Below are 72,089 nucleotides of genomic sequence, written 5' to 3'. Positions count from 1 at the left end.
GTGAATGGAAACACAGTTCAAGCTTAGAGCCTTTCTTTAATGAAGAGATTTATTTTCAGACCAATGATTTGTTGCATGCAGTTGACACCAGAGGTCGAGCTTATGAGGTTAGAAATGGTTGTCCAATTGACAAAGAAAAAATGGTTCCCAGAAATGCATAGTTGATGAAGTTCTAGGCAAACGTGCTACAGCCCCAGTGTACAATTGGGATCACAGTAGTATTTGTACTGTACGACAAGAATCTTTTGATCTTTTATGTCATTTCTTACGAGAATATATTAAAAAAAGTGTTAAACAAAAGATTAAGATGTTGCAAGGACTAGACCCTTGCAGAGTTAGAAAAAATACTGGTTTGCAAGGTCATTCTCTGGCTTGTCTTTCTAGAAAAGTATGTCCAAGTGTTTTTCTTCATTTCAGGATGTTAGCAGTACATCATACTCAAATGCGGAAGTCAGTAAGAAGATTGTATTATGCAAAAAGTACAGCACTAAAATGAAATGAGTTGAACAGTGCTCTTTTGCGTGGGTCAGTTTCAGATGTGAAGAAGATTTGTGTTGACATTGAGTTTTGTTACTTTGGTCCTGAACAAGAGAGTGCAGAAACATTAATAGAAGAAAATGTTGAAGAGAATGTTGAACATACAAACAATGTTAAAGGTGTAATTACAAAGATTATGGTGATTTCAGGTGAAAGGCCAAAATATTCTTATATTTGTTGCCGGTGAACTCACTATAAATGTCAGAATAGGAGTGTTGATTTGTATTTAAAAAGTGAAAGAGAAAATAATGATATGTGGAAGGAATTTGCAACTTATTTGTTGGTAGAGAATTGTTTTCATTTGGGTTCTGATCAGCGTATTTGTAAATATTGTTATAACAAATTAGATGAGAATAAAATGCACGCTAGAGGTGTGCATAATAATCTAGAGTTGGTTGCTGTTCCAACAGAACTGATAGATTTAAATAGCTATGAGTCTATTCTCATTCAATGTGTGCACCCGTTTCAGGCTATTGTTCGTATGGAGCCTAAAACCGGTAAATTGCCTCCTTCAGATTTACAGAGAGGATTAAAAGGAAGAGTTGTATATTTACCATTAGATTTACAGAAAAATGTTGAAACTATTGGTGTACAGTGTGTAGAAAATAAACCACTAGTCATTCTAGTTAATGACGTTCCTACTAAGAGTAGGAAAATCTGGCAGAAGTTAGTGGATGTTAGGAAAGTGCAGAAGGTGACTTTGTATTTAATAAAAAACAATGAGTACTATAAAAATGTGTATATCGGAGAAGAAGAAATACTTTTAGCAGAAGATACTGAAACGTCAAGTGGACAAATTGAAAAAGTGGATATGTCAAGAAGTAAAGAAATCTATGAACATTACAGTGTACATCCACTTCATTTAAAAGAAGTGATGGGGAATACTATTGAGTTATTCCAAATGAAAAAAGCAAAGGGAAGTCCCATGAGTGTATGGGAAGAGAGCTTTGAAGCTCGTAGTTTTCTGCAGTTGTTTTCAACTGGAAAAGGAGGACGATATGATGAACGAGCTGTGCAAATTCCTGCATCTGAATATCGGACAACAAGATTATATGCAGAAGATCCAAGATTTTGACAATGTATCCCTTATATATTTCATCTTTTGTTTGAAAGTGACTTGTCTGGACTTTCATATGCAGTCAATCACATATTGAAAACAACAGTACATTTGCAAAATGTTTCTGCAAAGGCTTTTATGGATAAAGTGCACCAGAGGGATGATCATTTAGAATCTCAGCTGATTAATCTGATGGCATGTCAGCTTTGCACTAACGAATATTGGTACCGTCGCCATGGAGAACTGAAATGTATGCTACGGAACTTAGGAACTCCTACATGGTTCCTTACCCTAAGTTGTGCTGAGTACGCATGGGATGCTTTACTTGAATTCCTTCGAGAGGCAAATTCCAATATAACAAATATTGAATACAAGACACCAGCAGAATTGTGCTCTTTGGATCCTGTTAATGTATGCAGGTGTTTTAATCATAGATTTGAAGCTATGATGTCTTTTATCTGCAATAAAAAAATTCTCTTCTTGGAGAAGTTGTGGATTTCTTTTGGAGAAAGGAGTATCAAGCAAGAGGTGCTCCTCATATACGTATGCTATTATGGATCAAGGATGCCCCAAAATTCGGAACAGATTCAGATGATACTGTTTTGTCTTTTATTGAAGAATATGCCACATGTGCTGTACCCAAAAGCACAGAAGAAAAAAACTTAAGACAACAGTCTTACAATTCCAAAGACATCGATGTGGAAAATACTGCCGACAAAAGTACAAGTCTAAGGATAAGTTCTATACCAAATGTCGTTTTGGTTTTCCAGGTCCTGTAATATCCAAAGGAAGAGTGAACAGTTTTTTGTCACCTATGCAACATACCATCACAAGAAAGTCTCCAAAAAATACCAACAATTTAAGAAGAAGCAAAGAGTCAAAATACATAAATGACTACAATCCGGTTATTCTGTCCATGTGGAATGCTAACATGGATATTCAGTACATTGCAGACAATTCCATTGGTGTTGCTCAATATGTAACGTCCTACATTACAAAATCTGAAAAGACGGAATTGAAAGAAATGTGGGAAGAGATTTCTCACGAGAAGACTCTAAGTAAGAAATTATACAGTTTCAGTTTGAAGATGTTATCCCATCGAGAAATTGGAGCCTATGAATGCTCAGATCGGTAATCATCTGCAGGTCTATACTCCAAATCTAGAAGAATAATTTGGGTGAGTCTATGTCTTGCTGCAATACGAAATCGGGTACTGAAATCTGTTCAAGAAATTGAATATTTAGCAGATAAAGATCCAGAAAGTAAAGATATTTTGAAAACGAATATGTTGGACACATATTACTCAAACAGAAGTCATCATCTTGCGAACATATGTCTCTATGAAGTGCTGCACAACTATACTGTTAAACGGAATACTACAGAGAACATCAATGATGGAAAATATGCAGTGATTGGTTCCGAAGGATGTTTGGTGAAACAAACTAAAGGAAACTTGATTAATCAGAGGAAGCTGAGGTGTGACACTGCTGATAAAAGAGAATTTTACTATGTAGCCCTTTTGCAACTGTTTAAACCATTGCGTTCAGAATTGGAATTACTTGGAGAATTTTTGAGCTATGAAGATTCCTTCAATGCTTGTAAAGATGCCATACAATGCACTGTTTTTGCAAATTATATAAAAATGTTGAACGTTGAAATTGATCAAGAAGCCACTATTGCAGCTGAGATTGCTAGAGACAGTTCTCAAGACAGTCAAGATCCACTTGGGCAACCAATTGTTGAAAATGAAACAGCAATCGCCATGAATGAGGTGGAAACAGTGATGCATCAAGCTCAAGAAGATGTAACAGACTTAGGAAACTTGGAAGAACAACTAAACGTTGAACAGAAAGATATATACCAGCAAGTGAGACAACAGATTGATCATGGATTTCTTCATGAAAAGAAAGAATGTACATGTACATGTTTTCAACCTATCCGAATGTATGTGAGTGGACAGGCTGGAACAGGAAAAAGTTTCTGAATTAAAGTAATCACCACTTACCTATAGAAAACAACTGAATCACATTTGTCTTGTGTTGTAACTGCTCCAACTGAGCTAGCAGCCCACAATGTTAAAGGAATTACATTACATTGTTTACTGATGCTACCTGTGGAGCATGAAAACAAATTGGAATATCACAAGCTATCTGGAGAAGCTTGTTGTGAAATTTCAAGAGTGCTGAAGAAAATGAAACTTCTGATTATTGATGAGGTAAGCATGGTCTCAAACTTAATACTTGCTTTTGTGCATTTAAAATGCAGTAAATTCTTAAAACAGAGTATGATGTCTTATTTGGAGGAAAACATGTCATAGTTTTTGGAGATCTACTGCAACTTACTCCCATAAATGGACAACCAGTATGTAAAACACTTGCGCATGAAGACACCAGAAATTCTCTGGGTAGTGTTGGAAATGTAAACATTTGGTCATATTTTGAATACAAGAAACTCATTACAAATATGCGACAGGCAAATGATCTTGATTATGGAACTATTCTTCAAGATATAAGTATTGGCGTACTGACGGAACATGGGAGGGAAGCTTTATCGAGCCGATTACTTTCCAATTTGTTTCCAAATGAAAATGTAGTTCCTGAGAAAATATACATGAAAATTGCAGAAAACAAATCTGTAATCTGCTTAATGCCAACACTGCGTGAGTGTTCTATATTCAACTAACAACTTTTGCAGCTGGAAAATGAAGAAATAATAAAAATGGAAGCCATTGATAAAATTGAGCACGAAGGAATCACTATTATTTTGACAGAAAAGTTGAAAACAATATTGCATTCTTTAGAAAAATCGATATCTAAAACTGCTGGTTTAGAAAATAATTTATATGTATGTAGAAACTTTCGGGTAATTTTAAGGCGTAATTTGGATGTAGAAAAAGGTTTAGTTAATGGAGCAATGTGCAAAATTGTGGATTTTGTTATTTTTCCGAATAAAGATGGTATTGAATTTTTTTAAATTAAATTTGATCAGATTCAAGAAGTGAAACAAATTGGTCGTTGTTCATTTAGTTTTTTGCTTGTTAAAGATTTATATGTCCGTAGAAAACAGTTTCCAGTTTCTCTGGCATATGCAGTGACTATTCATAAATGTCTAGGTTTACATGTAGAAAGTGCTTTGGTGAACATTAGAAATACTGTGGTTAAAGAGGGTATGGCATATGTTGCTTTGTCACGAGTCAAAACTTTATCTGGTTTGTTTTTGACTGATTTTGATGACACAAAGTTTAATGTAGATGCAAACTGTGTAAAAGAGTATAACCGGTTAAAAAGAGTGTATGCTCCCAATTTAGGTCAATATCCGGTATTTGAAAAGCTTGTAGTAGGAAGAAAAAGAAGATATGAGAACATCTGTAGTGAAGGTATAGAGAACGGGAAAAAAACAAGATAATGTTGTGATTGCAAGCAAAAAGAAAAATGACACTGTTGAAGAGATTATTGGGTATCAGTTTGAAAATAGTGCAGGTGTCAACTGCTATGCTAATGTAGTGGTCAATGTTGTTTTTTTCTTGAAGGTTTGCAACAGCAAATTATAGAGAATGGGGAAAAAAGATTTTGTTCATTGTTGCATTACGTTTATGAAAGATTGAGAACTGATAAAAGTAAAATACAAAGTTTTTGTGATATTCGTAATCTTTTGGATGTATGTTCTGGGTCTACACAATTTACGCAGAATATCCAACAAGATGCTCAGGAATTTCTAATGCATATGCTTATCATTTTGGAAAAAGAAGGCATAGAAATTGAAAATCTTTTTAGGCTTTGTTACAAATGGGAACATCATTGTGAAAATAGTATGTATACATGTAGCACTAACATAGACACTGAAAGATTGATATATTTGACATTGCCAGATCAGTGTCTTTCAATAAACTAGTTAAAGCAGCAAATCAGAACATAGAGTGTAGCCAATGCAAATCAGAAATGTTATCAACATTATTTATACAAAGATGTGGACAATATATAATTTTAATGATGCAATGTTGTGCAGCTGATGGAAGAAAATTGGAAACTTTAATAAAACATTTTGTAGCGAGTCAACTATCAATATCAGGAAGGACTTTTGTATCAGTAGCAAAAAGTTTCCATGATGGTCCTTCCACAACATCTGGTCATTACACTGCCTATCTAAAATGTGAAAAATGCTGGATACTTTGTAATGATACTCAGTTGCTTTTTAAATAACGTTTGCCAAGCGAATTACCTAATAATTCCTACCTAATATTTTTAAAGCCTTGTTAATTCGGGCGGCACTTAACTCATGGCAGAATCTGAAAACCAGGTTGGGTATAAAATACTATTCAGATTTCGCCCCAATCTGGGGCTCTCCGGGGCTTCCTGACTGCTTAAAGGATAGCTTGGCAGTGCCAATAGAACTCGCAGGCATAAGTACATGGTCCGAATAATTTCATTAGATGGGGTTTTACCTTGGGAGGTCTTGAAAGTAAGGATTGGTCTTTTTCACGATTTACATTTTTACAACTACGCTCGTGGTACATTGCAGAAAAGAACAATATTGGCGGAAATTGGGAAATAGAGGTTAAGCTCCAAAACTCCATCCCCCTTAAAAAGGAAGTTGGGATATGGTACAGGAGCCTGCTAGATAGAAAAGATATTGAGCTCCCCCCTCCCCATCTGATTTGGAGAACATCAATCTTAGAAAATAGAGCTGCAGAGCTTTATCTTCCATCTATCTCTAACCTTTATAAGTTTGTAAAATCAGCTTCTCTGAAGAAAAAACACTTTTTTACTATCAATAGGATTTATTATACCCCCTATAAAGTAGCTAAGTTTGTCCTTGATACAACCCCTAGGTGCCCTAAATGTGGCATGCTCAAGGCAGACGATCTGCACATGTTTTATGATTGTTCCCAATTAAAAGGATATTGACAGAATGTGGAGCTGGCACTAACGGGTATGTTAGGCTATGAAGATATGTTAGACTCTGCATTGGTCTTTATCGGCTTAAATTCTTCACTGGAAAATTAGATATCTAAAGCACAGGCAGGCCTCTTTTTAAATTTGATTTTATTGGCCCGTAGCAAACTATGTATATTATGGAAAGATACAGCTGCTCCATTCTATGCGAAGTGGCTTCGGGCCCCTTTCGCAATGGCACGGCTTGACCATACAGAAGGCACCGTTTAGGGCCCTTAGTGTGCTGGGGGAAGGCACTAAGGTTGGTATAAGATCTCCAAGAATTACACCAAGCCTCGTACAAAGAAGCAGGCCTGTCGGCCCGTAGCGTATGCAGGAACATTGATCCAGGGCGCCTAGGATAAACGGGATCTAATGTTACGATGGCAGACGCTCACAGTGGTATGAGGACAATCTAAAAAAAAAAAAGAAAAAAAAAATATATATATATATTTTTAAAGCCAAAGTTTTAGGAACAGAATTTGGCCTCTGAGGAATTTATTAATATGTATTAATACGATTACTATTGCAAAATTTTAATATAAAGGATTTCAAGAATATCATTTGGCCTTGAGGAAAGGTGTGTGTTTGAATTAATGACTTTTTCTTGCACATTGTCTCGGCGTATAGTTTTAAGCAACAACATTTACAGTATTTATAAATTTAAGTTATAACAGTTTTTTACCAGTAAGCATTTTATATATGTGTGATTTGTATTTTATGGTATTTTATTGAGGATCGATTTTTTTTAAACAATCTTATTGATGGGTTTTTTTTGCTCGCTGTTATGTGATGAGTAAGATTAAAATCACTGTTTCTAGTGAAATTCATTATATTCTGAGAACAGCAAAAAAGGCAAAGAAAATAATTTGTAAAATGTAAAAATTATTCTGTATTCTAAAAACTATCGTAATATGTATTATAACTGTATTTTTTCTTCTCTTTTACAGATTCTAATTCTAAAATATCAAATGTACGCACATTTATTTTATAAAAAACAACTGAAAAAAATGTCTAGCATTTTTTATTCTATTACTGTGAAGGTAAGGTTAACTAAGTATTAAAATGCACAATAGCCTGTGTTTGCAAACAGGTGAAGACAATGGAGAAGGATGGAGTAGATATATGTGGAAAGATGCTCTGTGGGTGTTTTAAGTTACAGGATAAAATGAACATGAATACTGGGGGCAGATCTACAAGAAAGTGCCATAGTGTGGAACTGCAAGCCCCTTGGCTGTGCCACGCTGTGGCACTTTCAGAGCACAGGAATGCAACATATCTACAATGATATGTCGCATTCCTGATCTCTCCCCTGCGCTGGCGCAGAAACAGCTGCCAAGCGCCAGCGCAGGCCCCCTTGCACCAATGTGCAAGGATGCCTGCGCCATGGGGAGATTGTTTTTGTGCAGGAAAGGGCACCTTCCTGCACTAAAACAATCACTAAAAGCTTTTTCCTCTTTCAATGCGAGCTATAGGATACAGCACACATTGTAAGAGGAAAAAACGAGGAGAAATGAAAACATTTGTTCTCATTGCGCCTCCCTATGCCACCTCAAGGGTGGCGTAGCATTCAGACACATCTCCAGATTGACGATTTCTCGTAAATCTGGAGATGCGTCTTTTTCCATGGGTGTTGTGTGGGAACACCCACAGCTTCACCCATGTAACGCCCCTTCACTGCAAAGTGCTGCGTGCGAAGGGGCCGTATTTACAAGGAAAGGAAGAGGTACAGGGTGACTTTTCCTCTCCTTGTGTATATGATGCAGAGAGCTTGTAAATCTGCCCCAGAGTGTCACTGGGGAACAACTAACCCAGCAGATATGTATAGAAAGCATTGTGTGACAACAATATGTCACTTTTTGTAACATAGTGATAGCGTAAAAAAAAACCTTTCATATTTACAAGGAGAGGAAAAGGCAGTCTGTGTACCTTTTCTTTTCCATGTAAATATGACTTCCTCATACACAGCATGTTATGTTGAAAGGGCTTTCTATAGGTGTTGCTGTGTGTGTTTGCACAGAACACTCAGAGAACAAGACACATCGCCAGATTTCTCAGAAATTATTAATCTGGACATGTGTGTGAATACTGCACCATCCTCTAATTGATGTAGCAAGGCACAACAAGGAAAATTCTTTTTATTTCTCCTCATTTTTTCTCTTTCAATATATGCTACAATGCACAGCATACATTGAAAGAGAAAAATATGTTCACTGATTGTTTTTGTGCAGGAAGGTGAGCCTTTTTGTACAAAAAGAAACTGCACATGGCACAGATATTCTTGCACCATGGTGCAAGGGTGCCTATGTCACCACATGGATGTAGTTTAAGCAGCAGTGCAGAGGGGAGCACAGAGTTGCAACATATTTATGTATATATGTTGCATCCATGTGGTTCGGAAGTATCTTAGCATGCTGTAGGAGAAGAGCTTTCATTGTCACGCTGTAACACTTCCTTATAGTTCTGCAGTTAAACATTCACCATACACCACAAATGCATTCTTTCAGTCAATTCTGCAGTACATATACATTCATCTAAACTTTCACACACTAGCATACAAATTTAGCTCTTTCTTTAACCAGAGTAGTTGGTTCTGAAAATAACTTTTTTTTTTGTTTTTTTGTACTTTTATATATTTTTTTATTTTTTGAACGTTTTTTTCTTTTTTTGGTTTTTTAAAAATAAAAAAAAGTCAACAGGACGAACAAAACCATGAACTTTGAGGGAATTAAAAAACAACTAGCATCGATGGTTATCAATTGCTCTGCAAGCTAGGTCTACTGATTGCTCCCCATAACAAATTAAACAATTGCACTTCACACAGTGCTTTCTTACTTTCACAAATTGGGGACTTATGTCTGGTGGTGATGTTGAAGGTGATGCCCCAGAGGTACTTGGTATTGCCGGTGGTAGAGCTACATTTTGGCACAGTCTTCTACATTCTTCGTGAGCATAGTTCACAGGATGCAGGGGTTGGAGGTGCTTGCTCATACTAGCAGTGCCACAGGAGTATATCTTGTTTGGATCTCCTCTGGACAGCACTGCCTGGCAAATCTTGCATGTCACCTTGGTAGCATTACATTTCTTTTACCCCTCCGGAAAAGTAAATAATATCCACACGATGGATGTGTATCTTTCGGGATGGGGAGGTTCTGGTAGAAATTGTTCAGCAACAAAATGATCAGAATCAGATGATTCTTCCAGTGGTATAGCCATTTTTGTCTCCAAAAATTAAATTCAGGTTTCCAATGAAGAAAAAGTGAGGTTCTTCTCAGGACAGGTCTTCTCCTAAGGAAGGTCTAAGAAGAGTAATTGAAATTGGTGGGGTTTTTCAATAGTTAGAACAGTAAGTGTTATAAACCAATCAAATCTCTTTTTTTTTGGTCACATGGGATCCGCTTTGGGTGCTTATACGCAACACGCACCTAGCGCGACTTCATGAAATTGCATTTAAAAGTAATATGTTTATTAAAACTAAAAGAATATACATTTTTTGTCTTAATATTTATATTAAATACATATATATATATCTTTTTGCATATCAAAAAGTTACACTGAAGTCTCGCGCCCACCTCGTTGAACACATAGATGACGTCATGCGGAAATGCGCGAGCGTGGCGTGGCGTGATACGTATATGTCGCGCACGGGTCGCATAGCGACCACGCATGAAAATACGCACCCATCTCACAACCTACGCGGATCCTACAGAACAAATTCTAAAATGGCTGCCACGTTCTGTGCAGTAATCGATAAAGGTGCACTATTGAAAAAAATAAAGAAAATATTATAAATATATTTTAAAAATTATATTAAAAAAATAAAAAAAATTATTTTTGAATTTGTTTAAAAAAAATATATTAAAAAGGTGATAATGTAATCTAAAAAATAAGATATCTAAAAAGAAATAGATTAAAAAAAATTGTAAATCAGTATCAAAGAAATAAATATAACAATTAATACATTTAAAAAATATCATTAAAAAAACCTTTGAAATTCCCTGAAAAAACCATAGGATTCAGGTACGTTATAGTTAGGAATTATCATTTAAAAAACCTTTGAAATTCACTGGAAAAAACATAGGTTTCAGGGGCGTTATAGTTAGGAATTATCATTTAAAAAAACCTTAGAAATACACTGAAAAAACCATAGGTTTCAGGGGTGTTATAGTTAGCTGGACATCTCACTCATACAAAACCATTGAAATTCCTCCGTTATAGTTAGTTGTACTAACTGTAACTCTGGCACCTGCAATCCACTGCTGATGATGTCACATATTACATCATTCATGACATGGTCAGTGACATCAGTGATGACAACACTGATGACATCACTGATGACATAATCCATGTAACAATCAGATGCACCTCATCATACACTAGTATAACCTTTCATCAATCACAGTAAAATACAGAGTACCATATTTTAATCTATTGACACACCAATACAAATTTCTAAAAACTCACTCAATGACTCCTAGATCTACACACAACTAATCACTTACCTATACATTCACTCATACATGCTGTCAATGATCAGTAGAATACTTTCAAATATACTTATACAGCTATATCGACATTACACACCAGCACTCATCCTATTCACTTATGCAGTCATCCTACTCACTTATGCAAACAATGGATCATACTTAAATTTACTCAGCTACACACTTATACAAACACCACTTCATTTATTCATATATATACTAACACATACTTAGTGTGTTATAAAATCACTATTTCAAGTATACAGTTATCCATACAGTCACTCATACAAACACTGAGTCTTATGTATACTTATTTATATACAACAAACGTCACATACACTGCCTTTTATTTTTCTACTATTTTGGACATGTACAATTGAGAGATATATTTGCTCAACACCACACCCATAAAGATATTCAGTCACCCAAACAATTGTTATAACATGTAGCCTTAACCTTTTATACCTACTGAATCAACTATTCACACATCTTTGGGCAGTTACACACCCCCCCATCGAACCACACACACATTCACTCTACCATACAAATACTCAGTTAACTAATCAATAAGTAATATAGACTTTAACAAAGCTAGTAACCAACTTGTACAGCACTTTACAAAACAACTGAAAAAGTGATACAGATATTCTCGCAGTTTGTTATGTTATTTAATTTTTTATAGTGCACGAATAACCGGGAGGCATCTCGGCGCTTACCTAGCGAAATGAGAATGAAGTCTGGACACATTAAATGAATATATTAAAACAGGAAAGTTTTCAGTACTTTCCTAAAGGCAAGGTACAAAGTACATTTTCGCAGAGCAACGGGAAACTGGTTCCAGTATCGCAGAGCGAAATACGAGAAAGCTCTCCCTACCGTGTGGTTTAAATAGATACGAGGAACCTTTAGCAAAGCCAAAGATTTGGATCTTAGGTTGGGGTCCGAAACCTGCTTTATACATTTCTTCTGAAGGTAAAGGGGACCATTGCCATTCTCGGCATTAAAAGTAAGATAACAGATCTTAAACAAGAATCGCTTCTTTATTGGTAGCCTGTGCAGCTGTTTCAACAAGGGAGCCAAGGAAGAGTCTGGGGGACAGTTTAAGATCATCCTAGCCGCGGTATTTTGGATTACCTGCAATTTGGCAACTAATGTCTCACCCACTTCTGCCAACATTGCATTCCCATAATCCAGGTGGCTCATCACCATTGCTTGGACCAAGGTTCTCCGATGATCGGTTGGCAAATAGGCAAGTATCCTACGTAGGAGGCGAAGGCTTTAGAAGCAGGAGCTGATAGTGGTCGCCACATGATCCTTCGTAGTTAGTGTTGAATCTAGTTTTAGTCTGAGATTTTTCACAGCTTGGGCTGGGATCCGAGCAATTCCCAGCTGGTCATGCCACCACTCTTGTGCCCAGAAGGTTGACGCTTTGCCCAGGAGCATAATCTCGGTCTAACTGGGATTTGATTGGAGACAGTTCTCTGTCTTCCAATTTGAAATTGCAAGCATGCCTGCTGCAAATCGGGTTTTCTCATCCTCCAGGTCGGAACCGATTGGAAACATCAGCTGAGTATCATCAGCATAATAGAATATTTTGAATCCAAATGGTTCCACAATCTTTGCTAGGGGGGGGCCATACAAATATTAAATAATGTAGGACTTAGGCAAGAGCCCTGTGGGATGCCCTTGTCCAAGCAGGATTTCTGCAAGAAGTAGGGTCCTAGCATGGTCCTTTGCCATCTGTCGGACAGAAAGTTTCTCAGCCATTTCAGGGCTGAGCCTCGGATACCACATAGATATAGTCTCTCCGCAAGCAACGTATGAGAGATGGTATCAAATGCCGCAAAGAGATCGAGGAGAATCAGAACAACAGATCCCCCGCCATCTATTACCTGCCTCAAAGAGTCAGTAACTGCAAGAATGGCCGTCTTAGTACTGAAACGTGGCCGAATCCCGACTGAGAGGAGTCTATGATTTTATTGAACTCGAGAAATGCGCTCAGCTGCCTATTTATGATGGTTTCCAGGCGCTTAGCCAACAAGGGTAATAGAGATATAGGTCGATAGTTGCCAAGCACCGGGGGTCAGCTGTAGGTTTCTTCAGTATGGGTCGAACATACGCCTCTTTCCAGGCAGTGAGAATAATGCCAGATTAACGAACTATGGACCGAACTATTAAACATTTTGAGAATTTCTGGGGCACAACTGGGAGAAAGAAGCGCCGTAGTTTTTGGAGGGCATAGATCGGCTGGCGAACCAGATTTTGATGTTGATAATTATTAATAGACTTTGTCAAGCATGGTTAATTCGAACTGGTCCAAAGGGTTCAATAATGGAATTTCAAGTGCATTATGTTCAACTAGAGAAGCCTGTTTATGGAGTTCGCTAATGGGAAAATTCACATAGATTGACATGATTTTTTCCTGAAAGTAAGTGGCTAGAGCATCACAAAGTTCTTGTGATTCATCCGGAATTTGTCTTCAGGCTTGAGGTGATACAAAATATTAACTATATTAAAGAGGGCTTTGGCGGAATTAATAGCCTGGTCAATTTGGCCCATGATGTAAGTACGCCTAGCAGTTTTTATATTCTGATGATAGCCGGCCAGGGCTATTTTATAAGCTTGTCTATCCAGTGGATCTTTACTACCTCTCCATCGTCTCTCCAGAGTCTTACATTTTTATTTATCAATTTTTAACTCTGGTGTAAATCAAGGTGCAGAATGTCGCCGCTGGGCAGCGCTATATTGGGTATGTTACTGTTACATCGCAACTTTTACATCGGAATGCTGTTACAACGCAGCTTTTACAACGCTGGTTCCATTACATCGGATGCCATTACAACGCAGGACATTACATAGCAGATGCTATTACAACGCATACCATTACATCGTAAGTATTGGTAAGTATATAATTTTTTTTAATTTTATTTAATATTATTTATTTAATATAATTAATAATAATTATAAATAAATATATTTATTTATGTTTTTTAATATTATAAATTAAATATATTAATTTAAGTAATTTTTTAAATAAGTATGAGTATAGGAGTATATGTTTTGGGGTACTGAGGTATATGTTTTGGGGTGTTTGGGTATTTTTAGGTTTTAGGGCTGGGTTTGGGTTTTGGGGTACAGGGGTATTTTTAGGTTTTAGGGCTGGGTTTGGGTTTTGGGGTACTGGGGTATTTTTAGGTTTTTAGGTTTTAGGGCTGGGTTTGGGTTTTGGGGTACAGGGGTATTTTTAGGTTTTAGGGCTGGGTTTGGGTTTTGGGGTACAGGGGTATTTTTAGGTTTTAGGGCTGGGTTTGGGTTTCGGGGTACAGGGGTATTTTTAGGTTTTAGGGCTGGGTTTGGGTTTTGGGGTACAGGGGTATTATTAGGTTTTAGGGCTGGGTTTGGGTTTTGGGGTACAGGGGTGTTTTTAGGTTTTAGGGCTGGGTTTGGGTTTTGGGGTACAGGGGTATTTTTAGGTTTTAGGGCTGGGTTTGGGTTTTGGGGTACAGGGGTATTTTTAGGTTTTAGGGCTGGGTTTGGGTTTTGGGGTACAGGGGTGTTTTTAGGTTTTAGGGCTGGGTTTGGGTTTTGGGGTACAGGGGTATTTTTAGGTTTTAGGGCTGGGTTTGGGTTTTGGGGTACAGGGGTATTTTTAGGTTTTAGGGCAGGGTTTGGGTTTTGGGGTACAGGGGTATTTTTAGGTTTTAGGGCTGGGTTTGGGTTTTGGGGTACAGGGGTATTTTTAGGTTTTAGGGCTGGGTTTGGGTTTTGGGGTACAGGGGTATTTTTAGGTTTTAGGGCTGGGTTTGGGTTTTGGGGTACAGGGGTATTTTTAGGTTTTAGGGCTGGGTTTGGGTTTTGGGATATAGGGGTATTTTTAGGTTTTAGGGCAGGGTTTGGGTTTTGGGGTAAAGGGGTATTTTTAGGTTTTAGGGCTGGGTTTGGGTTTTGGGGTACAGGGGTATTTTTAGGTTTTAGGGCTGGGTTTGGGTTTTGGGGTACAGGGGTATTTTTAGGTTTTAGGGCTGGGTTTGGGTTTTGGGGTTCAGGGGTATTTTTAGGTTTTAGGGCAGGGTTTGGGTTTTGGGGTACAGGGGTATTTTTAGGTTTTAGGGCTGGGTTTGGGTTTTGGGGTACAGGGGTATTTTTAGGTTTTAGGGCTGGGTTTGGGTTTTGGGGTACAGGGGTATTTTTAGGTTTTAGGGCTGGGTTTGGGTTTTGGGGTACAGGGGTATTTTTAGGTTTTAGGGCTGGGTTTGGGTTTTGGGGTACAGGGGTATTTTTAGGTTTTAGGGCAGGGTTTGGGTTTTGGGGTACAGGGGTATTTTTAGGTTTTAGGGCTGGGGTTGGGTTTTGGGGTACAGGGGTATTTTTAGGTTTTAGGGCTGGGTTTGGGTTTTGGGGTACAGGGGTATTTTTAGGTTTTAGGGCTGGGTTTGGGTTTTGGGGTTCAGGGGTATTTTTAGGTTTTAGGGCAGGGTTTGGGTTTTGGGGTACAGGGGTATTTTTAGGTTTTAGGGCTGGGTTTGGGTTTTGGGGTACAGGGGTGTTTTTAGGGTTTATTATTTTTAAAGTACGACTTTAATTAAATTAAATTAATTAAATTAATTGAATTTAATTTAATTTATTAAATTATATTAATTAAAATTTTAAGTTTTATTCAATTATATTAATTAAATTAAATAAATTAAATTAAAATAATTACAATTATACATTTAATTTAATTAAATTAATTAAATTATATTAAAATAATTAAATTACATTAATTTCATTTTTAAATTTAATTAAACTAAATTAAATGAATTAAATTAATTACAATTTTAAAATTAATTTCATTATATTAGTTAAATTAAATTAATTAAATTAACTTAATTACATTTTTTTTAAAAAGATATACTTACCTATACTTACGATGTAATGGTATGCGTTGTAATAGCATCTGCTATGTAATGTCCTGCGTTGTAATGGCATCCGATGTAATGGAACCTGCGTTGTAAAAGTTGCGATGTTACAGCATGCGTTGTAAAATAACGCGTTGTAACATCATAGATCCCTATATTGGCATTGGGGAATTATACGATCCAAGGCAATCCCTAGATCAGAATTAAAATCCTCCAACATTTTGGATACATCAGGGTCATCAGACCCCAGACTCTTGTGGGCGAGGATGGAAAGCCTCACTGAAAGATTCCAATGATAGTTTGTTTCAGGGCCTGCGTAAAGCCTTCTGCTTCCGTTCCCTGATTTGAGTAGAGATCATAGTAGATGGGGTTGGTAGCTGCTCAGGTGAATCATGTTAGAAAAAATTAAATCAAGAGCGTGGCCTGCACGATGGGTGGAGCCCAGCACCCTTTAAGAGAGACCGATTAAACTAAGACTGGTTATAAGATTACTGACTTCTGGATTATCGAGATCCTCATCATGAAAATTAAAGTCACCCAGAAAAATAAATTTTCTGGAGGCGAGGACCAGCATGCCAATTTGTTCAATAAGATAGGTGGAAAAATTAGCTCTCGGGCCTGGAGGACGATAGATTAATGCACCATTCCAGCTATCCCTGAGAGATATTGTGATTTTAAAAATGCCTAGCTCCAATCTGTCGTTACCCAAAGTGGAAATCCATTGCACCTTCAGATGGTTCTTAAAGGCTATGGCAATGCCACCTCCGGTCTTTTCTACTCTATCTAAATGGATGAATTTGTATTCCTCCGGAATGGCCAGATTAATAGATGGATGATTGGTAGGTGTAAGCCATGTTTCTGTAATAAAACAGATTTTTGGGGCGTAGGAAGTGATCAGATCCCATATTTCAATGGGATGTTTAGTTGAGGACCACACATTACATAGAATATACTTAGGACTAATAGAATCCTAATCCAGAACAATTTGTGGTTTAGAAAGTACACAGTGTCCAGATTGCTCTGGAAGAGGCAGGATCTACAGGCAGCCGCACCTTCCAGGACCGTAGGAAATTTAGTTGAACAACATGTATTAGGCGCATGGTTGATTAAGCCTGTCATTCTAATGTCGCGCAAGGGTTTGCCAGAATACCTCATGCAGGCTGTGGTCCGAATGGTAGTCATATTTTGGGCAGCGTTTCTGGCTTCTGGGCTCATTCAGGCGTGGACGGGCGCAGACGGGCTTGCCTTTGGCGGGCCTTTGGCATGCTGGCAGCACGTCTGCTGCGCGTACATGCTAGGGTGGTCACTAACTAATATATTTAGTGAGACACTATACATTAATTAAGTAAATAGTCAATCACACTGCTACTAAATCCTCCATCCAGATATTTATATATCCACTCATTCTTCAATGCAGTTTGCTATATATATAATACATTTTGAAATAACGAACTAAACGCCATTCCCTGGATGATGTCATCAGTGATGTCACTGACCATGTCATAAATTATGTAATATGTGACATCATCAGCAGTGGATTGCACGCGTGCAAGTTACAGTTAGTACAACTAACTATAACAAAGGAATTACAATGGTTCAATCAGTTGACTCTTCCCAATTAGCCCAATTCCTTCCAAGCAAAGAAAGAGCGCAGGCCACTGTGGCTAGTCAGCTGCAGTTTATTCAAACTCCGTAGTTAGTGCAGCAGCCATGACGCGTTTCATCCCTCACAGGAGACTTCATCACATGACGCGCTTCTGGCTCGACAGTTGGTTTAAGTATTTTTTCTGTTTTTTTACTGCTCACACCATGTGACAATTTTTAAAGTGACAGTGCAATGTTGAGACATCAAAATGGGGCTATAATTGCTGGAACTATATATATATTCACAGAAAAAACCATAGGTTATAGTGGATATATAGTTAGGAATTTGCATTTACAAAACCTTGAAAATTCAATGAAAAAACCAAAGGTTATAGGCCATATATAGTTAGGAATTAGCATTTACAAAACCTTATTTTACTCGCATAAAACCATTGAAATTCCATATATAGTTAGAAGCGCTAACTATATATCGCGCACCCGCAATCCACTGCTGATGATGTCACATATTACATCATTCATGACATGGTCAGTGACATCACTGATGACATCACTGATGACATCTCAAATGACATCACTGATGACAACTCAAATGATTGTATGTGTCTGTAAAGTTTAAATATGTTTCACATATTGAAGAATGAGTGGATGTATAAGAGTCTGGATGAAGGATTTAGTAGGTGCATGACTGACTGTATGAGTGAGTGATTAAATGTGTCTCACTGAGTGCATGGGTTAGTGACTAAACTGTCTTAATTTGTGCATCATTATGTCTGTTGTTCTGTAAACTGCTGCATGTGTTGATCAGTAGCTATATGAGTAACTATATGGGTTATTGATTGGTTGCCCAAGTATTTGTATGGGAGACTGAGTGTGTGAGTGGGTGGCTGGGAGGTGTATGACACTGTGCATAGATTTGTGAGCAGTTGATTCACTAGATGTATGGGTTCAAAAGTGCATGTGGAAACAGCTGTATGGGCGGTTGACTGTGTGCATGAGTGTAATGGTGAGTGAATGGATATCTCAGTGCTACATGTCAAAGTAAGTACATATGTAAAACACAGTACATGTGAGAGTGGACATATATAAATAACTGTGCATAAGAGCCAGTGAATGTGTGAATGGCTGTATGGATCATTTAGAACTTGTATCAGGGATTATATAAGAGAGTAAATATGTGTTATTATATGTTTGAATAAGTAAGATGTGTATAACTGTATAGTTGAGGAAATGGAGGTGTGATTGATTCTTTGCATGACTGACTAGGTGTGTGAGTAACTCCATGGATGACTGACAGTCTGTGAGTGTCTGTTTATACTGAGTGTATGTAAGGTTATATTAGAGTCTGAAGAGGTTCATTGTATTATCACATGAGTGATGTGATCAGTGATGACAAATGAGATGTCATCAGTGATGTCATTTGAGTTGTCATCAGTGATGTCATCAGTGATGTCATTTGAGATGTCATCATTGATATCATTTGAGTTGTCATCAGTGATGTCATTTGAGATGTCATCAGTGATGTCATCAGTGATGTCACTGACCATGTCATGAATGATGTAATATGTGACATCATCAGCAGTGGATTGCGGGTGCGCGATATATAGTTAGCGCTTCTAACTATATATGGAATTTCAATGGTTTTATGCGAGTAAAATAAGGTTTTGTAAATGCTAATTCCTAACTATATATGGCCTATAACCTTTGGTTTTTTCATTGAATTTTCAAGGTTTTGTAAATGCAAATTCCTAACTATATATCCACTATAACCTATGGTTTTTTCTGTGAATTTCATTGGTTTTTTAATAGCAAATATGAAAAGCTTTAAAATGTCAAGTACGTGATAGATAAAAACATTTTCGTATTTATGCACGCTGATGTGCTTTGAACGCTGCACCCCCCCCCCCTCCCCTCTTTTGCCTTAGTAGTACTCTCTCTTTGCAGATACTGAAGGGTAGTTAACGCAGGCCTTTACCCCCGTTGTAATCCGTCGTGCCTCCTTGTCTCTCCATTTGATTGATTGTTGTCCAAGCATTTACTGTTTTAGAATTGGTTCTCTTTGGATCATTCTCTATTTACAAACAAGCACAAAGTCGCAATACTCTGTTTAGTCTTTGCAGATAGTGAAAAATCGTGTAAAAAAATAAAAGTAATCGAGCAAAATCAGTAGGCCACTAATTGGATCTCTTTTTGACCTCGCTAAAATAGAAATATTAGGAACAACCCTTCTTGAGAAATACGAAAATAGTGAGATGAACTGAGCTCCACACCATGAGGGCTGCAAAACAGCTCGACTCCGCCACCCACACCGCCCAAAATAACGGCAAACCCTATGCAAATATTATAAATATACACAACACACCACCAAAGAAACAGAATAAAACATTTTATTAAATAACTATTTACATAACTATTTTATACTTTTTATTGCCCGATCCGGCTAGCTCAATCGATCGAGCATGAAAGTCATGCACTGATAACAAGCGTTGAGAGTTTGTAGAATGATGGCTTCAGATTTTCCACATACAGTGTAGTGGCGCGAACTGGCAGGGGGCGTTTGGATTCTACCCCTTCTCCAAATAAGATTTTCATACGTGAATGTTCGTTCATGCTTTTTGTCCCTGAGTTGCTTCCATCTCACTGCCTTACATAAATGGCATAAGTCCTGGTTATTGAGTGCCATACTTCAGAGTTCTAAGCAGTTCTTGTAACACTGTTTAAACCTTATTTGCACCTGCTGCAGCTTCACTATTCAAAGTAAGTGGGGTCCATTTGAAAACAATGTGATACGGTGCCTCCCTAAACCGCTTGACGGAGGCTCCCGAGGGGCGGTGAGATGGCACGGACTGAGAGGGGGCGCTTGGCTCCTGCCCCCTCCCCAAGTCGTGTTGCCCTGGTGAGGCCTGAGATCGCCCCCGGCATAGGTGGCCGGCTCCCGGGGTCCGGCGGAATTTTTTCCCTTTTGAAGAATCTTTCATTCTGGACCTTGTCCCACAATCCGTTTCACCTGAAGACACGCTGTCGTAGGGCGCCCCTTTACCGTTTTAGTTGCCATTCCGCCCGCTTTTGGTACTCTGTGCCTCTTCCGCCATTCAGCTGTTTACCGCTCGCTCTTGCGACTACAACGTCTCGCTCACCATGTAGTTGAGTTGCTCCCGCTCTTAAGATTTGACCGAACTTTTTGGACTGCTGAAAGCGGTGGAATTCCGACCGCTGGTTGGTGGAGACATTTTGACTATATTCTGGACCTGCATTGTCGCGTAATGCGTCATATGACGCGACGCGTTAGCGCACCCGGATGTGCTCCGGTGCGCAAGGCGCAGCTTCCCGGAAACGATCCAGAGCGCGCCGCGCAGCGCGTAACGTAAGCATAACAGGTCATGTGACTTGTTAATAAAACTTTTCATTGGTTCATTTTACTTTTCTTTTCCTAATTATGTAAGACTAGGTCATGTGACCTAAAAATAACACTTTTCATTGGATTAAAACTTTTTTTTCCCCAAACGATGAAAGCCCCACCTTGTTTCTGGATGTTTCAGACTGAAGCTGGCGTCACCATGAGAGCAGCACCATCTCGTAGCTCCGTCGTGGCCATTCCGCAAGCAATCATGGCAGCCGCTCCCCACCGGAAGCCTGCGGGAGTCGAGGGCGCCCAAGACTTTTGTACAATCTTCAAGGCTGAGGGGACGCTTTCGAGAATGGAACCCAAGCCCTGGCAGACAAGCGTCCGAGTTCCAAGGTGTCCCAGGGCCATTTTACTGGACCAGGCCCAAATCCGAAGAGCCGGCCGCCATTTTAAGAGTCCTGTGGAAGCCGCCTACCGCTGCACCGCAAGAGTGGGAGCAACTCAACTACATGGTGAGCGAGACGCTGTAGCCGTAAGAGCGGGCGGTAAACAGCTGAATGGCGGATGAGGCACAGTGTAGCAAAAGCGGGCGGAATGGCGACTGAAACGATAAAGGGGCGCCCCACTACAGCAGACAAGCCTCCACCATGTGCTTCAAAACTGCATATGTATCTCGTGATATCAAGGTTGGGCAACCAGTACAGAACAAGCAGTTACGAGTCCCATTTACACCGGCGCCATTTTGGGCGCGGCCGGGCAGGTCCAGGATCTACTGAAACATAAAAAATGAGGCTGACGTCTCTGAAGCAGTTCACGAACAGCAGGACATAGCAAATAAACATGAACTCTCTAAAGCTGTTAACTCACTGCAGAACAAAACAAGTGAACCTGAAACCTCTGGAATAATTGTCGCTCAAAAGAACAACACACAAAACTCTGTAGAGCCTGAAGAAAAAAAAACAGAAGGGCACTGTAGTTTCAGACACACTTAACACTAATGATGAAACAAAGATATCGTCTGTTTATAAAGCAGTTATCATCTTGACAGAATTGACAAAGAAGTGTACAGACACCAATGCATCAGCATTCTCGGAGATAACATCTTAAGGAACAAAGAAAGACCTGTTCACTCTTGACACCCCAGGTGCTGTGTATATTGCACTATAGTGCTGCATCGACAAAACGGGCAACCCTATTGATGTGGATTTTTCATTATTGATTATTGTAAAGAAATGGCGACTCCCCCCTTTAGCAGATTAGCTAAATGTTTGCGTAATTTAGGCATAAAAGTTATATTATTGTTGTTGTTGTTGTTATCGTTATAGTTCTGGTTAATTTCAAAAAATGGTTAAATATATTTACAGTTTTTGTTGCGTTCGTTATATTTAAATATTAATAAAGTTTTAAAATGTAACTGTCTTGGAGTACTATATTTTTTTAAAAAATCGGGTGAATGGGGCCTTGAATCGGGTTATTGTCATGTGTGGGCTTTGCAAGTGTACTGCTACAAGATCGGACATTTCAAACTCAAATGCACGTTCTTTTTCTTACCTTTCCGAAGCATGGAGCGCAATAGCAGGCAGAGAAAGGGTGATGCACGTGTTGAACACTGCCGGGCCTGCAAATTGCTGCCAGTGCCCCCCCGCCCGCTCCTGAAAGAGGACACACACACACCGCCGCCCCGAGTACTTCACAAATCTTTAAAAGACCATGCGCTTGTTCAATGGGAAGTGGATAACATGGCTAAGAGCATTTGCTGACTAATGCATGAATATCGCTGACTTTTCAGCGATATTCATGCAATGCGGCCGTTTTTTATCGCATTTGCGATAAACCTTGCTAATAGCAAGGTTTATGTGCGATAAAGTTCGCCGAAGTGCGGCGATAATTATTGTCTCTAAACAAGTTAGAGACAAAAATTACCGCTAGTTGTTGGAAATATGCCCCCGGGTTTTTCCTTGCAGGAATCGGGAAACGAAAGACTAGCACTGAAATCAGTAGTCTCACACCTGAATCGGGACGGTTGGCATGTCTGGATACTCTACAGCTGGAGCCATACACTACATCCGCAGGGCTAGGTGATAGCCTAGGTCCGGCCTGGACAATCGGACACAGAGGAAGAGAAGTGTCAGAGGGTGCGGTAGTGAATAGGATGAAAGGGAGGTGTCGAACGGGCACAGGATGTGATTCTCAGAGAAGAGCAGCGCAGATGGGGGAAGTATATGGCCCATGCATGAGAGAGAGAGCGGGGGTGACCATTGCGTGGGGGAGATGCGTGCGAGGGTGGGGAGCCATGCTGAGAATCGACGGCGTGCAGAGAGTGGCCCTGGTCAAGGCATCTAAAATGGCTGCTGTGCACGACAAAATTGTGGCATTGGACAAAAACGCAAGATGGCGCAGACAATGTTTATCAATAAGGATTCATTTATAACAAAATATTTACTCGCAGTGACAAAATGGTGTTCAACACTTCCTGATTTCCATCGAATCGAACGTTAACAAACGTCACGCAGCAAAAAAAAAAAAAGCTCACGCACAGAGCGGTTTTTAGCCATGTTATCCAATGGAAGGTGGATAACATGGCTAAGAGCATTTGCTGGATAATGCATGAATATCGCTGACTTTTCAGCGATATTCATGCATTGTGGCCGATGTGCGGCGATAATTTTTGTCTCTAAACAATTAAAACGAAGCACAAAATGGCGAATTCCCGTTTCGCTACCAGTTTGCGGCCCAGTTCGCGGCCCGTGAAGCGCTTCTACCGTGAAAAATAAAAAAAAATTTATTTTCCCCACGGGACCCTTTAATAACCCCAACAACATTCCTAGGGGTCAAGAGGGGTATACCTTGCCCCCTTTCAATAAATTCCCCCTTCGTTTTTCACCTCTTCTTCTCTCTCGATCCTACCGAGAGATAAGATGGCGGCCGCTCCGGACTATTTAGAATGTTGACAGACACCGGAGAGCCAATCAGCTTTCTGTTATCCAATGGAAGGTGGATAACATGGCTAAGAGCATTTGCTGGATAATGCATGAATATCGCTGACTTTTCAGCGATATTCATGCATTGTGGCCGATGTGCGGCGATCATTTTTGTCTCTAAACAATTAAAACGAAGCACAAAATGGCGAATTCCCGTTTCGCTACCAGTTTGCGGCCCAGTTCGCGGCCCGGGAAACGCTTCTACCGTGAAAAATCTTTTTTTTTTATTTTCCCCACGGGACCCTTTAATAACCCCAACAACAATCCTAGGGGGTCAAGAGGGGTATACCTTGCACCCTTTCAATAAATTCCCCCTTCGTTTTTCACCTCTTCTCTCTCGATCCTACCGAGAGATAAGATGGCGGCCGCTCCGGACTGTTTAGAATGTTGACAGACACCGGAGAGCCAATCAGCTTTCTGCGCGCAAAGTTCCGATAAGCGAAAAGTAAGCGGACCGGATCGCTGCCCGGAGCGCTGTTACAGATATATATCTTGATTTAAACGTTAATTTCTCAAAATCCACTGAAGCACATATATTGAGACCTAGCAAAGGCACATCGGGCTAACAGTCCCTACAATTTTGCCAAGTTTCGTGCAAATACATTCAGCCGTTCGAGCTAAAAGTGAGTCCAACCGACCTATGGAAAACTCAATGCAAAAAACGCGTTTTGGGACCCCCCTTTTTTCTCAGCCCCCCCTTGACGAAACCCCACCAAATTTTCAGGGGCTGCTCAGAAACAAAATGTGCCATTTTCCTGAAAATTTCAGCCGATTCCGTCCACAAACGCCAAAGTTATTAGACATAGAATTTTCAGAAATCCCATAGGGAAAAAATCCTAACTATATATACCTACTGGCTATTGCCAGTAGGTAATATATATATATATATATATATATATATAGATATATATATATATATAGATAGATAGATAGATAGATAGATAGATAGATAGATAGATAGATAGATAGATAGATAGATAGATAGATAGATAGATAGATAGATAGATAGATAGATAGATAGATAGATAGATAGATAGATAGATAGATAGATAGATAGATAGATTATATATATATATATATATATATTATATATATATATATATATCAAAAGCCGCTTGAGGAAATCAGATGCAGTGTGTAATCTCCAGCAAGCACCGAAAAAGCAGACACGAGCCCAGATTAAGTGCAAGCAGTAGCGTTTATTTTCTCATGAGTCCGCCATAACGCGTTTCACAACCGGAGTGGCTTGATCACATGAAAACGTTCAAACATTGAATGGACCATTAAAACAGCTAGCACCCTATGCACGTGATTGTGAAGGTGATAGACATAAAGAAAAGGTGAAATGCAACATATTTTCATACTTTTGAAAAAAGACTATACTTTATACAAAGTGAAGCTGTTGAAAGCAAATATTTACACCAACCGATTTGAGGGAGTTTTGAGAAAAGAAAATGCATTTACCGTCTTCAGTAGAGAATACAGCCAATATTAAAGGTTTGCTGTGGCTAGAGATCAGTACTTCCTGCGCTAACTCTAGCGAAAAACACTTGAAGAAAAAATACACTTCCCAGCAAGCCAGAGGCGAACCCGGGCTGAGAGGTCAGCGGGGTGCTCCCACACCATTTTTGATTATTTAAAAGCACTCCCGCGAGTGCTTGGGCTGACGAGCTCATGGCTGTAGCACCCGCATGCCATGAGAGGCACTGTACCTGATGAATACTTTTTGGCAGCCCTCAGCAAACCTTTAATATTGGCTGTATTCTCTACTGAAGACGGTAAAGAAACCAGAAACATGCGCTGTGTCTAGAGATCAGTACTTCCTGCGCTAACTCTAGCGAAAAACTTGAACACTTGAAGAAAAACTACACTTCCCAGCAAGCCAGAGGCGAACCCGGGCTGAGAGGTCAGCGGGGTGCTCCCACACCATTTTTGACTATTTAAAAGCACTCCCGCGAGTGCTTTGGCTGACGAGCTCGTGGCTGTAGCACCCGCATGCCATGAGAGGCACTGTACCTGATGAATACTTTTTGGCAGCCCTCAGCAAACCTTTAATATTGGCTGTATTCTCTACTGAAGACGGTAAAGAAACCAGAAACACGCGCTGTGTCTAGAGATCAGTACTTCCTGCGCTAACTCTAGCGAAAAACTTGAACACTTGAAGAACAACTACACTTCCCAGCAAGCCAGAGGCGAACCCGGGCTGAGAGGTCAGCGGGGTGCTCCCACACCATCTTTGACTATTTAAAAGCACTCCCGCGAGTGCTTGGGCTGACAAGCTCGTGGCTGTAGCACCCGCATGCCATGAGAGGCACTGTACCTGATGAATACTTTTTGGCAACCCTCAGCAAACCTTTAATATTGGCTGTATTCTCTACTGAAGACGGTAAAGAAACCAGAAACACGCGCTGTGTCTAGAGATCAGTACTTCCTGCGCTAACTCTAGCGAAAAACTTGAACACTTGAAGAAAAACTACACTTCCCAGCAAGCCAGAGGCGAACCCGGGCTGAGAGGTCAGCGGGGTGCTCCCACACCATCTTTGACTATTTAAAAGCACTCCCGCGAGTGCTTGGGCTGACGAGCTCGTGGCTGTAGCACCCGCATGCCATGAGAGGCACTGTACCTGATGAATACTTTTTGGCAGCCCTCAGCAAACCTTTAATATTGGCTGTATTCTCTACTGAAGACGGTAAAGAAACCAGAAACACGCGCTGTGTCTAGAGATCAGTACTTCCTGCGCTAACTCTAGCGAAAAACTTGAACACTTGAAGAAAAACTGCACTTCCCAGCAAGCCAGGGCGAACCCGGGCTGAGAGGTCAGCGGGGTGCTCCCACACCATCTTTGTACATTCTATAATCATTTAAATATTTTTGCTTTCTTTCTTAAATATATAAAACATATACCCATTAAGATAATTTACCTCTCTTCGATATTCTTTCCTTCCTCCGTCGAAATTCATCCAACTCCTCTTGAGGGCACATAACGTTTTGTGTATTTTTAAATAAACATTAACAATATGTTCCCTCTGAGGAAATGAAAGATATTGTCTAGATACTTCGGCAGTCCCGAATCATTACCTTGCTCATAGTTTCTTCGCCCGTTTTGGTTCTCTGAAACGAAACTAATTATCCCACGGGTGGGGTTTATATACTTTTTGGTTACTATGGGATCAATTTATTGCTCCTCCCACTTTTAAGTCACGTTTTTCAGTTGACAGTTGTTCTCATTTGCACTGTTTTAGTGCGTCACGTGTTTATGTAAACGTGCCTCTATCCATACTTTTTACATTTCGTTTAATTTCTAAAATGCTTTATTTAAACTCGTTTTTCTTATTAAAGCATTTCTATAGGTTACTTTTTTTTATACGTGTATTAACATTCATTCCCCTTTTTTTCTGACTTATTTTTCTAGTAACTTCCCTTTTTTTGTAAAACTACTTTTAATATTCGTCATTACCCTAAACCCCTATTTTTCCTACATCCCGTGCAAGAGATAGTCTCTATAAAACTTTAAGTATTCTAATTGATATCCGAGTATAAATTTATTTAATTCCATTACTACTAGTTTCAATACATTTAATTACCTAATATCTTTAATCTTTCTTTATACACTATTTGTATAGAATAACACTATGAATCAGTGTCCATTTGGAAAATTGAGAGAGATTGATTTGGTTGGTAGATGTGTTTGCAGTTACATAAGTGTATATACTCTTGCAGTAAGCCAGGCTTTAGGGTATGCAGTGCCTCAAACTCCTATGCATTATGCATGTAGTTGTGTAACCACCTTCACATTTGTGCTTCAGGACTACAATTCCCCACTCACTATCCATACCAGGGGGCTCCAACTAGTAGCTTGGGAGCTACTGGTAGTTCACCAGCACCTTGAAAGTAGCTCTCAGAGGTGAAGCCCAACCAAACCAATCTCAGAGATTCTGTATATATTAAAGAAGGTACCACTGCTCATTTCACTACCCTTAAGAGTTACAGACAGCCAGACAAATGTCAGGGCCTGTTGATAACACTCAAACACACACTGTGGTGGTGTGTCAATCAATGAATCAGGGATGTATAGAGAGCACTACTCACCTGTAAGGGTTTCCAGGCGCTTGGGGAGTTTGTGGGGGGGGGGGGGGGAGGGGAGGATTTGTGCAGCTTTGGTTATTCGAAAAGCGTGGTCTTATGGATTTTCATTTCTCCTCATTTTTTTCATTCAAATATACGCTACAATGAGCAGCATACATTGTAGGAGAAAAATGCCTTGACTGATTGTTTTTGTGCAGGTGTATCTTCCTGCGCAAAAAGAAACTCCACACGAGACAGATATTCTTACACCATGGTGCAAGGGTGTCTGTATCACCCACCACATGCGTGCAGTTTAAGCAGCAGTGGAGAGGGAAGGACAGACTTCCAACATATTTATGTTCATATGTTGCATCTGTGTCCTGGTACAAGACTTCCTTATAGTTCTGCAGTTATACATTCATCATATATGACAAATGCATTCTTTAGACAATTATGCAATACGTATCCATTTATGAAAACTTTCACACACTAGCATATAGCTGCATTGCAGAGTGTTGTAAAAAGGGGCGTGGCCTCAGAACACCTCTCTGCAACGCAGCCCCCTGGCGCATACTAGAGGTACCTGGTGAGCTAGTTGGCCCCCAGGGGACCTCAGGATTCAAGGGCACTCAATCCTGCAACTTAAAACACGCTACAGGGCGTGTTTGAGCACATGTCACCTAAGGCCCCACCACCTTCCTTCACCATTGTACAAATATTCCTGTCAAATCAGCTGAACTACAAATTCCAATTTACTCACCAGTTATCAGGAGAGAACGCAGTGCGGCATCTCCTAGTCCAGCACTGACCCTGAAAAAGTAATTCTAAGCGTACTTACAGTAACTTGTATTTCCTTCCATAGGAATCCATTATGTGGTTTTCAGCAGAAAAGTTTCTGTGTTGATTTTTGAAACGTACAAATATTCCTGTAAAATCAGTCGAACTACGAATTCCGATTTACTCACCTGTTATCAGTAGAGAACCAAGTGCTGCATCTTTTAGCCCAGCTTTGACCCTGAAAAGTAATTCTAACCATACTTACCAGTAACTTGAATTTCCTTCCATAGGCGAACATTGACTGGTTTCACTTGGAAATTCTGTGGAGTTTTTGAATTTTAAAAGATTCCTATTAAATCAGCAGAACTACGAATTCCGATTTACTCACCTGTTATCAGGAGTGACCTTAGTGCTGCTTCTTTGAGCCCAGTACTGATCCCGAAAAGTAATTCTAACCGTACTTACCAGTAACTTGTATTTCCTTCTATATCAATCCATTGTGTGGTTTTCACCAGAAAAGTTTCTAAGTGTCTATTTTCACAAACTAAAAATATTCCTTAAAAATTGCCTGTATGACTTAAACCCATTCTTTCGACTGTTTACATGAGATGCACCCGTGCTGGAAGCAGGATCCACCACTGAGTACGAAAAAGTAACGTTAACACTACTTACCTGATAAGTGAATTTCCTCCCATAGGATAACATTGGTGATTCGATGTTAAAAAGTGTATCATCTTTTAAAATACAATAAAATTCCTTAAAAATCACTACTGTAACCAAAAAACTTTTACTGAACTGTTTACAGGTGATGTCTCAGGACTGAATTTAGGATCCAGTCCTGTGGTTAGAAAAGTAATCCAAAAAGTAATTAATTACATTTAAATAGAAATTCACATTGACCTCAATGTTGAAAATCAGTATAAAAAAATGAATATAACAATTAATCCATTTAAAAATTGTCATTTACAAACCCTTTGAAATTCACTGAAAAAACCATAGGTCTGAGGCCTGTTATAGTTAGGAATTAGAATTTAAAAAACTTTTTATGCCAGGTCGCCCCCCCACTGCGCTAGCACATCCTGCGAGTGCTGTTCCTTGTGCCCCTGTGCCTCGCTGCTGCTGCCGCCGGTTCGATCCCTGGTGGTCCAGTGATCGTAAGCTTTGCCTCCTTCTATCTCTTTACTGTATCTACTGCTGATTGTACTGATTTATTGTATTTCCTTTTGCGTTCTGTGCCCTGCTGCGTCTGTTGTATTTATTGTATTTCCCTTTCGCGTCCTGTGTCCGTCCCACTGTAGTTTTCCCCCCGCCGTTGCTCCTTTGTTCCCGCTGCTGCGTCCCCTGCGGCTCGCCCCCTGACCCCCGATTGGTCCCCGCTCCCCCTCCCAGCTGCTCCTCCCTCCCTCGACCCCTACATAATGCAGGCCGCTATGCCCGTCCGTGCCTGGACCATGCCCAGGGCCAGAACCCCTGGCCCCCGCCGGAACCAAGGAACCCGACTAAAATACGACACCGCCGCCCTCAACGCACTCAACACCAGACAACCACCGGCCTGCTACCGAGCCACCCCGAAGCGCACGCACTGACCCTTCACCTGCCTCACCTGCAGATTCACCTGCCTCCGAACATGCACACCGCCCGCCGGACCTAACATCAGCAACAACAACCTCAAGTGCATCCTCCTCAACACACGCTCTGTCCACAAGCACGCCGTTGAACTCTGGGACCTCCTCGACTCAACGGCACCAGACGTCGCCTTTCTCACAGAGACCTGGATGAACGCATCCTCAGCCCCAGATATCGCCATAGCCATCCCGGACGGATACAAGATTACCCGAAAGGACCACACCAATCAACATCATGACCAATGCCGAAGACACACTCTCAGCCGCCGAACACCTACATTTAAAAATTCACACCGACCCCAATACCACCCTAAGAGGAACACTCATCTACAGACCCACAGGCCCGCGAACTCAATTCAGCGGAACCATCGCCGACTTCATCAGCCCACATGCCTTAGCCTCACCAGAATACATCCTCCTAGGGGACCTGAACTTCCACCTGGAGAAAAACAACGATAACAACACCACCACCCTGCTCGACAACCTGGCCAACCTCGGACTCAGGCAACTGGTGGACACACCCACCCACCTCGCTGGCCACACGCTCGACCCCATCTTCTCCGCCAGCAACCACGTCGCCTTCAGCCACTCCACAAAACTACACTGGACTGACAGATGCATCCACTTCACCTTCAAAAAGAATACACCCCACCGCCGCACACAACAAATCCCCCGCAGATGCTGGAGCAAAATCACCACAGACCAGCTCCTCTGATCACTGAGCCAGAACCCGCCAGCCGACACCTCTGTCCCCAACAACACAGCCAACAACCTCGCTCAATGAATCACTAACTGCGCCGATGACCTCGCTCCACTGAAGAGCCCCTCAGGCAAGACCGACAACAGAAAAACCTCATGGTTCACAGACGCCCTCAAAGAATCAAAGAAATCCTGCCGGACCCTCGAAAAAACCTGCCGCCATGATCGGACCACAGGAAACATGACAGCCCTCAAAAACGCCACCAGCAAACACCACAAGCTGATCCGCACCACCAAAAGGACTTCATTTAAAGAGCGACGAGACAACAACACCCACAACAGCAAGGAACTCTTCAGCATCATCAAAGAGCTCTCCAACCCCAGCACCAGCAACAACGACATCACAAGACATCTGCGATTCCCTCGCCACATTCTTCCACCGTAAGATCGCAGATATACACGACAGCTTTGGTCCCCATTCTCCGGCTCCAGCCACCGAACTAACGACGCCCACCACCACCATCAGCGCTTGGACCCCCGTCAGTACTGAAGACACCACGCATGTCATGAACACCATCCACTCCGGATCCCCCTCGGACTCCTGCCCCCATCACATCTTCAACAAAGCTGACAACATCATCGCACCCCACCTCCGGAATGTCATAAACGACTCCTTCATGTCAGCCACCTTCCCTGCAAGCTGGAAGCACGCCGAAATCAACGCCCTTCTGAAAAAACCCACAGCGGACCCCAAAGACCTCAACATTTTTTGCCCCATCTCTCTTCTTCCCTTCCCAGCTAAAGTCATCGAGAAAACTGTTAATAGACAGCTGACTGCTTTCCTCGAGACAAACAACTAACTCAACCCATCACAGTACGGATTTCGAGCCAACCACAGCACCGAGACCGCCCTCACCTCAGCCACCGACGACATCAGGACCCTGATAGACAACGGAGAAACAACCGCCCTCATTCTCCTAGACCTCTTGGCAGCTTTTGACACCGTCTGCCACCGCACCCTGATAACCCGCCTCTTCCACACCGGGATCCAAGGAAAGGCCCTGGAATGGATCACCTTCTTCCTCTCCGACAGAACCCAGAGAGTCCGCCTCTCTCCCTCCCTCCCTTCTGCTCAACGGCGACCAAGATCATCTGTGGCGTACCCCAAGGCTCCTCGCTCAGCCCAACACTCTTCAATATCTACATGAGCTCCCTCGCTGCCATCGCACGCAAACACAACATCAACATCATCTCCGACGACACCCAACTGATACTCTCCCTCACCAAGGACCCAGCCACTGACAAAACCAACCTCCAGGAAGGAATGAAAGACGTTGTAGAATGGATGAAGCTCAGTTGCCTGAAGCTGAACTCAGACAAGACGGAGATCCTCATCCTCGGACTTTCCCCCTCCGCCTGGGACGACTCCTGGTGGCCCACAGAACTGGGCTCTGCACCTACTCCCACTGACCATGCACGCAACCTGGGAATTATCCTGGACTCCTCCCTCTCGATGACCAAGCAAGTTAACGCCATCTCATCATCCTGCTTCAACACCCTACGCATGCTCCAATGGATCCCCACCGAAACCAGAAAAACCATCACCCAGGCCCTCGTCACCAGCCACCTGGACTACGGAAACGCCCTCTACGCAGGAACCACAGCCAAACTTCAGAAACAACTCCAGCGCATACAGAAGGCTTCCGCCCGACTCATCCTCGACATCCCCCGCCACAGCTACATATCCGCCCACCTGAGAACCCTGCACTGGCTCCCCGTCAGCAAGAGGATCACATTCAGGCTCCTCACCCACGCTCACAGAGAGCTCCACGACAAAGGTCCTGAATACCTCAACAACCGCCTCTCGTTCTACACTCCCATCCGCCGGCCCCGATCAGCCGGCCTCGCCCTCGCCGCCGTCCCACGGATCCGCACAACCACTGCCGGAGGAAGATCGTTCTCCTACCTGGCCGCCAAGACATAGAACTAACTCCCCACACACCTACGAACGACCCAGGACCACCTCACCTTCAGGAAACACCTCAAGACCTGGCTTTTCGAGCAGTGACAGCACACCTCCCCTTAGCGCCTTGAGACCCACCCGGGTGAGTAGCGTGCTCTATACATGTTTTGATTGATTGATTGATAGAAACTTGTATTGGTGTGTCAATGGTTTCAAATATGGTACTCCATATTTTATAATGAGTGTTGAAAGGTTATAGAAACGATTTGCCAATGTTTTTTTTATGGTATGTATTATATGCTAGATCATGTCATGTTATGCATTTGTTGGGTGCTTAATTCCACTGTGTTAGAGATGGGCAGGCCCCAAAATTGATAAGACGAACCAACCAGAGCCGAGTCAGTATAGATAGAACCAAAGCACGAGCTGAGCTTTCAAAAGGCCTATCCCAAAAATAACCAGTCAAGACATGTAAAAAGTAGAACAAAAACGCCTTAAAATTGTATTATCATATTTTTACATTTCTGTGTTACATTAATTACTGCATCAAGTGGCATTTACTAAAAGCTGTAATTTTAAAATATCATAAATATTTGAAAAAGAATGCTTCAATGACATTTATTAGGCATTTATTGGTAAACCTTCTTTATAGATAATGATGTCATATATGGAAGATTCTGATAAAGTACAGATGGTGGTGTTTTGTATTGAGATAAGTCAGGGCTAGTTAAGGCTACAAAATATTGCAGGTAAGGACAATGAGGTACAATGGCCTAAGGCTATTTGTCTGTGTTCACACAGATTGGCCAAATTTGGTAGCTGGGATTTCAGCGAAGGTTTGCTGGTCAAACATATTACAGTTCAGGCACAGGAGTCAGTGTTTCAGGAGTTAAGTTGGTTTACTAGGGCAATATTTTCAAGAGAGCTGACTTGTGAAATCAACCCATCACTAACAAAACATTTCGTCGGTAAACTAGATGTGGTTCATTCACAAAATATTACCAACGAAATAGCATAAGGCACTCCCCCAATCTATACATTTAAAAAATGCATTTTATCTAGCTATCCACACTACAAGGTGTTTAATGCAAGGAAACGAAACACTGTATTCACATGCTAGGGTCATTGACTCAATCTATAACATTAATTTGAAGCCCCACACCGCTTTAAATACAAAAAATACATTGACAAGACTGTTTTGGTTATAGAGGAGGCACGTAGCTTTCTTAGAAATCACAAGCTAACAGCAATGTTAAAATGGATGTGGTCAGCAATACACATTTTCACTTTAAACAATATATTCAGTGAAAGAGGAAATTCACCAGATTCTATTGATTATAGTCCTGCTTTACAGCAGTTTTTACATTTATTTTACAGGTTGTTGCTTGTGTGTTTTCTTTTGGCTGGATGCAAACTGGGGTGGGAACCTGAGGAAAAAAAACAATGGGTTTAGGTCTGGATCTCTGTACTGGGGTGAATATTTGATATTGCTCAGCATTCCGTACATCAATTGTTCTTTTTGCATTTGTCACCCCAAGAGGGACGGGGATACTCAGACATGGGTCCTGTGCTTGCCATACCACTGGATTCAGGCTATGCTGGCTGATGAGGGATGAGACCCTGTAACCGGTCTGAGGATGTTTGTTTCCGGTCCAGGGAGGACCTGGCCAGGCAGATTGGGCTGGACTATTCCCATGGGGGCAGGGTCGAGACTGATTTGCACATGTCTGGGACCAAACTGGGGTGGCCTGATGAGCAAAAAACAGATGGACCTGGCCTTGCAGGGTGGGCTAGACTGTCCCATGGGGGGAGGCAGGCTCGAGACTGAAGTGCATATGGCTGGGTCCAAACTGGAGCGGTGTAGTGAGAAAAAAAATAAAGAAATTAGGAACAGATTGACATTGTTTAGTACTCCTTCCATCAATTCTTCTTTTTACATCTGTCAGCCCAAGTGGGACGGGAATGCCCATACATGGTTCCCATGCTCTCCATGCCACTGGATTCTGACTATCCTGGACGAAGAGGGGTGATACCCTGAAACTGGTCTTAGGATGCTTGTTTCAGGTCCAGGGAGGACCTGGCCAGGCTGATCGAACAGGACTATTCCCACAGGGGACAGGGTTGAGGCTGATTTGCATATGGTTGGGTCCAAACTGGCGTAGCATGATGAGTAAAAAAAAACGGATGGATTTAAGCCCAGATCTCTGTACTGGGGTGAGTGATTGACACTGTTCAGCATTCCGTCCATCAATTGTTCTTTTTATATTTGTCAACCCAAGTGGGATGGGGATACCCAGACGTGGGTCCTGTGCTCGCCATGCCACTAGATTCAGGCTATCCTGGCAGATGAGTGGTGACACCCCGAAACATGTCCTAGGATGCTTGTTTCGGGTCCAGGGAGGACCTGGCCTGGCAGATTGGGCTTTACTATTCCCATGAGGAGCAGGGTCGAGACTGATTTGCATAGGAGGGCTGCCTCCAAACGAGCCTTGGACACTCGGCATTGGCTCCCAGTAAGGAAAAGAGTGATGTTTAAGACGCTTTGCATATGCCATCGTATCATCCAGGGAACGGGTCCTTCTTATCTGAGGTATCTTATTATCTGCTATAGGCCCGCAAGGTCCCTTAGATCGAGTTGGACTGGCTTGTTGCTAGTACCTAAGGTTAAGAAGGCCAGAATGGGAGGCAAGTCCTTTCGGCTCTTGGCGGTTTAGAGCTAGAAAAGGCTCCCTCCGAGCCTCCGGATGGAGCTTCTTAATTGAAGTTTAGGAAGGCTCTTAAAACCCATCTGTTCTCATGTTGATTAGGCAGGTTGTTCTGGACGCGGTCTGAGGCGATGCCTTCTCTCTCACCTTAGCGGTAGGACACGCCGCTCTGGTGTAACCATGCGCTTTATAAACTCCTTTATTATTATTATTATTATATGGCTGGGTCCAAACTAGGATGGCGTGGTGAGCACAGTAAAAACGATGGATTTAGGTCCTGATCTCTGTACTGGGTGAGTTTTGACATTGTTCAGCATACTGTCCATCAATTGCTCTTTTTACATTTGTCACCCCAAGTGGGACGGGATGTCCAGTTGTGGGTTTTGTGCTCGCCATGCTACTGGATTCAGCTATCCCTACTGGTGTGGGGTGATACCCTGAAACCAGTCCAAGGAGGCTTGCTTCCGCTAGGGAGGACATGGCCTGGCAGAGCAGGCTGGACTGTTCCCTTGGGGGGCAGGGTTGAGACTGATTTGCATATGGCTGGGTGCAAACTGGGGTGGCGTGGTGAGCAGAACTAACGATAAATTTAGGCCCAGATTGACATTGTTCAGCATTAAGTCCATCAATTGTTCTATTTGCATTTGTCAGCCCAAGTGGGATGGGGATACCCAGACATTAACCCCGTGCTCGCATTGTCAAAGGATTCAGGCTATCCTGGCTGATGAGGGGTGATATACCGAAACATGTCCTAGGATGCTTCTTTCCTGTCCCGGGGATTCCTGGCCTAGCATATTTGGCTGGACTATTCCCACGGGGGCAGGGTCGAGACTGGTTTGCATATGGCTTGGTCAAAGCCAAAGTCAAATATTTTATTTGATTCAGACCTAGACTGAGGTCAACAAATACAAATACATGACATAATATAATTAGGTATAAACCTTTAAGATTGCATTAAAACTCAATGTAAACATAGTAGGTTAAAAGTCATGGATAGATGTACATAGGTTTATATCTAATCAAGCTCTGTGCTTTTGGTACAATTCTAAGAAACTCTTAAAAATCTTGAACAGATTGTGGCAAACAAATTTATTAGAAGGAGATTTGCACAGCGTAATTTGGTCCTGAGTTAAAATGACATTGTATTTAAAGCGTATTGGGTTTGGCTTGGTCCAAACTGGGGTGGCGTGGTGCTCAAAAAAATGATGGATTTAGGCCCAGATCTCTGTAATGGTGTGAGGGTTTGACATTGTTCAGCATTTCGCCGCTCTATTGTTCTTTTTGCTTTTGTCACCCCAAGTATGATGGGGATACCAAGAAGTGGGTCCCGTGCTCGCCATGCCACTGGATTCAGTCTGTCCTGGCTATTGAGGGGTGACACCCTGAAACATGTCCTAGGATGCTTCTTTCAGGTCCAGGGAGGAACTGGCCTGGCAGATTGGGCTGTACTATTCCCACGGGGGGCAGGCTCGAGATTGATTTGCATTGGGCTTGGTCCAAACTGGGGTAGCGTGTTAAGCAAAAAAACGATGGATTAGGCCTAGATTTCCGTATTGGGGCTGAATGTTTGACATTGCCCTGCATTCCGTCCATCAATTGTTATTTTTGCATTTATCACCCCAACAGTGACGGGGATACCCCGATGTGGGTCCCGAGCTCACCATGCCAATGGATTCAGGCTATTCTGGCTGATGAGGGGTTATACCCCGAAACATGTCCTAGGTTGCTTGTTTCCGGTCCCGGGAGGACCTGGCCTGGCAGATCGGGCTTGACTATTCCCACGAGGGGCAGGGTCGAGACTGACTTGCATATGGCTGGGTCCATACTGGGGTGGCGAGGTGAGCAACGCAATTATGGATTTAGGGCCAGATCTCTGTACTGGGGGAAGTGTTTGACATTATTCAGCATTTCGCCCATCAATAGTTCTTTTTGCATTTGTCACTTTAAATGGTACGGGGATGCAAAGACATGGCTCCTATGCTTGCCATGTCACTGGATTCAGGCTATGCTGGCTGATGAGGGGTGATACCCTGAAACCGGTCCTAGGATGTTTATTTCCAGTCCAGGAAGGTTCTGACCTGGCAGTTCGGGCTGGACTGTTCCCATGGGGGGCAGGGTAGTGCCTGATTGCATGTGGCTGGGTATCAACTGGGGTGGCATGGTGAGCACAAAAGCGAGGCATTTAGGCCCAAATCTCTGTACTGGGGTGAATGTTTGACATTGGTCAACATTCCGTCCAGCAATTGTTCTTTTTGTGTTTATCACCCCAAGTGGGATGGGAATACCCAGATTTAGGCCCTGGCTCTCCATGCCACTGGATCCAGGGTATCCTGGCTGATGAGGGGTGCCACCCTGAAACCAGTCCTAGGATGCTTGCTTTTGGTACAGGGAGGACCTGGCCTGGCAGATCGGACTGGGCTGTCCCAATGGGATGGCAGGGTCAAGACTGATTTTCACATGGCTCGGTCCAAACTGGGGTGGCGTGGTGCACAACAAAATGATGGATTTAAGCCCAGATCTCTGTAATGGGGATGAGGCTTTGACAGTGTTCAGCATTTCGTTGATTTATTGTTCTTTTTGCATTTGTCACCCCAAGTATGATGGGGATACCCTGAAGTGGGTACCGTGCGCACCATGCCACTGGATTCAGACTATCCTGGCTGATGAGGGGTGACACCCTGAAACCAGTCCTAGGATGCTTCTTTCCGGTCCAGGGAAGACCTAGCCTGGCTCATCGGGCTGGACTGTTCCCATTGGGAGAAGGGCTGAGACGGATTTGCATATGGCTGGGTCCAAACTGGAGTGGCATGGTGAGCAAAAAACAAGGGGTATAGGCTCAGATCTCTTACTGGGGGTGAGTGTTTGATATTGGTCAGCATAACCCAGCATTTAGCACCATTTTCCTCATACAAAATGCACCCTTGCGTCCAAAATGGACCCAAAGAAGCATTTTGCTTCTTTGAAAATAGCACTAACTGCTACAGGACACCAACACCAGTAGCCAGTAGCTGTTCACACTCTCTTAGTTCATTCTTCCTCTGCTCCAGCAGGATGATTTTTGCCCCAAATTACTCTTAAATATTCAAGCTGGCGTAATCGCGTAATTTCACATCAAAAGATGAATGCGTTATTACTGAAATTACTCCTATTACCCTGGCTTAATTAACATTTCACTTGTCTAAAAATAATCCCCTTTGGGTAATATCACACAACCAACATAGATTTTGTCATAAACACTTATACCGCACCAATAGAGTGAACAAAGAGGAAATGTGAAAATAAATGTTAAAAATATACAATTTATTCAAAAAAATATTAAAAGCATGTCGCGCACCATTTAAAACATAATTCAACCCTATCATCAATACATTTCTAATCAATTGGAAGAAACGGAAAAATTTCATAAATAAAACATTTACAAAAACAATATAAAATCATGAAAATGGGAATAACATTAAGGAAAAATTATTCCTATTAGAAGAGGGAGAATACAGTAGTCAAAACAGAGATCATTTCTGGTTTATGTTTCGAGTTTCCTTCAGAATGATTGCCTCCACAGACTTAAAGTAATATCCACTCATATGGGCATCAACACGTTTCGGTGGGCAATTGATTAACAGCCAACACCTTCTTCAGGAAAAATATTTCATTCCCACTTTAACATATTAGCATCTGTAATATAGAAACAATAAAAATATTTTTATCACATAGCTTCTAACACAATAAAAATACATGCAAGACATAATTTTACATAACCTCATTGTTCATAAAAAATAAGCACATTGTTCTCATAGGTGTGATAAGGAGACAAATAACACAACAGTCATACCAGCAGATCATGCATGCAGCTAATTTATACACATGGGGGCATAAAAGCTTCCAGATATAATAAAGGAGGCAAAAGGATCTCCATTTGTTATCATAAAGTGCAATCACTTTAACTTATACAGCACCAAGTATATATTTAGAATTTTCCATAACTTAGTGCCGATCATTGCACATAGTATAATCAATATTAAATATAATACAATACAAACTGACCCAAAGCGCCATTAGCACTATAATTTCAGCAGTTTTTGCCTCATTTATTATATCTGGAAGCTTTTACAAAAATTACTCCAGTTTGGCCTGACAGGCAACCACAAGAGGATACTAACCACCAAAATGTACATTTCAAGGTTCCAACAAACGGCGGAATAGGTAAATAAAATAAATAAATAAATAACACTTACCTTGAGCTCGGCGATGTGGTGAGTGCAAGGTAAGTGGTTTTATTTATTTATTTATTTTACATATGTTGTTGTTTGTCACTTCCAAGCCCCACCCTCGCTCCACCGTGCTTACATGCACGTGCCATGACCGCACATGTCCTACACGGACCCTGCTTAGTCAGCACTTTCACAATGACACTAGAGGCAAGTTCAACGGGCAGGACCAATGATAACAATAATAATAATAGTAATGATAATACTATCAACAATAATAATAACAATAATGATTATTGTTATGGCAATAGTGATAACAATAATAATGACCATAACAATAACAATATTATTGCTACTAATAAAAAGAAAAATAAAGATAATAATTATAATACAATTTTTTTTATGGTGCTGAATACCAAACATCTTAAGCATGGGCTGAAAATTCGTTCCGCTCGCGGAATTTGCGTATTTTCCGCAATTTCGCGATCCTCAAATCTTGCGAAATCGCGGTAAAATCCGCAAATCAACGGGGACGAATTTTCAGCCACGCACTTACAGGGTTACAGCAGCAGGTACAAAAGTTGAAGCTAATTTTTTGTAACCTTTTACAAAAGGGTTACAAAGAAATACAGAAATTAACTTCAACTTGGGCACTTGCTGCTGTAAGCCTGTAAGTGCTTCCTGGCGCCTCGTTGCCTACTTGCAACTATTCTCTGACCCAGTAGGCAATGAGGCGCCTGTCACGAAAATTAAACCTCAACAGGAAGCACTGACAGATATAAAAACAAGCATTTGCAATGCAATAGGTCTCGCATTAGGAAAGTTTGAGCTATTGGTCTTGTAAATGACAATTTTTTTAATTTAAGTGTTGGTTTTGAAAATAGCTAAATTAGTAGCTTTGTCATTTACAATGCCAATAGTTATAACTTTCGCAAATGTGACACCTATAGCATTTGTAATGCAACATGTTTTGTATTTACGTGACTTAGATGTATTGATATTACAAATTACAATGGCTTTTAATTTTTTTAAATAATTGATACTTAAATAAAAGTGATTTTAATTTATAATGGCAATAGCTTAAACTTTTGTAAATAACTTTTGTGAAGATTATGTTCAGTGTATTTTATTGTGACGTAAATCCAAGAACAGAAGTGAAATATTAACATCTTTTTGTGACATTTGTAATAAAGCTTGAAACATTGAGAGAACATATTTGAACCAGTTGTTGTTGAATGGTTGCGCAGATTGATGCTGGGGTGGTGCTGAGTGGTGATGTGGTGGTGCTGAGTGGTGCTGTGGTGATGCTGAGTGGTGCTGTGGTGGTGCTGATTGATACTGGGATGGTGCTGAGTGATGCTGGGGTGGTGCTGAGTGGTGCTGTGGTGGTGCTGAGTGATGCTGTGGTGGTGCTGAGTGATGATGTGGTGGTGCTGAGTGGTGCTGTGGTGGGGCTGAGTGATAATGTGGGGGTGATGAGTTATGCTGTGGTGGTGCTGAGTGATGATGTGGTGGTGCTGAGTGGTGCTCTGGTGGTGCTGAGTGGTGCTGTGGTGGTGCTGAGTGATGCTGTGGTGGTGCTGAGTGATGCTGTGGTGGTGCTGAGTGGTGCTATGGTGGTGCTGAGTGATAATGTGGTGGCGCTGTGTGATGCTGTGGTGGCGCTGAGTGATGCTGTGTTGGCACTGAGGGGTGCTGTGGTGGTGCTGAGTGGTGCTGTGGTGGTGCTGAGTGATGATGTGGTGGTGCTGAGTGGTGCTGTGGTGGTGCTGAGTGACAATGTGGTGGTGCTGAGTGATGCTGTGGTGGTGCTGAGTGGTGCTGTGGTGGTGCTGTGGTGGTGCTGAGTGATAATGTGGTGGTGCTGAGTGATAATGTGGTGGTGCTGAGTGATGCTGGGGTAGCGCTGAGTGATGATGTTGTGCTGCAGAGGGCATAAAGGCACAAAAAGCAGTCTAACAAAGGGCAGAAGAGCAGAAAAACAAGGGGAAAACGAGTCTAACAGAGGGCATAAGGGCACAAAAAACAAGTTTAACAGGGGGAAGAAAGGCACAAAAACGAGTCTAACAGAGGGCAGAAGGGCACAAAAAACAAGTCTAACAGAGGGCAGAAGGGCAGAAAAACAAGGGACTAACAAAGGGCAGAAGGGCACAAAAAATGAGTCTAACGGAGGGCAGAAGGGCAGAAAAACAAGGGAATAACAAAGGGCAGAAGGGCACAAAAAACGAGTCTAACAGAGGGCAGAAGGGCAGAAAAGCAAGGGAAAAATGAGTCTAACAGAGGGCAGAAGGGCACAAAAAACGAGTCTAACAGGGGGCAGAATGAATCCCGCCCTGCGTGTTTGTCCACGAAGATGCCACCGTTTTGTGCAATACCTCTACTCAACTGGAGTACTTTCTACTGTCTAATCAGATTTACAATAACTGGCGCATCCCCAGGGATGCGCCAGTTATTATGCGCCGCAGCTCTGCCACCCATGGTCCGCTGTATTTACAATGCGACGCACCATGTGGCAAAAATGGCACAGATGCGTCATGCATCTGTGCCGTAAAAGCAGCGCATTGCTGGAGCTGCGTACCAAGCGCGACGCAGCTCCAGCAATGCTCTGGGGGGCCCTATCTCCCCAATGCTGCGTCAAGCCTTGCGCCTGCTTCAAGCAGGCGCAGGGTTTTGACGCAGCATTGGCCTAAAAGTGACTGAGTGAAATCCTGTAGATTTCACTCCGCCACTTTTAGGAGGCGTTCCTGCGCAGGAACGCCCTCCCCTGCACCGGAACGCCTCCTGATGGCGCAGGGCTTTACAACGTGACGCATCTCTCAGATGCATCACGTTGTTAATACCCAGCACCATGGCGCATCTTTTGTGCTGCCGCTGCGTCACAAAAGTGACTGCAGCGCAAAAGAGGCGCAAGCGGCTTGTAAATCTGTCCCATAGTGCTTTTACTACATTGTAGCTGCGTAAAGGGCCAGAAGATGTGTCTCCAGTGACCATGTGTGCCTGTGCCTGTGTTACAGGCAGCCATGGTCACTGGAGACACGTCTTCTGGCCCTTTACGCAGCTGCAGTGTAGTAAAAGCACTATACATTTACCCAATGGGGGAGCACTTACTCTATTAGCCAGTAGAAAGTACTCCAGGGGAAATCGCAAAAAAATCCGCAATTTCGCGGGAAAATTGCGAATTCACTGATTTTTTTGCGATTTCGCTGGGAAATCTGCAAATTTGCGTTCCGCGAATTCGCAGATTTCACCCATGCTTAAAACATCTGTTGTTTCTTAGTAAAACAACAGTTGTTGCTATTACCCAGTTTTTGCTACTCAATTTGCCCATCTTAGAAGGTTGGTGGGGTGAGTGAGCCTTGCCAGGATTCCACTCTTTACTGCCAGAACACCATATTTTACAATTTTTTGTTAATTACGGAAGTCTCCGCAAAAAATGAATTCAGTCCATCATAAATTGAGAAGAAATTTTTTTTCTTTAATATCATATGGTTCATTTAAAATATTACAGCATTATTAATTTATAACATTTTGATAAATCAGATGCCTATTTCTTAGTCATAAACATCGCTCAACTCATTCCTTCATTGGACCCAGATAATCCTAAATTGTCATTCCCCTTTTACACTTTGATATTATAGATAGTTCTTCGCAGCTCATAAAGGTTCAGAAAAAAGGTTCAGCATTCCTCCGACCTAGGTGGTTGCTGAGCTGTCCACTGTTTGGCAATGCATAAGTGTGCAGAACCAACTGCAATTAGTAGAATGCCCCTCTCTGATTATCTAATTGGTCTCTTCATCTGGACCAATTATTGCAGTCTGTCATTATTATGCCTCGGCCCACAATTGCAGTTATCCTTTGCAACACCACATCCCAAAATCCTCTTAACTGCTGATAGATATCAAACACGTGACTGTCCACAGCTTGTTCCATATCACACCTTGGACATTTACTGCATTTCCACTTAAATTGTTTTAGAGGAGTACAGTCTACTAATTACTTTAAAATGATGTAACTCCAAATTTCCTTCGATGTTTATTTTCTTCGGAGCGCTGGTAAGTCAAGCAGGGCCTGATTTGCAAATGTGAAATATCTGGGTCTGGGAAACTCGTACTCTTTACGAAATCTATGAAACAGAAATCAAAATATGCTATGATTATATGAATCTCCAATTGTCCTAACCCCTTTAGAAGCCCAGATATCACAATATTGATTTTGGATGACTTCAGTTTCCGAATAAAGGTGTACCGTGAAAGATCCGTGAATTTAAGCACCATCGGACAAGCTTTCCATATTTTAAGGGCCGATCTCACCCCCTTCAATGTAGCCATTTTATAATAGTTGGGAATAGTAAGAGAGTACCCAGAAGCGTCTTCACCTGAACAGAAATAGTGGTCATATTATTAACCAGATATGTTGTGCCAAGGAATGTCATTACAACCCAGTAATAAGAAAACGAAAATCTGGGAGTGCCCAGCCGCCTCTTTCCAGAGGTATCTTCAAAAACCTTATCTCTCATCAGCTCTTTCTCCAACCCCAAATGAATTTATGAAATGCAGAATCCAATGTCTTAAAGAATAAATTAGGGCCACTAATTGTGTGGCCGAAACCAAATTCGGAAAAAACTTAATTCTGACTATCAGACTAATTGGTGGTCAGTGTCAGTTTTGCGTGAAAGTTATAAATTCCACTAACAGAGTTTCATATTTTTTATTGACTGTCAATAGAACATCATTGAAAATTCATGCTCCAAAGTAGGTGGCCTTGTCTACAACTTGATCATCAAGAATAATCATTTTATGGTTAACTAATGTCGGTGTCTTAGATATATTTAGGAGAACACCCAATACTTTTCCAAACATAAAAACTTGGGGCCATATTATCACGGACATGCGATAAAATTATCGCTGCTTTATCGGCAGGACACTGCCGCTAAAGCGGCGAAAATGGGCTTGATAATAAGTCCTTGTGAATTCCCATAGCAGCCCAGGTTCTGGTGTTAACCTGGGCTGCTATGGGAATTCACAATGGCATATTATCAAGCTCATTATCGCCGCTTTAGCGGCAGTTTCCTGCCGATTAAGCGGCGATAATTTTATCGCCTGTCCTTGAAAATATGGCTCTTCCTCTGTAATAGTAACTATGGTGTCACAGGCCTACGTAGTGTAAATAGAAACATCATCCACGTAGGTGGAGATTTTTATGCCATACTTATTGAATTTGGGTATAAAACAGTGCTTCCCAAAATATGTTTTCATTCTGGCTTAAGATCAGGGTCACTGGAATTATGCGGCGAGGAAGCACGAGAATGATGTGGCAGGTTTACTAAATTATGCAACAAGAAAAGGCAAGTTATGCAGCACAAAGCGGCACATTTTGTGATAGTATTACTTCATCATTTTGTCATTTTCAAACATATTTACACTGTCTCTGAAACGGTTTCACCTTATTAGTGCCAGTTCAACATCCAAATACAGCAATAAGGAAGTAAAAGGTGACCAGTTACTGTTTGTGAAGGACCTTCCACTTCGCTTCACCATGTGTCACCATATGTTTGATAACTTTTGACCCGTCTCACCTAGAAACAATTTCTTTTATTAAAACTGTAGATTATGCAGCAGATGATGAATGATGCGGGAAATCTTTAACCAGCGGCGATCCGTCCGTATCGGCTGAGGAGCCACGCCCCTACCTGCTTCTAGTCAAAAAGAGTATCTGACAGTCAGAACAAAGGTCAGCCTGACAAACACTCTTCTGGTTCAGGTCAGGCAGCCAGGAGCTAGGCATATGAAAAATGCGCAAGCTGGCAGCCTGAGCTGAACTTTTCCAGGCTGAGCATTTCATAGCCCAATGGGCGTCACCTCCTCAGTCTGGCAAAAGTGCCTAAAGGCCCTCTCCCCAGTGATAAGGGGGAGTATCACCAATTGCCTCAGACCTGGGTGCTTCAGGTTTAAGCCCTGAAGTGCCCACGATCAAGTGTCAATCAGTGAACCCTGGTCACAGAGAGGTGTGGGATTTGCAGCCTCACTGACCCCATCCTACTCTGTGACTAGATGGGGACTGCTGCCTTCCTCATTGGCTGATCTAATGTCAGCCAAAGAGGGAAGGCAGCAGTCCCAATCCTCCTGGGACCTCTGAGGATTCCCTATAAGAGAGCTGTTGTTGAGGTAAGCTTTGTTTTTTGTTTGTTTGGTGCATGGGTACGTGTATCTATGATTGTATGTGTATTTGTTTTTAGTGAATGGGTATGTGTGCGTGTGTGAATGAAAGAGTGTGATTGAGGTGTATTTGTGGATGTCTAAAATGACTGGCTGCCACTGTTAACTATACAGAAAATGCTGCAGCCACAGAATGGCATAATTCCAGTGGCCCTGCTCAACATAGATGGCAAATAACAAAGGGGAGACTGGACAGACTTGGCGTGTACCTCTAGAGTTCTTGATTGGATCAGAAATGCCATTCTTTATGACAATTATCGATTGTAACACTTATAACAGCCTAATGAACGTTGTTCCACAGAACACTACATTTTATCTGGAGCCAAAGTTACATGCACATCAGCCATTCTGCACCTCAGTACCCCTTCACATTTTGGTATTTTCTTTATTCTCAGCCACGTCCCAAAAGACAAGAAAAATGCAAGTGAAAGAGGAATTTTAAAAATTAAGAAAATAGAGTTGCCAATTCGCCCAGTGCCAGAACCCCTGGCCCCCGCAGACACCAGCCCACCCGCCGGACTTACGACGCCGCCAGCCTCAACGCACTCAACACCGGCCGGATCCCCGAATGCTACCGAGCCACCCCGCGACACAACCACGGACCCTTCAGCTGCCATTCCTGCAACTTCTCCTGCATCCAGACCTGCACCGCACCCGTCAAGCTGAGCACCAGCCACCTGAAATGGATCCTGCTCAACACCCGCTCCGTCCACAGGCCCGCCGTGGAACTCTGGAACCTGCTCGACACAACATCACCAGACGTCGCCTTCCTCACGGAAACCTGAATGAACGCCTCCTCAGCGCCCGACGTCGCCATCGCCATCCCGGATGGCTACAAGGTCACCCGGAGGGACTGCGTCAACCAGACAGGAGGAGGCATCGCCATCGTCCACAAGAACACCATCCGCATCACAACAAACTCCGACGACACCCTCACTGCCGCCGAACAACTTCACTTCCAGATACACACCGACTCCAAGACCACACTCAGAGGTATCCTCATCTACAGACCCCCAGGACCTCGCACACAATTCAGCGAAGACATCGCAGACTTCATCAGCCCGCACGCCCTCCCCTCCGCCGACTACATCCTCCTAGGAGACCTCAACTTCCACCGGGAGAACAACAATGACAGCAACACCACCACCCTGCTGGACAACCTCGCCAACCTCGGACTCAAGCAGCTGGTGAACACCCCCACCCGCTATGCCGGACACATGCTTGACCGCGTCTTCTCCTCCAGCAAGGACATCGCCTTCAGCCACTCCACCGGACTCCACTGGACTGACCACAGCTGCGTCCACTTCAGCTTCAGAAGGACCATGACTCACCATCACCCGCAGCCGGTTCCCCGCAGGAGCTGGAACAAGATCATCTCCGACCAGCTCTCCACATCCCAGAATCAGAATCCGCCCGCCAGCTCAACGGACCCCAACCAAGCAGCCATCAACCTCACACAGTGGATCACCACCTGCGCTGACGACCTCGCACCCCTGAAAAACCATCCCAACAGGCCCGGCAGCAAGAAGGCTTCCTGGTTCAACACCGATCTCAAGAACTCCAAGAAGAACTGCCGCACCCTCGAGAAAGCCTGGCGCAAAGAACCGACTACAGACAACATGACTGCCCTCAAGCACGCCACCCGCAAACACCACCAGCTGATCCACACCACCAAGAAGAAAGCATTCAAGGAAAGACTCGACAACAACTCACACAACAGCAAGGAACTCTTCAGCATCGTCAAAGAGCTCTCCAACCCCAGCGCCGGAACCAAAGCCATCACCCCCTCGCAAGAACTCTGCGACTCACTCGCCTCGTTCTTCCACAGCAAGATCACCGACATACATAACAGCTTCGGCACACAGCCCACGCACCCAACCACTGAACCGACGCACCCCACCACCAACCTCCGCGCCTGGACCCTGGTCAGCACCGAAGACACCGTCCGCACGATGAACACCATCCACTCCGGATCACCAACCGACCCATGCCCACACCACGTCTTCAATAAACATGGGCGGAAAATCCGTTCCGCTCGCGGATTTTGCAGATTTTCAGTAAATTTGCAATCCGTGATCTCTCGCGAATTTTACCGAAAATCTGCAAATTTGAACGCAGCGGATTTTTTTGCTTGGTGATACAATATTGCGGCGTGCGGCGTTCACTTACCGTCCTTCAGCGTTTGCCGAGTTGTTTCTCTCGATATTTTGCGAGTGCTGCGCCATTTTGGATCTTGCTGCGGGATCCCGCGGGAGTTTGGCGACGTATCGCGAGAGTTCGCAATTGCGAACATGTAGATGCGGCGGGCAGCAACAATCTCGCACTCGCGAAATTACAAAATTTGCAATTCTGCACAAGAAATCCACTAGCAAGCAGCATAAACCTTCTGAAAATGATGATTTTTATCAGAATAACTCCTCAGGTTGACATTTGCCTGCACTTTTTTGGATTTGAGGCCTTTTTGACTTTCTTTGGATCACTTTTGGATTAGAAATCAACTTTCACAAGTAAGTTTGTTTGGGGCATTACAGTTGCTGTTCTGCAGAAAAACGAGTTTTTCAAAACTGAAAGCACTCAGCATGTACAAAAGTTCAAACTCATCATTAGTAACCATTCCCTGTAGTGCTTCCTGAGGGGCCCCTCCAGGGTTCAGTTGCCTACTTGCAACTATTCTGTGACCCTGCTCTGACCCTCACAGCAGGCTCATAGAATAGCTACAAGTAGGCCACAAAGGTCCTGGAAAAAAAATTGCACTGCAACAGAAAGCAAATTACAGATAAGGAAGCAGGTGCCAGACAGAAAGTTTAAATTCAGTGACACATTAATCAACCCCAAATTACTTCATGTCAGTTGAAGCAGGGCAGGTGTGCTTGCTTTTCCCCCCCATAATCTACAGTGATGAATCAGAGGGTGGCAGTGATGTACCAGAGGGTGGCATGGGTGAATCAGAGGGTGGCAGTGGTGAAACAGAGAGTGCTGTGAACCTGTGATGATGAACCAGACGTAGAAACAACAAAGTCGCGACCGTTGCGAGCCGACAAGTAAGTTCCCAATTGTGAACTGGTACAAAACCCTTGCAAACTGGCAGAAACCCTTGCGAACACAAAAAAAATCCGCAAATTCGTGAGAATTCGCAGATTTTGCCGATTGCGAGTTTGCTAATACGCGAATTCGCGAATGCCAGATTCGCAAAATTCGCCCATGCTTAGTCTTCAACAAGGCCGCCTCCGTCATCGCACCCCAACTCCGAGACGTCATCAACTGCTCCTTCAACACCGCCACCTTCCCGGAGAGCTGGAAGCATGCCGAACTCAGCGCCCTCCTGAAGAAACCATCAGCAGACCCCACCGACCGCAAGAACTACCGCCCCATCTCGCTCCTCCTGTATCCTGCCAAAGTCATCGAGAAGACCGTCAACAGACAGCTTGCCACCTTCCTAAAAACGAACGGATCCCTCGACCCCTCGAAGTCTGGCTTCCGAGCCAACCACAGCACCGAGACTGCCTTCATCACTGCCACTGACGACATCCGAGCCCCGCTCGACAACGGGGAAACAGAGGCCCTCATCCTCCTGGACCTCTCCGCAGCATTCGACACTGTCTGCCACCGCACCCTAGTGCAGCGCCTCAGCACCGTTGGAATCCAAGAGAAGGCTCTGGAGTGGATCATCTCGTTCCTCGCCGGAAGAACCCAGAGAGTCCAGCTCCTCCCTTTCAGATCCGAGGCCACCGAAGTCATCTGCGGCGTACCACAAGGTTCTTCACTCAGCTCCACCCTCTTCAACATCTACATGAGCCCCCTTGCGGTCATCACTCGCCAACACAACCTCAATATCATCTCCTACGCCGACGACACTCAGCTCATCCTCTCCCTCACCAACGACCCAGCCACTGCCAGAACCAACCTACATGAAGGGATGAAAGACGTAGCCGAGTGGATGAAGAACAGCCGCCTGAAACTCAACTCAGACAAGACAGAAGTCCTCATCCTGGGACCATCTTCCTCAGCCTGGGACGACTCCTGGTGGCCCCCTGCCCTGGGCAGCGCACCCAAAACCAACGGACCACGCACGCAACCTGGGCTTCATCCTGGACTCCTCCCTCTCGATGACCAGACAAGTCAACGCCGTATCATTTTCATGCTTCAACATCCTACGCATGCTCCGCAAGATTTCCGTTGGATCCCCACCGAAACCAGGAAGACGGTCACACAGGCACTTGTCACCAGCCGACTGGACTACGGAAACACCCTCTACACCGGAACCACAGCCAAACTTCAGAAGAGACTCCAACGCATCCAGAACGCATCCGCACGACTCATCCTGGACATCCCCCGGCACAGCCACATCTCCGGACACCTGAGAGACCTGCACTGGCTCCCCGTCAATAAGAGAATCACATTCTGACTTCTCACCCACGCACACAAGGCTCTCCACAACCTGGGCCCCAGGTACCTCAACAACCGCCTGACCTTCTACACTCCCACCCGCCAGCTTCGCTCTACCAGCCACGCCCTCGCCGCCGTTCCACGCATCCGAAGAGCCACCATGGGAGGAAGATCCTTCTCCTACCTGGCAACCAAGACATGGAACTCCCTCCCCATCCACCTCCGTCAGACCCAAGACCACCTCTCCTTCAGGAAGCAACTCAAGACCTGGCTGTTCAAGCAGTAGCAGACCTCCCTCCCCAAGCGCCTTGAGACCCCCCCGGGTGAGTAGCGCGCTATATAAATTTCTTGATTGATTGATTTATTGACATGAAAAGCTGATCTGCATGTTTAATTTGATCTGTCCATTAAGTTTGGAGAGTAGATGAGGAGATTACCTTGCAGCATTAGCGACATTATGGTTTCATTGTACACAGTTTAAGGCTGTAAAGTTTTACGCTGGTCTGTGAAAGCAGCCAGAGATGGAATACTTAGAATTAGGTCAAATGGGGCGGCACAGACCATATCCTTGCTTTTTGTGTGAAAAAGTCAGCTTTATTGAAGACAGGTGCACATCACATAAAATAACTCTAGGCCTTAACCTCACAAAAATTAATCTCACTTTACAGTACTTCACCTAATTACCCCTACCCCAACCCCTTCTCTTGCAACTGTAACTCCTACTGTGGCACTGACCTGTCAACCTTTACATCGATAAACACTTAACCTACATCCATTATCATCTAACTATTTTAGCATCCTAACTCTTAACTTTTCCTTTGCTTCCTCTAGGTTTAACTGTATTACCCCCTGTAGTCCTACTTCCCCTGTGTTCACAACCATCATCTTATTGTATATCCATGGCAAGTGAAACTGAATTCTATCTGCACCTGCTCCAAGTGGCAACGAAATACAAAATCTCCCCCTTTTGAACACCTGAGTTCAACACAAACTGCCTAAAGATCTTTCAATTACCAATCCCCACCACCTTTAGCAAGAAACCTAATCTTTTTGAAGGCTGTGTGGGTAAGGAAAACTGACGGCCACTGTGTCACTTACAAAATGGTGGCTGTCTTTTTAAAATGGCCGGTTGATAGGCCTGGGTGGAGATCACAGAGTCGCGCAACTTAGAACTACACAAAGTGGCCAAAAAACTTTGCTGCACTATACAGAGTTCTACATTTGGGTGTAGTTTGACGGGCACCTGTTTGCGTTGCGATGTACAACGTGGAGTGCGTCCTTGCATTGCAAATTGTGCACAAATGGCACTAGGCGGTTCTCATGTGCGTTCTCGTGTTGAAAATCACGAGCGAACGGCACCACGCAGTTCGGGTGGGCTCAGCCGTCATGTTTTTCTAGTCTGTGTTATGATGCTGGTCTTAATTTTCAATCCCTCTTTAATCTTTTTAATCCTCCCCCTATCAAACATATCTACTCCTCAATTTTATTTAGTATATTAGTGTGTGCCATTTGTGTATTTAAGATTTTTTTGTAATTGTTTTAGGTTTTTTTGTGACTTTTGTATTTTGTTTATTTTCCTCTTACTTTCTTATTTCTTCTTTCCTTTCCTTCCTTTTCTTCTTTTTTAATCTTTCTTTACCCCACCCAGCACTGTGGGAGAGGGTCATCTACCCGGCTGGTGGCGCCATCTCCCAGGTGTGCAGCTCCGGAAGATGCTCAGCAAGGGGGTAGCAGCACTGAATGGGGATGCACAGACATGGCTCCCATGCTTCCGATGCCACTGGATTCAGTCTACGCTGGCTGATGAAGGGTGATACCCTGAATCCGTCCTAAGATGTTTTCATTTGGCTGGGTACCAACTGGAGTGGCATGGTGAGCAAAAAAGTGAAGCATTTAGACACAAATCTCTGTACTAGGGTGAATGTTTGACATTGTTCAACATTCCGTCCATCAATTGTTTTTTTGTGTTTGTCACCCTAAGTGGGACGGGGATACCCAGATGTGGGCTCCAGGCTCGCCATGCCACTGGATCCAGGCTATCCTGGCTGATGTGGGGTGCCACCCTGAAACCGGTCCAGGATGCTTGTTTCTGGTACAGGGAAGACCTGGCCTGGCAGATCGGGCTGGACTGTCCCAATAGAATGGCAGAATCGAGACTATTTTGTACATGGCTTGGTCCAAACTGGGGTGGCATGGTGCACAACTAAATGAGGGATTTAGTTGCGCTGACACCCTTACCTGCAGTCTTCCTTTCACATGGTGACAAGGATGGGATAAGAACCCTCCTATGCAAAGCTAAATGGATTCCATTTTTATTTCATTCCTGTTGTTATCTTTTGTTTCCTTATATTACATTTTGGTAGGTCTGTAGTCCCTAGTTCCCTTATTTCCTGCTTTGTTGGTAGTCTTTCCCTCTCTTCTATATTTCTTGTGGTACTGTAAGAGTAATATTAAGAATAACACATTTTTTTGAACTCTACTGTTTACCGTGAAGATTGCAGACCCAAGTAAGCTACTATTATATACAATATTCACCATGTATGTTTGTTGAGAATGCTTTCTAATTCCTGCTCATTCTCTAATAGTCAAGTTCATGAGAGAGTGGCCATGGTCATGAACCCCCCCACACCCCAATGCTGTACACCAGCAGTTTTCCACAGCTGGAAAAAATTATGGCATCCCACTCCCATTGCATTTGCCAACCCACAGCATATGTCTTTCATTGACCATTATTCCACCCCTGGCTTTCTAACATTGTGAACCAATCAAATGCCCAAAGTGATATTTTTGTTAGAAGATACTCCAGTGCTAATTGAACTGTAGTAATGTATTGTGTTTGTATTTTTTAAGTTCAAGTAAAATTTTATTAGGGTAAACAAAATTGTCATTACAAAAAGTGACATGGAATACAACGGTAGCAATAAGAATAATAAACTAGGGTATCAACAGTAAATTTCATAAAATTAAAGAATGTAGGGGGAGAAATCTCCCGCAGTACAAAGCCTCTTCGAGTGTACACTTTACATTGTGTTTGTATTTTTTATTGAAAAGATTAAGGGTTGACGTATCTGGCATCTAAAATATGGATAATGTTTTATTCTAGCCACACAGACCACCAATGATGCCAGCTCCAGTGATACTGCAGGAGTAGAACCAGTTTGAGGGGAGAAGCGGCAGCAGGTACGGGCACTGGTAAGTCACATACTTGCTTGCTTATTGACAGTTACTATTGTACTCACTAGCTAATACCAGGGCATTGTCAATTTGTGACAGTGAACGCCCCAGCTTTACCAGCTGCAGTGGTGGTTGAGTTATTATGGCCTCTACTATCTGCAACACACGAATAGCTCACATAATGAGCATTGAAGACTTTAGGGAAATGTGAAAGAACTGGAGGTTAAAAGAAAGGAAAATGGTATATGAGTGCAAGGGGTGGGTGGGTGAAAGGCGCATGGGAGAGTAAAGGGATAGATGGGCTAAAGAATGGTTGGAATAAAGGGTGGATATTGAATGGATGAATAATAGAATGAACATTTTGGTGAAAGACCGGATGAGAGAAAGTAAAGCTTAATCATGGTGGCTATGGGTGAATTAGAATGAAAGGATGAGTGCATATTTGGATTTCTCTTCTCATGGAGAAGCCATGCTGCTCAACTACTTTGCTTACTTTCTTTATGTAGAGTTATCATAACTGTGGTTCAAAGTGGGGGGCTTCTTTTTAATTGTTGTTCCACTCCTTTGACACACTGTATTTGTTAAGTGAGCCAGATGTATTCAACCCTTCATTCAACACCCACCCTACCCACCCATTGCATTTTGACACCTATGACTGAAGTACAGTGTGGCTCAAATCGTGACTGCAGTGTTGTCTGTGCAATGTGCTTCTGCTTCAGTTAATGCAGCATTTACAAAGTGTTGAATGCATTGAAAACCAAACGCACATGGTGTATTTCTCTTCACCAACTTAGTCATCTCTTAGTACTTAACTCCTTTATTTTTTCCTACGTTCTTCTGTCCCAGCCTACAACAAAATTGGCAAATCGATTCTTGGCATGTGCCACGTTTGATTTTATAACCATGTGAAGTAAACTAATTCCATAATATAAATATTTCATGCTTTCCCATAACAGATTTATACCTGTTAAGATGTTTCCCTTTTGACTATGTCGACTACAGTGACTGAATAATCCAAAGATGACGAATCAATGATCAATGAAGTGACACCTCTATTCTATATCAATAACTTTACCCTCCCTGCCTAATCCCTTTACCCCCACCCTGCAGTAGAGTAAGTGAAATATCCTTTCCTTACTTACTGCCCAGTGAAATAATTTGTTGGAAATAATATGTGGTGGTGGGTGAGGCCAGTGAGTAAAGTGGGAGTAAGTGCACAATTTGATGTCAAGTTTGGCATATGGGATACACTGTGCCGAATGTACCAAGTACAATCTATCTAGTCCATGCCTTTCCCTGTAGTGCAGTGCATCATTCATTTTCACCAACATCTACTTGCGGCAGACAGGATAATTAATATTCGTATTTCATACATGAGGTGTGTGACATAGTATCTTATTTATTATTAATCTGCCTCTTTGGAGTCAGAGTAGAAAGAGAAATGCATTTAGATAGGTGCAGGGCCATTAGAATTAAAAATAGATAATTATCAACTACAGCTGTCCCAGCTGCAGACAGTGGCAAAACGCCTAGTGTGCTGGCTAGCAATGAGCATAGCTCCATTATTTTAGCACAACTTGCACTCCATAGTGCATAATGCAGTACTCATTAATGAGAAGACATTCATTTTTCCACTCAAAGTGTCGATTTAAAGATACTTGAAAAGCCTTTACAAGAAATGAATTCACAGTTTTCTTAATCCGGTTTTATTCTGCCTTGATAATTTTCTGCCACACAGTCAGCGCTTTTTATGCAAGGCATGTGTGGGTTAAACATAGAATTGGCCTTGTGACTCTCCTAATCATGCTCACATCCAATTCCAATGACCCTAGGGGACTAGCAATGTACTGCTACTGTGCCACCCACTAATATCAAAGAATTGTTTGCACAGAGCATTATTTACAATTTCAATTCTTTTCTTTGAGTTTTTCTCAATATAGCCTGCTGTGCCACCCATAGCACCCAACACCAACTGGTAGGAGAACATGGCATGACTGTGGCAGAAGAGGCTAGACCACATACTACAGGAATAACTGCAGCTGAATGTCCTGGAAGAGAAGGAGGTTGAAGTAGATGCCTCTCAGACAGGCCCCAGTGCAGCCGGTCCCCATCAGTCTCCCGGCCATCCCATCGCTGGCGCTGCTGCCAGCTGACATCAACTGCTTCCATCCCCTCCCACAATGTCAACAGCAGGGCACTGCTGAGGCGTATCCTGCAGCGGCTAAACAACATGGAGATTCAGCTCGCCACGATGGAGCAGAGCCTGGTCCAGTTCCGGACCCAGAAACAGAATGCCTGCTTTTAGCCCTTTTTTAAAACTTGCTTCAGTGGGAGGGACTTGTTGTTAAAGTAGTTGGGACCAGGTTTTATTCTTTGGACATTTTAGATTTTGGGACATTGGAGCTTGTGTCAGTTTGTTTGGGAAGAGAGGTAGGTAAGTTGTGAGGGTAGAGAGGGTGGGTTTGTGTGTCAAAATATAAAGGGAAAACTATACTTTATTGAAATGTATGCCTCAAGTAGTCTGCTTTACTTTTACATTGCACAACTGCCTTCAGTTTCACACAACCTGTTTATTATAGGAGTGTACCACTTATTTATAGAGTTATATCTCTCTAACATTAGGGGTGATGCTGCCATGACCTACATTGTCTACAACATCCTAGACAAATTATTACTTGTAGTAGCAGTTAGTTACTTAACTACTAACTTAACTAGCTCACTTCACTCCATAGTTGTCATACCTGAATATAGATTAAGCAATAACAGGGAAGGCATCACAGCTTCACAGGCGAGATCCCACTTCCATCCAGTTGAGCCCCAACTGTAGGATTGATCTGAAGGATTATCCATCACAGGCTACTAAAAGGAAATAAAAACACTGAGTTAGTGGGTTATATCAACACTTTAGAAATAATTGATAATCGACTACGATATGATGACACAACAAGAAATGCTGACTCAGCGTTTTACTTTTGCCACCAGTGCAACACAGACACACACAGCAGCATTTCACAAATAAATGCATCTATCTCCATTCCACATAGCTGAGTACTAGGCCTCGTACTCGGACTGTTGGTTACCTCTCAAGCCAATAACTTCTTGCTTCTTGCTGTTGATGAGGTAGTCCCCCAGCTCCCACCCTGAGTTCTTCCATCCTCCTCCTGACTATGAGTAACTCTATCCTAGGCCCGTCATGACTCATGTAAGATAGACTTGCAGTGCCTTGCTATTGAAAAACAAGTAGAGAAACAGAATTGCAGCATAAGCATGGGCGAATTTTGCGAATTCGCGGTTGGCGAATTTGCGTATTCACGAATTCGCAATCTGCAAAATCCGCAAACTCTCGCGAATTTGCGGATTTTTTCTTTTTTTTTTGTTCGCAAGGGTTTTTGCTAGTTCGCAAGGGTTTTGTACCAGTTCGCAATTGCGAACTTACTTGTCGGCTCGCAATGGTCGCAACTATGTTGTTTTTACGTCTGGTTCATCATCACAGGTTCACAGCACCCTCTGTTTCACCACTGCCACCCTCTAGTTCACCCATGCCACCCTCTGGTACATCACTGCCACCCTCTGGTTCATCACTGTAGATTATGGGGGGGAAAAGCAAGCACACCTGCCCTGCTTCAACTGACATAATTAATTTGGGGTTGATTAATGTGTCACTGAATTTAAACTCCCAGTCTGGCACCTGCTTCCTTATCTGTAATTTGCTTTCTGTTGCAGTGCAATTTTTTTTCACAGGACCTTTGTGGCGTACTTGTAGCTATTCTATGAGCCTGCTGTGAGGATCAGAGCAGGGTCATAGAATAGTTGCAAGTAGGCAACTGAACTCTGGAGGGGCCCCTCAGGAAGCACTACAGCGAATGGTTACTAATGTTGAGTTTGAACTTTTGCACCTGCTGAGTGCTTTCAGTTTTGCAAAACTCGTTTTTCTGCAATTTCGCGGGATTCGCGGGGCGCGAATTTGCGAGATCGAATTCGGTAGCTGCAAATTTGTGCGAATATGCTATTTGTTTTTTTGCGGCGTGTTAGTTCGCAATGTTTTGTGCATTTTAGCGAGCCGCTTGTAGCGCAACGGCCCGAAGATACCCTCACGGTCGTTCTCGGGTGCGGCCATCTTAATTGCATGACGTATTTCCGTTTCCGGGCGCGATGTGTAATCTCGCAAAGTGTGCGGCTCGCTAGTGCAAGTTTGCGTGTGATCGCGAGGGAAATCTCGCGCGAACTTACCCACGCTGTCGTGAAGGGGCGCGGCCATCTTGTTTCTCATTCATTGCTATGGTTCTGGGCATGCTTTCTGTATCCTCTCTGAATCTCTGCCATCCTTTGCTTGTTTGACTTTTTTTTATCTATTTTACTTATTATCTATCCCGCTATTTTTCTAGCTCTATATTTTTGTGTTTTCTGCTATTTTTGGTTAATTTTAAACTACTTTTTTAAACTCTTTTCTTTTCTTCTTCCCTATTCTTTTTCTTCTTTATTATTTACCTTCCTTTCTGCCCAGACCATGGTAAAGGGAGCCGGGAAGCAGCCTGAGAAGGGGAAGGGTCCCGCACCCCGTGCCCGGCTCCCCTGCGGGCGTTTGAGGGTGGAGACAGTCACAGCCCGGGAGATCTTCAGCGTGGAGGAGGTGGCCGCACTAGTTTTTTATGTTCAGCGCCGCCTCCCCGGGACCATCATGGCAGGCGGCAAGATCGCTAGTGGGTACGGGATCCGGGAGCGCCGAAAGCGGTGGGAGAAGGTGTGCCGGGCCATGTACCAACACTCTCGGGTCCGGCGCACCTACAACCAGGCCACCCACCGTTGGACGGATCTCCTGGACCGGGAACGCGACTTGATCGATCTGCTCGGCCTTGAGATCCCCGGGCTTGGTGAGTAGTAGTAGCTATTTCTTCACTACTCTGTTTTCTCCTGCTCTGTGTGTTATTATATTGCAAATTTTTGTTTTTTACCAAGAGCAATAATGCTGCTGATTACATTGTAGGTAAATTATATTTCAAAATCTTCGTGCATTTCAGGTGCGCTGCTCTCCTTCTCAGTAGCGTTGCAACTATGCTTATTTGTTTTCGATTTTGTGTTCATTTCATTGGCCTGAGAAATTATGTATGAGTGTAGTTTAAAGAACTGCGTAATGCTAGACACTAAGGGTCAGATTTTTGATTACCAGCGCATCCCTGCAAAGTAGCAGGGATGCGCCAGTAATTGTGCTCCACGCCACCACCACCCATGGTGCGCCGTATTTACAATGCGGCGCACCATGGGCCCAAAACGTCACTGAAGCGTTACACATCTGTGCCGTAAAAGCGGCGCATTGCTAGAGTTGCGTCGCAACGATGGCGCAGCTCCAGCAATGCTCTGGGGTGCCCTATCTCCCCAATGCTGCGTCAAGCCGTACGTCTGTTTCAAGCAGGCGCAGGGTTTGAGTCACGCATCATTGTCCTAAAAGTGACTGATTGAAATCTTGTAGATTTCCCTCAGCCACTTTTAGGATGCGTTCCTGCACAGGAACACCCTCCCTTGCACCGGAACGTCCCCTGATGGCGCAGGGCTTTACAACGTGATGCATCTCCCATATGCTTCACGTTGTTAATATACGCCGCACCATGGTGCCTCTTTTGTTCAGCCACTGCGTCACAAAAGTCACGCAACAATGGAGCAAAAGAGCCGCAAGGGGCTTCTAAATCAGCCCCTACAGACTCAAGTCCAGTCCTTCCTTTGTACACCTGGCAATAAGGAGAAATAGTGGTGGTGAATTGATAGTCTGAGTATTTTAATGACTGGTTAATGTAGTAGGAAACTTTTTAGTGTTGTCGCTGATCTGCATTCACGATGGACTTTGTCTGTCACTTCTTGTCCTGCGGACTGATGCCTGCCAGTCCTAGGCGAACCTTTTTAGTAGTTTGTTTAGTGAGTTACATAACTTTCCAAGTCGACGGTCCGCAAGTCAAGCAATACTAATATCATAGTAGACCACATGAGATAGGTCAATATGTCCCGTGGAATAGTTGTCTATTTGCTATTTCGCCAAAATATTTTGTTATTGTTCTTTTGAAATGTTTGATTTGGTTGACAAATATCATCCATGTTTTCTGGTCTTTCTTTCTTTCATGTTGTACATCAGCTCCCCCCAGGGGCAAGAGGGCATTGGATGAGGCTGCTGCTGCTGCTGAACAAGGCCAGGAACGGTCAGGCGAGGGCTCCCTTGCTGGCCCCGGTAAGTTTTAATTTTAATATAGAGTACCTATTTTTTCCTAGCGTTCCTCATTCGATTTTTTCTAAATCGTCTTTGATCTTCTTGTAGACTGTATCTAAATTCTTATCCTTCCTCGACTATCACTCCCTGTGGTATTACTAGATTATTCTTATTAGTCTGTCTGTGTAGCTAACTAAGATTGCACATTTGGCAAAAGGTGTAAAACGAAACTCCCATTCTAGTCAGCAATAGCTCTATGCACTGAGTGCAGTCCTCTGGGATTGGCCATAATGTCTTTTCAAGTCTTCTAAATGTTTATGCTTTGACAATTACCAACAATAAAAAGGTGAATGACCACCAAGAAATAATAAGATACTACTTTACTTTTGGTTTGGATAGGAGGACTATCCATACTACTACTGTTGCAGTGACAAACTGCACAAACAGAACTATGGACACCAAATAGTGCATTGTTTATCAATTATAATAGGCGCAGGTAGACTTTCCACGTACCTCAGTGATATCAGAATTTGAAGAACCCCCAATCACCTTACTGACTAGATAGTGTGGCAGAGTCATTTAGCTCCTGAATTCATCGATGATTGATCCCGAATGATGATTATCCAACGCAGGACAAGAGTACGGAGTCAGAGTCCAGAAGTGTCAGAGGCACGGACTCATGCTTGCAAATTGCAAAACCTTTTGGTCATTCACTCATGACCAAAAACCACAGAGTCTATTTAAGTTGTAAAGCTTTATTAAAAGTAAAAATATTTATTAAAATCAAGCTTGTCATAAAACATAAACGGTTGATTAAAAATGGAAAAGTTCTTATAGTGATTTATTGCACATATTTATTGTGGGCGAGCCGAGCCCTCACCTGGTTTGAACTTTAATTTTTCTTTTTGGTGCTGAATCGTTGATCCCTCTGTCCTAGTGGTGATGAGGATTTGTTCTTAGAAAAAAAGTGCAGCAAGACAACACCCTTCCCTGGAAAAAGGGACATTTTTACTTTAGAGTAGACAATCACAAATTATTAGATTGGTTTCTGTATTCACATTTCTTCATTCCTAGACAAAATACTAGTGAGTGGTGTATGTCTATGACATCTAACATTCTTAAATGTACTTTGTAGGTGGAACATCTGGTGCTGGGCCTAGCGCGGAGGTGGAGGAGGAAAGCTCTGGGGAGAAGGCGGTGCAAGTGCAGGACCAAACTGCTGTGCGGCTCGCCACTGTAGTGGCGGGCAGTGGTAAGCTCTTATATTCCTTACTTATTGAGATTGCAGACTGCATAGTGTGCTCCCCATGTGAAAACGTAAGGTTTGTCCAGATGAGAGACATGAGGAAGAATGATTGACATATAGTTTGAATCGATGGATGCCTGGATCATGGTACTATCTGACTCTCAGATAGCATATGTGTATCTAGAGAGAGTAGACAGTCACTGGATGAACTAAGTGTTACTTTGAAGAGCATGTAACACCGCACCCGCATGTCCGTTCCAGTGTAGGAAAGGCAAGGAAAAGAAGTTGTAATTTTGTCCAAATACTAGCATGAATAGTAGCAGTAGTTTGTATTGCAAGCACAGCATATATCCGGCTATTACGATGGCCACTCACTACCTCTGGTAATAAGTTTAGTAGAACTCGGTCATTCATGTGTGGAAGTATCACTGTTCACTCAATAAAAAGCAAAGCACCTAAAGTCATCCCATATGTAAGCAAATACATACCATGTGCAGTGATAGATAATCAGATTATTTATCTTCTTCATTTTCCTTTTCTAGTATTCATTGGCACTGTAGGGTGAAAGTTAAATTAATTAAGCAGTAGCCCTTGTAACAGAGTATTCTCAGTGCCACCCATAATAGAAAAGTAAGAGCATCACCACCTGCATGTACTGGACTGGTACAGTAACGCAAGTCTGTCTCACTCATCATGGCGGGTGTCTGTTTTTCTCGGGTGCAAGTTGACTTCGCTGGCATTATGCCGGCTTGCAGAAGTTAACGTACCAATTTTGCTAAACAAGAGAGAAGAAGAAGAATAAGACTGATGTACTGTCATAGTCGACTCTAATGGAGTGTGTCCATAGTGCTCGTAGAATTGATTCCTTAAACTCCCACTAATGTTAGAGCAAGGATGGAAAAGTGGGAGGTTAGATAGATACTGGCCACAAAAGTTATGTACTGCGCTTGCAAGTTGCTAGTTCTACTGTGACACAACTTTCTGCTGAATCATTTTGTGTTAATCTTAAAGAGCATTGGTTACAGACTATGTCTTTTTCTTTCTTCATATAGATGCTCCTTCCAAACCAACACGGAAGGAGCTGGCTAGACGGGCACGGCAACGGAGGCTGGAGGCCACTGTCGCTGAATATCGGCGGCTGGTGGCTCAGGAGGAGGAGGACACGCAGAGTACGTCTACAACATCTACGGCGACACCTGCATCCTCATCTGCGCTCCCTGGGTCAGCCAGTCAGCGCAGCAGGTCTCCAGCGGTACGGAACCGGGGTACAGCAGCCATCCGCCACCGCCGAGCAGCAAAGAAATCAGCTGCCCCCCACAGCAGTTACAAAAAAAGGATGCACCGCCTTTCCCTGAGGGTCTCCTACCTCGAGCAGGAGCTCCTCAACACCAAAGCCCTGCTCGAGACCCTCCGCAAGGAGAATACCGACCTGGCCCGGAAAGTCAACAGTAGCAGCCAGCAGTAGGAGGAGACTGTCCCTTGCCCCTTTTTTAAAGACTTCTGGGGGGTGGGAATTGGGAGTTGGGTTTTTTGGACTTTTCATGGACATTCGTTGGGGTTAGGGAGTGGGGCTGGGTTGGGTCTTGCGGGAGATTATTTTTGTTAGGGATATAAATATAATTTAAACTTTATCTTAGCATACGTGTTTGTTTTACTGCTTTTGAGGCTGGTGGGTGGGGGTTTAACAGTAAGTTTGTTTTCCTGAAACTTAAGTGGCATCTTGATTCAAGTTGTGTAATTAATTGCCCAAATGTTTTAAAAACTAAGTGCCTCTCACAGAGTAAGTGAATTCAATGGTCCTAGGACTTTACTAGTACTAGCGTCAGTCTCTCGTCTCTCCTAATACTCCATTATACTTCCTCCCCAAACGCTTATCTTACCTGTAATTTGTGTTTGGAAATAGGGCTAGGCACACGGCTGGCTGCACAGCAAATGGCGATTAAGGTTGGCAATCCTGGGAGGATGAAATGTCATCATTGCGGTGGTACTAGTGGTGTTACACAGTGACAGTTGCAGCATCTGAAAAAAAAGAAAATGAAACCTTGTTTGTCCTTACCGTAGCATTAGAACGGTACAATAGAGAATAGCAGGTGACAGTACACTAGAACAGTGCCACAATGTAGCCTAACAAATGGTAAAGTATTGAAAATATTACTAGTACTTGCTTTGAATTTCTTTGACATTGGCTACTACTACAAGAAATAGTACCAAAGGTGAAGGACACAGCAGCGTAATAATTTGCCATGTCTAGGAGGAGGATGTTCTTGATGACCAATCAAGTTGTTGGCGCACAAGAAAATCTGCTTTCATTTGCCAATAGTGACTGAGTGTCAAGCTGAGTAAGAATAGAATATATCCTCGGATTCCTTCACCAGCTTGTTGCTATGACCTTATCCTCCCCAGCAAGTGTGTGGAGTTATTGCTGTCATTTAGTCACATATCAATCAAAACCACACAGCCCGGGGGAAGAGGGTTAGGGTATGGAAAATGGATGGGAATGGGGGATTTTGGGAAAGTTTTGTTTAGAGAAAAAAAAAGCACAGCATGGACAAACAATAATTGAAGATAAAGAAATCTTTGGGTACAAAGCTAACCATAAATCTTTTAAGTGACATAAAGGAAGTGCATGCACTACTGCATGCATGGTTACTGAAAAGTAAGTGTACTTTCGACAACCGTGAATGAAAGAATGAGACAGTACAGGGCTGCAGTACTAATTATGCTTTTTCACTTGCCTATCTCTGCACTCAGAGAAACACTTCTTACATTAAATTAGGTTTAAAAATAGCACAAGTAAAACCTATGGAATGGCTGTAGGGATGAATTTAGAAGCAGAGATCAAAGAAATGCAGAGTCACACTCATAGAAGTTCACAGCAATAACATTACTTAAAAGATAATTAGAAAAGAACGGATACTGTATCTGTATGTTGTTTTAGTTGTCCTGTTGAATTTGGTAAGTTGCATGCATTAAACCATTCCTCTTATTAGCGGGACTCCTCCATTCCAGCTGACGCTCCGTCCATCAATGTTGGTGACCAGAAGACACCCTGTCCACTGCCTGCCTGGCGGATGCTGAATTGCGGCTCGCTAATGTGAAGCCTGATTTCATCCGTTTTTTCCCATTGCACAGACTGAAACCCGGCCTGTAATTATTGATGGAAAAACAGGAAGTGATATTAGAACACCACTGACAAATAAATATAAGGTATGTACGCTGTGTAGTGCAAAAAGTCACACTTTGAGTTTCCTATTAGACAGTACAATATTTTTGAAAGTGCGTACTCTGTCTGAGTCTCCTTTTGAAGGATAAATAAGTATGGGCGAATTAATTTAGCGGATCTTTCCCCTCAAGCTAGGTGTACTGTAAACTGGGTCTTAGAACAAAATTAGACCTTCCCAGCAGTGCTCCCAGACCCCTACTAAACCCAGTCGCAAAAATGTCGAAGACCCCCAATCAGATCTCAAAAAACGAGGCCTAGTAGAAAAATGGTGACAAAACGTACTTTGAAAGTAAAGTAGGCCCAAATCCCCCCTTACCCACCGTGGATTGTATTCAAACCACTTGCAAGCAAGCAAAAGTATCCATACCCAGCATCGCTCCAAGACTTGCAAACCCCCCCACAAACAGCCCCCCACCCAAACACACGCAATACAATACTGCTAACCCCAACGAGCCCTAAGTTAAGAACAGTGGCAAACGCTTTCTTTAACTAGGCCAAATCCCCCCTTTCCCACCATGGATTTTCTTCAAACCACTTGCAACCAAGATTACACATTCCCACGAGTGCTGTAAGACCCCAGAACCTAGTTGCAAAAATCTAGAACACCCCCAAACACTTGGAATACTGCTGCTAGTGCTAACCCTAATGAACCCTAAGTTACAAAAAATGCCAAAAGGCTTTTCAGCATGGATTTTGTCAAAACCACTTTTATCCAGTATTAGACCTTCCCAGCAATGCCCCAAGACCCGCCAACCCACCCACAAAAAAGCACAACACCCCCAAACAGCCAAAAAGCAAAAATGGAAAATCTCATACTTACAATATTTTTCAGCCTTCTTTCAATTCTGTCAAAACGCGCTGTGCAGCTAGACCATGGATTTCCTGAAAAACAAATGCAATCAAAATTAGACTGTGCCAGCAGGGCTCCGACACCGCAAAACCCACCCACAAACACCCGGTACCCCCCCAAAGAGCACCTCAAAGACAAGCAAGTCAGCAAAAACGCAAAAAAACAATTCGCCTCCGATTTTGTTCAAACCACTTTTATCCGGTATTAGACCTTCCCAGCAATGGCCCCAGAGCCGTCAACCCAGGAGAAAAACAAGTAGAAGACCCCCAAACAGCCAAAAAGCAAAAGTACAAAAATGGGGACTTAGTCATTTGCAGGCCAATTTCCAAAATCACTCCGCGCGCGCTCTGCAGCTAGGCCCTAACTCCCCTTTGCCACCATGGATTTTCTTCAAACCTCTTGCAATCAAAAGTATCCATACCCAGCAGTGCTCCCAGACCCCGAAACCCACCCACAAACACCAGGAAGACCCCCAAACAGGCCCCCAAAAACGCTAAATTGAGCGAAATGTCAGAAAAAGCAAAAACTTTTTCCTCATGGATTTTGTCCAAACCACTTTTATCCGGTATTAGACCTTCCCAGCAATGGCCCCAGAGCCATCAACCCGGGCGAAAACAAGTAGAAGACCCCCAAACAGCCAAAAAGCAAAAGTACAAAAATGGGGACAGCCATTTTCAGGCCAATTTCCAAAATCACTTCGCGCGCGCTCTGCAGCTAGGCCCTAACTCCCCTTTGCCACCATGGATTTTCTTCAAACCTCTTGCAATCAAAAGTATCCATACCCAGCAGTGCTCCCAGACCCCGAAACCCACCCAAAAACACCAGGAAGCCCCCAAACAGGCCCCTGAAAAACGCTAAATTGAGTGAAATGTCAGAAAAAGCAAAAACTTTTTCCCCATGGATTTTGTCCAAACCACTTTTATCCGGTATTAGACCTTCCCAGCAATGGCACCAGAGCCGTCAACCCGGGCGAAAACAAGTAGAATACCCCCAAACAGCCAAAAAGCAAAAGTAAAAAAATGGGGACAGTCATTTTCAGGCCAATTTCCAAAATCACTCCACGCGCGCTCTGCAGCTAGGCCCTAACTCCCCTTTGCCACCATGGATTTTCTTCAAACCTCTTGCAATCAAAAGATACAATCCATAACCAACAGTGCTCCCAGACCCCGAAACCCACCCAAAAACACCAGGAAGCCCCCCAAACCGGCCCCCAAAAATGCTAAATTAAGCGAAATGTCAGGAAAAGCAAAAACTTTTTCCTCATGGATTTTGTCCAAACCACTTTTATCCGGTATTAGACCTTCCCAGCAATGGCCCCAAAGCCGTCAACCCAGGCAGAAACAAGTAGAAGACCCCCAAACAGCCAAAAAGCAATAGTACAAAAATGGGGACAGTCATTTTCAGGCCAATTTCCAAAATCACTTCCTGCGCGCTCTGCAGCTAGGCCCTAACTCCCCTTTGCCACCATGGATTTTCTTCAAACCTCTTGCAATCAAAAGTATTCATACCCAGAAGTGCTCCTAGACCCCGAAACCCACCCACAAACACCAGGAAGCCCCCCAAACAGGCCCCCGAAAACATGATAGTGAACAAAAAGGCAAAAACGTTTTCAAGTCTGATTTTGCCCAAACGAGTTTTATCGGGTATTAGACCTTCCCAGCAATGCCCCAAGACCCACCAACCCACCCGCAAAAAAGCGCAACACCCCCAAGCAGGGAAAAAGCAAAAATGGAAAATCTCATACTTACAATATTTTTCGGCCTTCTGTCCAAACGCGCTGTGCAGCTAGGTCATGACTCGACTTTTCCACCATGGATGTCCTAGAAAACGAATGCAATCAACATTAGACTGTGCCAGCAGTACTCCCAGACCCCGAAACCCACCCACAAACACCAGGAAGCCCCCCAAACAGACCCCCGAAAACATGATAGTGAGCAAAAAGGCAAAAACTTTTTCAAGTCTGATTTTGCCAAAGCACTTTTATTCGGTATTAGACCTTCCCAGCAATGGCCCCGGGGCTGTCAACTCACCCACAAAGAAGTAGAACACCCCCACAAGTGCAGAGTCTTTCTTCATTGGGCATAATCCAGCCCTCTGCTTTGAGGGAAATAGGAGTCTGGAGGAGGAGGATAGAGGAGCATGTTCTTGTGAGCTTGTGAACCTGAGAAATGCAGACTGCGGCACCTTCAAATCAATAAGCAAATAAGTGAAGACAGTTCTGATGATGGGCTTGTTTTTGTGATTAGGTGATTAACGTTTTTAAAATATTGACTTTGCAAAACAAAGAAAGACATACACACAGGAATAAAAGTGAATAAGGACGAAAAAGAAAGTTATTGATTCATTGGCTCATTATCAGGGCTCGGTGTCAGGGAAGAAGAGTTTGTCCTCATACTCTGCGAATTCAGGCAGGAGTAGGTCACCTAACAGAGAAGAAAGTCTCTCATCTAAGTCGGTGTCCTCTTCGTCTTCTTCCGGTGTGTATTCTCGTACTTTGTAATCTGGTGGTATGAGGTGCTGATTCATCTTGATCATTGTTAACCTCTCCACATTTTTGGGCGAGAGGCGGATCCTTTTGCAAGTTACAATGCCACCAGCAGCACTGAAAACACGTTCAGAAGACACGCTTGCGAGTGGGCAAGACAAGTAGTTTATAGCCAGGTTGGAGATCTCTGGCCACAATTCTTTTTTCCCATGCCAATACGCCAATGGGTCATCATGAACCTAGACCTCTGTTGAGTCATTCAGATAGTCCTGCACCATCGACTCAAGGTTCTCCACGGTTCCTCCACTTTGCTTACTTTTTGCTGGGACCTTTTGAGAAGCAAACCCAAGCTGAGTTAGCCAATGCTCTTCTTCACACAATGTTACTGTTGTGTCTGGTGCAGATGATCCGGTTGCTGGTGTCTTTAACGGCTGAGAGGTCACTTCTGCCACAGGTGCAGAAGTGGATTCTTTTGACTCAGGATGGCCTGCTGATGCTGATGTACTGCCTTTTCCTTCAATTTCCTGCCGTTCTCTTTCAAACCTCATGGCTGACACAGCTAGCCAACGTTTGTACATTAAAACTTCTGCGTCACTAAAAGCAAAGAATGCTCTGCCTGCCAGTGCCTTTTTGTAGCGTGGATCCAGAATAGTAGCACAAATGTAATGCTGTTCTGAGTGGATCATTTGAAGACGTTCATCGCCAAGTAGGCGCTGTAATAATTTCTCCGCCAAATCAAAAGCTTCTTGCTTTTCTTCATCTTTTTGAAACATAGAAGACACCGCCTTCAGTTGGTGCTCTAGCATGCGCAACAATGGGTTAGCTTTTCCCAAATTACAGTCCTCCCTGCTGACTGCACGCGTGAAGACCTCAAAAGGACGAAGTATGTCTGTCAGGCTTTTACCTAGCTCCCATTGCTAGCCTCAGGTCCTTCATAGCTGTACCCAGTGTTAAGAAATACTGATTGACTACCGTAAACTGCTCATACAGACACTCAAGCATGTAGAAGGTTGAGTTCCAACGTGTTGCCACCTTAACTACATTGGCGCCATTATCCGTGGAAACATTACAAATCTTGCGTTTTTTGGGGGACAGCCATTGAAAGACCTTTGTGTTAAACTCCTTCAAAATGTTTTCTCCTGTATGATTTGTCTCCATGCTAAACATGGCTAGTGTTGCATGTTTCCGAGCAGCTTTAAAAATGTTGTCCGGGTCAACACCTGCCCTTAGATTTGCTGTAACTCCTGAAAAAGAAACCCAGTGTGCAGTGATGTACATGTAATCAGTGCCTGCACCACTAGTCTACATGTCTGTTGTCAGATGTATAGTGTGAACAGCACTCTTCTGCAAAGCTGCCCCAATCACCTCCAGCACATCTGCATGTAGTGCTGGAACCGCAACTCTGGCAAAATAGAACCGGCTAGGAACCTTCCATTTAGGGCTGAGAGTTGCCACTAATTCAAGAAAACCAACCCCTTCCACAAAAGAAAAAGGGAGAAGGTCCAGAGCTAGCATTTTAGCCAGCTTAGTGTTATACAGACGCGTCAGTGGGTGGTTGCGTTCAAATGGCGCTTCTGAAAACAACATGCTTCTAATGGTGGGCTGGACCATGATTTTACGGGATGATGATGATGACTTCTTCGACCCAGTTACGCTCTGTGATGATTATTTTTTCGCATTGGTGTCTCACTCTCTCCCACACTCTTAGTGTGGCTCACAGGGGATGTGCTGCTGACAGGGGTACTGGCTGTAAGTAAAGAAATGTTTGACGCTTCTTCCTCCTCGTCATCATCAGATGAAACATCAATGGATGCAGTTTGTTGACTTCCAATTCGGGCTTCCTTGATCTCATTTAGGTGCGCATGCCATTGGACAGTGTGCTGTCTCTCAAGATGACCTCTCTGGCCTCCGGTACCATAGTTGATACCAAGCTTACCACGACTAACTGCAAGCTTACAAATGCTACAAATGGCTATGTTTTCCCTTGTTGTGCAAACACTAAAAAAGTCCCAAACTGCGGACTTCAAATGTCTGTGGGGGCCGGAGGAGGCGATAGTGGTGGTCATGCTGCTAATGCCAGATGAAGTTGAGGATGTGTGTTGCCAAATTTTACTACGTTGTGCACTTGCACCACCACTAATTGAGTTCAAGGTTGATGGAGGTCCCTTCTGGTGAGAAAAAAATATGGAAGCAATAGGTGGTGGTGTACTAGTTAACTCCAATGATGGTGGTCCCATTGCATCCTCGTCGACAACATCACGCTCAGCAGCTTTTCGGGCTAGGGTCAAAATGTCTGTTTGCTGCATGCCCGCTGAGGCTGGAGTGGCGTGTATGATGACTGCGTCGTCATCGTGAGAGTCTTCATCAGCAGGAGTAGTATACGCCACTTCTTCAGCGTCATCATCACACCCCATAACTATGAGTCTTTCGGGGACCTTCCTTTTACGCTTAGCTACCTTTGTCAGATCATGGTGTGCCTCACTCTCAGACGGCAGTGGTGGTTCCCAAGTTAGATCCATATCATCAGAAGGAAGGGGGCTTGAAGAAGATGTAGACACCATCCTTGATCTTTTCCTTGCTAGGGATGTGGAAGACAATGAATGATCAGGAGGAGTGGCTTATTCAAATGATAGCTCGGCTTGAATGTCGATTTCCTGATGTGCCCCTACTTCGGGAGGAACAACTATTGTGGGCACTTGTGCCCCTCCATGCACCTCTGCTTGCGCGTCTCCTTGCGCTGCCTCTCCTTCCACATGTACTTGGGCTTGTACTTGCACATGTGGTTGTTGTTGCGGCTGTGGTTGTTGAACACTCATCAGATGAGTTACAACAACCTGTGTTGATTGAGGGACATTGCTGCTACTTTCTTTCGATGAGCCAACATCACTGGTCGATGGTGATTGAACAACTAGACTAAGTGCCTCTGCAGCACTCAAGGGCTTGGACTTAAGTTGGCGTGGTGGTGGTGGCACTGAGCCCAATGGAGCGGAGGTGCTGCTCCCAGCTTGGTCCCCAGCAGATCCTGCTGCTGCTGCAGGCGTACTTTTTTTTTTATTCCCAAAAAATGTGGCGGGCGGCACACCAGTCTCCTTGGTAACTTGCTTCTTCTGCTCCTTACTGGCAACTTTCTTGCTAGAGGAGCTACGGGGAACTTTTTTTGGGGCCATCTTCTTCAGATGTCTGAACAGCAGGCCGCAGTTGCACAAGTTACAGAGTTGTCTTGTCTGTGGCCACACGTGACGTCGCGTGACGTTATGCTGCACGCACACCGCTGCAAGACTTCTTCCTGGCACTGGTGGTTCTCTTGTGCACCTAAAAGCAATGGAAGACAGAGGAACATCAGTTATACACCCCAAAAAGTCGAAAAACACATCAAAAAAATCAGCACAATCCCATGCCATCCATGCCCTCAATGATGTTTAAATTCAAGACACCCCACAGAGAGTCTAGGCCCATGCACCACTGAGTACCCCTGGTCATAATGGATGAAAGCTAGGCAAAATGGGTGCAGGCCTGAGAACACTGCCTGCCTTCAGAATGGCCCCTTGCCCCCAGCACAAGGCCAGGGCCTGCCTGTACTAGCACTCAAAATGGCCCCCACCCACATGCCAGTCCCAACAACACCCCCAAAAATTTGAAAACCACATAAAAATCAGCACAATCCCATGCCATCCATGCCCTCAATAATGTTTAAATTCAAGACACCCCCACAGAAAGACTAGGCCCATGCACCACTCACTACCCCTGGGCATAAAGGATGAAAGCTAGGCAAAATGGGTGCAGGCCTGAGAACACTGCCTGCCTTCAAAATGGCCCCTTGCCCCCCTGCACATGGCCAGGGCCTGCCTGTACCAGCACTCAAAATGGCCCCCACCCACATGGCCAGTCCCAACAACATCCCCAAAAAGTCGACAAAACACATCAAAATCAGCACAATCCCATGCCATCCATGCCCTCAATGATGTTTAAATTCAAGACACCCAACAGAAAGACTAGGCCCATGCACCACTCACTACCCCTGGGCAAAAGGCCCCAACAGCAGCCAAAAAAATTGAAAAACACACAAAAATCAGCACAATCCCATGCCATCTATGCCCTCAATGATGTTTAAATTCAAGACACCCCACAGAAAGACTAGGCCCATGCACCACTCACTACCCCTGGGCATGAAGGATGAAAGCTAGGCAAAATGGGTGCAGGCCTGAGAACACTGCCTGCCTTTAAAATGGCCCCTTGCCCCCAGCACATGGCCAGGGCCAGCCTATACCAGCACAGAAAATGGCCCCCGCCCACATGGCCAGTCCCAACAACACCGCCAAAAAGTCGAAAAACACACATAAGTCAGCACAATCCCATGCCATCCATGCCCTCAATGATGTTTAAATTCAAGACACCCCACAGAAAGACTAGGCCCATGCACCACTCACTACCCCCGGGCAAA

The sequence above is a fragment of the Lissotriton vulgaris genome, chromosome 2_1 (genome assembly GCF_964263255.1).
Source record: "Lissotriton vulgaris chromosome 2_1, aLisVul1.2, whole genome shotgun sequence".
Lineage (NCBI taxonomy): Eukaryota > Metazoa > Chordata > Amphibia > Caudata > Salamandridae > Lissotriton > Lissotriton vulgaris.
Note: the sequence above shows the minus strand (reverse complement) of the source record.